This window comes from Vitis vinifera, chromosome 11 (assembly GCF_030704535.1).
Source record: "Vitis vinifera cultivar Pinot Noir 40024 chromosome 11, ASM3070453v1".
In the NCBI taxonomy this organism is placed as follows: Eukaryota; Viridiplantae; Streptophyta; class Magnoliopsida; order Vitales; family Vitaceae; genus Vitis; species Vitis vinifera.
The window spans coordinates 7,887,795-7,959,883 of record NC_081815.1 but is presented as its reverse complement, the minus strand read 5'-3'; the positions used below and the strand labels follow the sequence as shown (position 1 = coordinate 7,959,883).

Here is a 72,089-nt window from a genome sequence, read left to right as displayed (position 1 = left end):
GTAGGGAAAACTGTGAACTATTAAAATTAAAAATCTAACACAAATCCACATGATGGAGATAATTAACCTATTACAAATAACTCCAAATACAAATACATCGAAGTACAATGCAATTAAGCATTACATATATAATCTAAAGCATTATAGACATGAAGTAAGTGTATGATTAAACAATTTTCAAACATAGAACAAAAAATAAAAGTAATCCTACTAAAATTACTTTCTTCATGAACTCAATTCTTGTTAAAATATGTTTAAAATCTTCATCGACGACACACATTCTTCTTTAAACAACCTCTTCTGGTTCTTGGTAGGTGTTGTTATCACCAAATCCTTCGAGGAATGCCCATTTAAAGAAATGATAGTCATCTCTACTATTTGCATACTGACAACAACAATATAACCTATTTGGGTTATCCTTTGATTCGGAAATTCTAATAGTTACCCTCTGTCTTGGTGAACATTTACACATACAGTTATGATAAAGTAGATATTTACCGTTTCTATCGTTACCTCTTGTATTTCTAAATGAAGCACTTGAAGATGTCATGATGTAACCTATATTTCAATGGAAAACAAGTTAAACAAATGTAATGAATATGTACAAAGTTAATAATGATATTCTAAATAACATTAAAAACATTGTTACAAACCACCCTAAATAATGATAAGATCATAAGTCTAAAATAGTGGCATACGTAATACAAACATCTTTGTCATGACAATTAAGTGAATAAGTAAGTTCCAAAACAAATTCTTACAAATTCTAATTTCATAAATCACACATATCATCACAATCAAAATAAGATAAAAAGTAGCATGTCACCATACAAGCATAACACTAAAATCATGGAACGGATAATAGATTTTTGCATGAAGCTCAATTATGGCTTGCAACTTGACATCACGAACAGAAGGTAAGTCTTTTTAAACTAAATTGAGACTATTTGATGGTGTCGAGGCCTTCCAGATGGTCATTTTGAGCATGGAGGTTTAAGTGAAGAATATAAGCGACCTTGAGCATCACGAACACATCCATCAACATCAATTGTAGGCATATTGTGATTTGGAATTGAATTGAACTATCCAGAATATATCAACTCTTGCATTGGGAGCTTGAAATATGAGTCAACATATTCGTAAACATCCTATTTCATCTCGCGTATTGCTACACATGCATGCTCACAAGGTATTCTGACCATTTTCCAAGCCTTACAAGTACATGTACGCTATCTCAAGTTCACGTCCACGTATATCATCATATTGAATACCTTAAACACACCACCAATATAGGGATATACAGGAAATGACCCACTCTTTATAATGTTTTCCAACAACTTTTTCTCGGTCTTTAGGCCAATTAGAGCTTTCCAATTTTTTGTAGTAGCCATATGATCACATGTTAGATGAGCAAACTTATTAATATGTGTCATTACTAAGTTGAAAATTGTGTAATGACGTTCCTCCTTCAGCCAAACATTGAATGATTCAACTAGATTAGTTGTCACTTATCCCATCGTTTTTTTTGGCAAACTTTGACATTGCCCAATGTTGTAGACTATTCTCTTCAACCCACTTCGCTAGGTCATTGTTATATGTCTTTAATTTTTCCATGGCTACAACATAATCGTCATCCAACCTAGCATACACAACACTCTCAAGTAGCAACAATGCATCCACTTTACATTTTTTTCCCTTCATATTATGTTTTGTCATATAGCTACTAAAATTCTCTTTCACATGATGATAGCAATATGCATGATTTTCTACTCCAAAAAGTTGAGAAACACTACAAAGGATTGCTTGATGCCTATTTGATATTATGACTACCTCTTTATCTTGAAGTACACCCTTCAATTTCTACAAAAACCATAGTCAATCCTCATAGTTTTTTGAACTTACAACACCAAAAGCAATTGGGAACATGTCATCATCAACATCATAAGTTGTTACAAAAAATAAAGAGCACCTATACGATCCACTCAAATGGGTTGAGTCAATTGCAATGACAGGTCAACAACCCATTAAAAACCCTTGAATTGAAAAAGAATGTGCAACGAACAATTGCCAAAAATGCCCATTTTGTTTGGTACATTCAGCAATCGTCCCTGGATTAATGTCTACCAATCTCTGACATAACCATGACAACAACATATATGAGTTTTCTGGAAGACCATATATTCTCTCTTTTGCCATTTCTTTGTATGTCCAAGCCTGCTTATAACTCAATGAAACACCATACCGACTCTTGAAATCTTTGCAAATTTGACGGGGCAAATACTAAGGGGTTGCCCTTATTACTTGCTCTATGACACTAGCACCTCTCCTTCCTCGCATTGAAGGTTGACTTGAACACTCAACACCTGCACAATGATTGTGTACATCATTAAAAATATTAACCTTCAAAATTTTGATTGTGCCTACTGAATTAGCAGTTATTCTCTAAGGGCACCCATCCACTAAACAACATACAGATATTCGCTTTGGAGAGTTCTTTTTGAATTTGTATTGAAATCTACCAACTAATGACATCGTATATAATGCATTTCTAAATTCATCTGCATTAGGAAAACTATGCCCACTCCCAATAATAGGTTGAGGACAAAGACTTAAATCATGTGACCTAACTTCACTTTCTGCACATCTGGACATGAAGTCTTGAGAAAGTCCTAAATTAGACTCATTGTTTGCTTGACATGATGCAACCGAATTGTCTGTCTCCTCCGTACTATTATGACTACATTTTATAGCACACTCAGTTAATTAATATTTTAAGCACCTTGCATCATGGAATTAATGACAACTAATACAAGATATATCACTTACCAATAATCATTTTGCACATTAATTATACCTCCTTCAACTTCTACTATTTGAGTCCGTTTTAATACATAAATACGAGCATAATCATAACTATGGGATAACATCATATGCATGTCCTCATTATCATCCAACTGTTGAAGTGCAGATGGATCAAACTTAAGGGTGTAATGAAATGTATATCCATTTGAATTAATATCCAACCGTTCACATGCCTTTGAAACAAAATCAGCATATGACATCCCTTGTCCAATGTACATGTCTTTTTGTTGCCCACCATTGTATTGTATTTGTTTATCCTCCTTAGGTACAATCTTCACTCCTTCATGAAGGTAGCCATAAACGGAGTTTCCCAAGTCTATTTATCAATTGAGAAGTACGTCTTCTTTCACCGACAATCAAATCAATCTATTTCACAATATTACAACAAAGGAAATTTTTACAACAAATACAAAATAAACAAATGAAAATTATAATCAATTGAGACATATTTTATATAATAAAGAACAATATTTGTTGTATATTAGACATGTTAGGGATATGCCAAAGAACTCACAATTGCCTAGTTTCATAAGAAATTTGAAATTTTCAAAATTTTACCTTATCGTAATGTTATTGTATTTGTATTGTATTTGTAATGTATTTTTATTGTACCTCTATATTTTTATATAAAAAAATTAATTTTATAGATTTTTTTTTATACATCATTGGATTACCATCAACAACTTCATGTATTGAAATTATAATAGTATATTTTTGTTGTCTTTTTATAATTTTGGCTTGCAAGGATGCTTTATGATAGGAATACAACATGATAGCCTAGAAATGCCAATTCAGTAAAAAACAATTCAATATTTTGTCATTTTGGTATTTTGTAATGTATCGTAATGTTAATGTTTTTTCATTGTAACTATATTGCATTTGTATTGTATTTGTACTTTATAACTGAAGTAATGGTTCTTTTACACAATCTTCAAACTACTAGACATTCAAGTCATCATACCAAAATAATACTTATACAAAAAGGTAACAAATTCATAACAAAAATATAGTGATATTAACTCTTTAACAAATTCATAATAAAAGACAAAGTGGTCTCATACAAAGGAATTTCAGTTTTTAATGAAAATCCAAATATGTTCATAAATACACAGACAAAGTGGTATCAAACAAGCATGAAACAATTGAGAAAATTTTTTCTTTTGCCATGTCAAAAAAGTCTCAACAACAAAATTAAAGTGCAAACCTTTTGAATGGAAATCAATAATAATCATATCAAACAATCCACCTGGAAAATAAATTAAAAATAAAAACACATCTTTAATATGACCAAAATAATATAAAAAAATTCAAAATAATAAATTTAAATAACATTTTACACGAAAAAAATGTAATTTCTTTCTCAAAATATAATATCTTAGATCTATATTGTTAAAATTATTAATTTTTCGTTCCTTTAATCAAAAATTTTAATTAATTAATTAATTATTTATTTATCTTGCATAAAACTGACATATTTTTGTTTTTTTTGGCATTTTAAAAAAAATACTTAACTTTAATGGATTTCTTGCTACATTCATACAAAAAAACAAGCTTTGTGGAGACGATTTTAGATCACGACCTGAAGTGCTAGAACTTTTTCCTTTCTCTTTTTCTTTTATAACACCGACAAAATGCAGCTAGGTTAAAGAAAAATTCTTATTGCTTTTCATTTATAAAGGATAGTCTTGACATTTAAACAAAATAAGACATTTGAAATAATTATCATAATTTCACCCTATTCTTCAAAAGAATTATCATATCTACCCACGGTCGTATTTTTCCGCGGGTAAGGGTAATTCTCCCATTATAATTTGTGCTGCCTACGTAATTTACCTAAAAAAAAAAAATATCATGAAATTAATTTGTAATTATACTAAAATGCTTAATCATCCCCGGCTTTGAATTGCAAATAGATCCCAGTGGTGTAGACACCTCAAGAGCTGAATTCAACAGGTTGGGTTCCCCTGCGATTGGAAGAGAGCGAGAGAAGATGATCGGAGTAGGGAAGATCAAGCAGTATTCTAACGTACTCGATAAACCCCTCAGCAAGGGCAAACAAGAGGTACTTAAAAAGAAAAATTGCTTCATTTTCTTCTGTTTGTTTTCCAAGAAAGCCAAGGAAAATGCAACGAAAGAAAAGAAAAGCAAATTTTGATTTTGAATCTTGTGTGTGTATTGTCCTACGTGGTTTAGGTTCTGAGAATTGTCAAGAACTCAAGTCAATTAGGTTTAGTTGTCTGGAGCCTTTTGTTTTATGGGTTTCTAAACAGTGCAAAACCTGAGATGGGGAGTTTTGATTGGCTTGCTTTCTGCCGTTCCCTTACAACCTCACGTACCAATATTTAGCGTCGGATCTTTGTGAGAGTGTCACATGGGTTTTTTGATTTGTTCTATCCATTTCCTCTTAGATACCGAGATTTTTTTTCTTTTTTTTTTTGGCGATCCCATGGTAGTTGTTTCATAAAATATCGTATTTTTCTTGAGATCTCACTTTTTTCAGCTATTTGATGAAATAAGGCTCCGGTTGGCTGCTGGGAAAATTTAGGGAAATCGGACGAATTGACATAATTCAATAATTTGACTGTCCCTGGCGTTGGGGGTGGGGGGCGGCGGAATAGTGTGGCTCAAATCAATGGGGAAAACTTAAGTTTTAACTTTCATTTGCATTAATATTCTCGGCAATCAAACAATGGTTTACTATGGTTTCAACCTTTTTAATTTCGTTCTGGAGCGTATAGTTTTGTTAAGAATTGATTTTGGTTTCAGGTGAGTTTGAGTGCATTTGCTTTCTTGTTTTCGGAGCTTGTCCAGTACAATCAAGCACAGGTCGATAACATTGCTGAATTGGAAAGAAGGTAGTGGATCATCTTCATGTTGTTTATAATCTTCTGATTCTGTTTCATCACACACATATCCTAAATGCAAATGATTTTCTTTTCATTTTACATCTGCATATATGTACTCAGAATCAGAACAATAATTGCACTTCATTTCTTTATTTTTCTTCCAGTAGATAAATTGAAATTGGTGATTTAAAAATAGGGGAAAAATCCTTTGTTGACTTTTATAATGAGAAAGTTAAGTTGTTAGTTCAGCTTAGAGTTATCTTTTGTTTTTTTTTTTTTGGTTAGTTCAGCTTAGAGTTTCTGCCTACTATATAGTGTATTTTTTCCTACATACCCCATTTAGTGGGGAGAAAGAAGTTTCTTGAGAAAAATACTGCTTTGGTACATAATGATAAAATTTTCTCAAGTTCAGGATTAGATCTCGGTTGAGATAATAAACAAAAAGTCTTCCAGGTACTATTTTCTGCTAAAACAACTAGGTTATTTCCTTTTCTGGAGGGGCAGATTGGTTTGAAATGGCATGTCATGGTACCAATGATGTATACGGAATGCTAATACACTAATTTTGTTGTATGTTTCCAAAACTTTATTGGAATGGACCAGACTGGAGGATGCAGGCTACGCTGTTGGGGCCCGAGTTCTAGAACTCCTTTGCCATAGGGATAAGGTGTGATGCTTTCTCATTAGACATCTTTAACATGTGCATATTATCATTTGTTGACAATGAATGGTTTATTATTTATGTGAATTATATTAATTAATCCAAAACTTTCTACTACTTCTTTCCTGATTGTAAGGGGGAAATGAGAAGCCATAGTTATCCAGTTGTTTTTGTTCATAATAGATGTTCTCCATGAACTGGTTAATCTGTTGAATCAATTTTATTTTAGTCACATCACAATTCTTTTTAAATCATTATCCAGCCTTAATTCTCATAGGGAACAAATTTCATGCATAGTAGATGCATCACAATCAGATTGGATCCTTAAATGGAACATGGCTTATGTGGCATTGCAGACACTCTAGTATACATTTTTAATTAGGGAGTCAAATTGGATTGCACAAGTCATACTTATTGAATTTTTAGGTTGGCTTCAGAAAATGCTCAAGCTAAAATAAGGTTACATCTTATATATAGCAAACATATTTCATAATGTAGACAACTTTATGGTTACAATGAAACTGCCTATGGAAAAAAATTATATGGACATTATAAAACTATTATCTCATTCACTTACCTCCAGTGTGCAGTACAGGACTACTTATTTTTAGCTCCCAAACAGAAAAGTCCAGTGCTGCCCATTTCTGTCCTCCAACTACCGCAATTTGGAGGATCGCTTTGGATCTTCTTTCTTTTTTGCCTTTCTTATCTTATTTTTTCATAGAAGTTGCATGGTTAACCAATATAGGACAACCCTAGGATGGTTGCCTACAATTAAATAGGTGGGCTATGGTTTTTATCTTTTAGGGTTTAAGGAGGGGAACGGGTGATAAAGTTTATGGCAGCAAAATAAAATAAAATATAAGGAAAGAAGATAAAGAGAACATACAAAACCTTATTGCACTAAGGCCTTCTAGGAGTCTCACCTAGAAGAAAATCAATTGAGTTTCACTATTGAAAATTACAAAAGTATGCAAGAAAACATAAGATTGTTAATCATCAATCAATCAATACTTTGGTTTACATCAATTAGCCTTATTTATAGACTTTTCGAAGAAATCCAAATTCTTCTAAGAATCTAATAACCTATTGTCATTCTAATTCTAATCTCCTATAACCTAATTATGATTCTAACTATGATTCTAATTATTGGTTACTCCTAATTTAACTCCAACAAATGCTAATCCTAATTTAATTCCAAGTAATATTAATCCTGTTTTAATTATAACTAATTCTTATTCTCTTTCTTGATGTGTTTCTTGGAGATTCATCTTCATTATTAAGTTCCGTAATTAAGAAATCAAAAGTAATAGTACATTTTTGTTGTTGTTCCTGAGATGGTGTTGTTTAATCTTTTTGGGTTGTTTCGTGTAGAATAGGCCATACAAGGTAGTTTGTTGGGGGCGAAGAGGGAGGGTTATGAAAATTTATTGTAGCTTTGAGCTGTGACAGTGGGTTCATATGAAGGAACAGTAATATCTCTAGTTATTAAAGAGGGAAAAGAAACTTTACATACTGTTTAATTAAGTATTATGTGCAGAGTGGTTTTATGTAATATCTCTACATAGGAGTAGTATTTATTTATTTATTTTTTTAATGATGAAATTGAGCAAAAAGTGGGTAATGGAACTGTAATATCTCTACTCATTGTTAAAAGGGGAAAAGAAACTTTGCTCACTGTTTGACCATGTATTACATTTCCTGTCAACTCATCTGATGTGATCTCTCTCTCTCTCTCTCTATCTATCTTATTTGAAAGTGCGTCCATGGAAGCTACTTAGAGGGAATAAATAAGCAGTCCAAATTTATTAAGCCCAAAATTCAGGTGTTATTAGTCTCAGTTATTTTCAATTAATCAAGTCCATTGTATCTATCTTATTTGAAAGTACATTATTGATCCATTGAAGCTACTTTGAAGGAATAAATAGGCAGTCCAAATTTATTAAGCCCAAAATTCAGTTTTTATTAGTCTCAATTCAATTAATCAAGTCCAGTTTAATAATTTTTGGAATAATTAGACCTATGAGAAATCAACCATTCACAAGATATACATGGAAACCACCTATAGAAATCTCTGTAAGTTTAAGACCATGAGCTTCAATTCAATAAATTCATTAAATATGACAAAAAAATACACCAATTTACATGACCAAGATGCAATGTTCTCCTAAGGGACTTACTTTAGCTAGCACCTACACGTTTCTTTCACATCTTCCACACAACACCTTGTGCTTTGTAGTAAACACCTCAACTCCCTGGTAAGGGGATGTGATCAACCCACCAATTACCTTTCCGCCAAAAGCATTTTCAAGATTGTTCTTAAAAGGTCTTTTAAATGTTAGGAACCATGGTAAAGTAAAAGCAAAATAATATTTTTCACTTAGTGTGTGTCCTCAAGGTTATGAAAAATAGTTTTCTTTTTAAAGACACAAAAACTCTAAGTCGAATAAAATAAAAAGTATAATAAAGTTGGAAAGTGGTAACCAATAAGAAAACATGATTTTAAACTTATAATAAATTTCTTACTCCTTTTCACATTAAATTCAATTTTAACTTTATCATACTTAAAACTACATACCTTAATTTTCTTTACTTCCTTTAGTCTTTAATTTTGCTCTTGAAGTTGACTAGTCAGCTGGCTCACTAATACTATCAATCTTTATCTCTCTCTTAGACAGTCTTGTACATAGTTGTATTGTCAGCATCTTTTAGGTTTGGAATTGTGATTTGATAATATGAGGTTGACCATGTGATCTTATAAGCCTGACAGTTTATAGTTTCATGGGACTTTCTATCTGATGCATTTTTCCCAGTGGGTTTCATCTTCCATTAATTCAATGCAAGCCATGTAAAAGGGTGGGAAATATCTTTGCAACTGGTTGACTAAGTATTACACTTCTTATCAACTCATCTTGTGATCTCTCTCTTCCTCTCTCTCTCTCTTTCTCTCTCTCTCTCTCTCTCTCTCTCTTCTCTTCCTTTCACTCACTCTCTTTGTATCTCTTTCGAATAGTCCTTGTACATAATTATTCTGTTGGCATCTTTGAAGTTTGAAATTATCATGTGATAATATGAAGTTAACTATATGTGATGTTAACTTTTGATAAAAATAAAAAATAAAAATTATGTGATGTTAACTTTGCAGCAATTATAATCCTAGTGGTGCATAGTTTTAAGGGACTTTCTCTATATGCATCTACTCCAGTGGGTTTTGGCTTATATGAATTCAGTGTGAACTACATTGACAATCTCTTGCATGTATGAGCATGCAATAAGTGTTACTTTTCTGATGCCACAGGGAAACAGAAGGGAGACACGACTATTGGGTATTCTTTCTTTTGTACACAGTACAGTATGGAAGGTGTTATTTGGGAAGGTAAAGAAGAATTTTCTTTTTTTCTTTTCTTTTCTTTTTCTTTTCAAGGAGAACTTTTGGAGTGGGGTTGTGGTGGTATTGGTATGTAAAATAAGTGAATTTTTGTCAGTAACTCATAGTCAGTGAATTAAATTGCTTTTCCTTTTTTCTTTTGAATGGTTTCTGCTTGTTTATCACTATAAGTCACACTTAATTTATAAGTCTTGGGAGAAAAGTCTAAAAGGTGGACCGAAGTTATCATTAAATCTTAGGGAAGCTCTGACAGGTGGATCAATGCATGCTTTAAACGGTTCTCTGAATTTTCTGTGAAGGAAACCATACCATGACTACTTCTTTATATTATTATACTATGTAGCTTCACTTAATCATATGCAATGTATGGGACTTATTCATTCGTTCATTCATTCATTAATTATTGTTATTACTATTACTGTTACTACTACTACTACTACTAGTATTTTTTTTTTGATAAGTTACTACTACTACTAGTATTATTATTATTATTATTATTATGTCCTTAAGCAGCTGTAGAGGAATGTTGGTAAAGATGTAGATGTTTGCATTTTGTATTTCTTGATTAATTTTTTGGTGTTTCACTCACATTTTATGATGCTGGTATGTGGTTTGCATTTTTGTATTTCTTATTAATTTTTTGGTGTTTCACCCACATTTTATGATGCTGGTATGTGGTTTATCAAAAGGCAAGATAATTAGCAAATATTTTCTAAACAGAAGCTCATCTTATATTATAATTTATAATATACAGATATAGAAAACTTATTACTTGCTAATTATTAGATCTTATCATTTGCCAAGGATAACTCATCCTTCATTGCTGAGAAAAATTACAGGATGGAAGCTACTGATACATAGGATATTAATTGCGTACTATAACTTGGTTATTGTTGTTTTTATATCTAAAAATTTTCTGGGTTTTGCCTGAGGCTTTGTTTGTTTTCTTGCTTGAAATTCATAGGAAAATAAAAAAATTTCATAATTCAAGATCTACCCATTGCTTGTCTTCAAGATGCTAGATTTTTTCCCTGATGTGGGGAAAAAGGAGGGGAAACATCCTGGATTCAGGGGCTGCTATTTAATATATGTATTCTGCTGGGAAGACATGTGGGCTAATTTATTAGCTGGCAACAAGTAAACTCACTAATTAAGAACCAACCAATTTGAGGTGCAGTCCTACTTGGGACCAAAATACCAAATTTTTTTAAGTTGTTGACTTTGATCTAATGTAACTGAGATTTGTTTTTCGTTTTGTTTTTGTTTTTGTTTTTGTTTTTTTTTTTTTTGTTTTTTGAGAAATTTAATTATAATGCTAAATTTTAGCATGATTAAAAAGTTTTATTGTTAAAAAATGAATTTGTATTTTTAAAATTACTTTAATATTAAAATATATATTTCTTAATTACAATTTGACTGGCAAGTTGTTACCATGGAGAGATTCTTATAACATTCAAGTTTGGTTCGATGCATACTTGGTTGAACTAATTTGAAGTGCCACTCTACTAAGTAATAAAATAACCTACTGCATTCTTATGGGATAGAGTTAGGAATTTTGGAACAAAACTTTTAAGTTTCCCACTAGGTTGGCCTTTACCAACTCAGATTCATTTTATGGTCACCATGTCCAATGCTTCTCCTTGACATTCCAGTCAATTAATCATGATGGATGAGAGGATTACTTAAACAATCTTTCTTTCTTTACTCCCCCCCAAATAAAAGGTTTGTTAAAAGAGGTTTTTAAGGTTGTAGATGTATAGGGTTGAATTGGCTTATTTTTAAAATTAAGAATTTGATGCAAATTTAAGTAGGTTGCTAAAATTTCTAGAAATTTAAGGAAATCTTAGATTTGGGGTTTGAAGGTTACAGATTAGACGCAGGATTAGGGATAGGGTGAAAGGATTAGGATTAAGACTAAGGGACTGGGATTTAGATTGACAAAGATTGAGAAGTGTGAGTTTGGTTGCAAAGCAGGCAAAAGGTTCCATTTAGTAAGGTGGTTTGCTATTTGCAACTCTAAGAAGGTTGGAGGTTGGTGCCAGTGACTTCCTAATCCTTATTAGAGTGCTATCAGGCAATTGACTCTGGAGGTTTGCAGTCAGAAGACATAAATTATGGAGGTGTGTGATTGTTGAGAAGTTTGGAGAGTTGGATTGGGAGTAATAGATGCTTTGTTTGCTTATCAAAAAAAAGAGAGTTGGATTGGAGGTTGAGTCTGTATATAACAAAATCTTTATCAATAATGTATGTTAGGATGTTTTGGGAGCATGGAATTTTCAGTTGTTAGGAGTCAAAACCGTTATCTGGTGCCTCTCTTCTATTGAGCTAAAGAAGGGAGCTCATTTCTTTATTGATTCTGGAGATTGTTTCAAGCTAGCCTGAGTTGGTGTTCTCATATTAGGCTCCTATTTCGAAATCTATGTTTCTTTGTTTGCTTGTTTTATTATTATTATTATTATTATTATAAATTTTCTTTTTTATTTTTCTTGATAGGAAGCTTTGGAGTGAGATTTTTTTCCCCTTCCTATAGGGCTCTTCTTCTTCTTTTTTTCTTCCTTACTTGTTTTTTTTTCTTTGATTGGGGGCTTTAGAGTATTTATTTCTTCTTCTAAGATTTCTCCTAGGAAAGCAATGTATGTTGCTGTGAATTGTATGCAAGATTTTTTCAGATGTTTTCCTCAACCAGATACCGTATTTGTATCTACAAGTTTCTTTTTTATCAAAAACCAGCTGTATGAAGTCATTTGTGGACATAAGAAAGTACCCTAATTGAAATGTGAGATTAGAATATTTTCAACAACTCTGGATGGCCTAATTTCTCATTATCTTAACTGAAACAAATAGTAAATTTTGGTAGGGAATTTGTGAAGTATTACATACTGTTTGGGCCTGCTGTTTGTTGCATTGCTAGTGTGGGCTGTTTATTTGGCTGTAAACATGGGATCATGGGATAGGCCACTCATTGGCTAATTTATTCTTCTGAGGAACTGAGTGAATTTAGTTTGTCATCTTTTAAGGTTTTCTTTGTGAAACTCCTTTTAGAATATGATAAGTTATCTCTGGTGCAAAGAGGATTCTTTTTTGAGCAATCATGTAGCAGTAAGCTGTTTTTTGTTAAAATATTTGTGGTTCTGTCTCTTAAAAACATTTATAAAGTAGATCAAATAATGTTTTGGGAAAAGACTTTAATATAATTCAAGTGGAAGGCACTACTAGTCGGAGAGGAAAGAAGAAAAATGATATACACATAAAATGGAAGAATGAGAAGTAATTTTAACACAAGCTTTAAAAGTGGCTTTTAGCCTTTGGGATATTTGGCTGGAAACAAGTGCTTAAAGGCCCCCCTCTGTGCTTGGATGGAGGGCAAGGAAGGCCTACTTCTGGGGAGCTTGAGCCAATGATGAGATACCACTTTAGAAGAGCTAGGATCCTAACCTTGTGTTAGGACCTACAGACCATGGGATAATCTCAGATAAACAGTGTGTAGGTTCAGGGGTAGGAATAGGAAGTACTTTTTCTTGGGGGCCAGGGCAGAAGTGTCCAAAGAAAGTACATATGTAAGAAATATTACAATTGGAATACTATGTTCATCTTTTTTCTCATTTTCTTTTTAAACTTCAAAATGAAAAATACCTGATTATTCATGAATCAAAAGTACAATAAAGGTGAGATATCCTTAAAGCGAAAAACAACTACTGAATGAAGCCAAGACAACCAAAAGGCCCGACTACACGACACAAAAGGACAAATTCAAAGCTCTAGCAAGCATACACTCTTTCATAAGTGAATTTAGTCATGAGGCACCGATCTTAATTAAACCATTTGATGAGGCTATTTGAATTTCTTGATAGCTCAAACTTTTTCTCAATTGAGTTTGAGGTTCTATATCAATGGATTTATGGTTCTGTTACAATAGGATGGTTGTGTTAAAAGGTTTCGAGTAAGGAGCACAGGTACTCATAGTTCTAGAGTGAGAAGGTCATTTGATGCAGCTAAACTTTCAAGCTTTATGTAAGAAGTAGAACATTTGATCTGAGTTCTAAAATAGCTTTCAATGACAATATAGTGATCGTTTCCAAATAGTAGTTGTAAGAACTCTTGATGATTATAAGTGATGGTGATGCAGAAAATTTATTAGATTAAAAAATTTATATCTGGAGTTTGTTTGACAAAAAAGAATTGTAAGGATCGCAGTGTTTGAGCATTGATATATAAAGTAAGGTTGTAAGCAGTTATAAACTGAGGTTTGGAAGAAAGAAATTGAAATGAATGGGAGGAGAGTGTACAAGCATATAGAAATGTGGGCAGTTATACGCCAGACCTTGGAATCATAATGTAAGGTGTACCAGGAATCAAAAGCACAAAAATTTGAAGGCATCAAAATTCCTGTGCTTTGAAATCCCAAGCTCCAGCTAAGATTAGAGTCTTCTCCTGGCTTGTTCTTAGTATTGGAGAGTCAATACCAATGATTACAGCCCTTGAGCCCTGGCTCAAGTGGTAAAGGGTTGGGAGAGTTTGTGGAAAGTTCTAGGTTCAAGTCTCAATGGAGATAAAAATTTTATTGATTAAAAAAAAAAACAAAAATTTGCAGCAGCTAAAGAAGCTACATAGAATCCTTAGCCCTGGGCTATCTTTTATTTGTTTGCATAGTGAGCAGACAATTGATCACCTTTTCCCTCAATAACCAGCAGGGATGGATTCCCCCACCACATCATAAACAGACATTTCATTGCCAACCAGCAGGGATAGAATTATGGTGTAGACTTTTTAGAGTTTCTGGCTTAGCATGGTTCCCTTCTAGAGAGCCAGCAAATATAAGGTGATTGTTTTTAGTTGTTTGATAGCAATCCTAGGAGTAGGATGTTTTAACATGTGGTTGCACTTGCTTTACTATGGATGATCTGGTAAAAGAGGAATATTGGGATCTTCAAGGGAGATGACCCTTAAGAGTCAGTTTGGGATTTAATTTATTTGTTTCTCACTTATGGCTGTCAATTTCTTCATAATTTTGATGTACCCTGTTGAGCATGAACACACTCGATTGAAGAGCTGCCTGTTGAAAGCTTAGGATGACCTCAGAGGAGCATAATGAGAAGGTTTCTCCATTTCTGAGTTCTTTGAAGATTAATTTTGATGAATGCAGGCTATGGAGCATGATGGGGTGTTCTTAGATCATGAAGGAGGTGTGGTTTGGTTGGAGCTTTGGCTGGGGTGCAACTGGCTATAGAGGAAGAGGTGTTAACTCTGTTGGAAGTCTTCACGGGCTTAAGCAACTTTCTGGTAGAAGGTGATTGAACTGCAGTTATATTTTGGTTATCTTAGGAAAAAGGGATCATGGGAAGTTTGGATTTATTAGTGAGTAAAATATATGATGTATTTATGGAGTTGGATTTTATTTTTTTTGGTCTGGCCTTAATGCTAGCCAATCAGTCAGCAAATTCATTGGCCACTAGGAGCTAATTGGCTTCTTCTAATAATAGGGTACAGTTTTTTAGATCTTGATAAACTTCAAAAAAGAAGGGTATATATGTATCATAGAATCTTCATAACAAGTTTTAAGATTGAACAAAATAAGTTTGATTTGCAGAAGGAAGAAAAACCTGTGCCAGTGCTTCCAGAAAGCTTCTTTTTACAGAGAGTTGAGGGCAATTCCGTAACTCCAGACAGCCCAGACCCAACCTAATGATGGCCACACATGAGATCAAGACCACTTCAATTATGAGTTGGTGGATGCAAATATAGTGGCCCTAAAAGACCTACACCATCTTAAAGCAGAAAGGCAAAAAACAGATCAAATTTTAGGGTTGAACGAAATAAGTTTGATATGCCAAAGTGATTTTCCATTGCCATTTTCTCATGTTGTTTCTTAACACTATCCTTGCTGATGTCTTCTTGCATGTTCCTTGTGTATCCTGGTGACAAATGCACTCACTTTTCAAATTCTTTACTAGCTTATGCTCATCTCTAGCCTTAGTCTTACACTTTGAACCTTGATCTTTTTTCTGAATTTTTTCACGAACTGTTTCATGTTCATATAAGATCACTCTCCTCACTTTCCAAGTCAGATTCACAACTTTTATTTTTTATAAATTATTTTCAGAGTTTATGCCTCCTTAAAATGTGTGATTTTTGTATTGGCATTTTTAGGCCCTTCTGTGGGACTCTTTTTGTACATTGACTTGTTCACCTTTGCTCATCCTTTTTCTACTTTTTGATTCATGATACAACAAAATCTTTCTTTCTTTCTTTCTTTCTTTCTTTCTTTCTTTCCTTTTTATTTATTTATTATTATTATAATTTTATTTATTTATTTTATTTAAAAAAAAAAAAAAATTGTGGTTGCTAGTAGCTACATTATGTGATTGGCTTCAAGGACTGCCTTGGCCTATTGATGTAAGGAATGCTTCTGATGTACCATAATGGAAGTTGTGGCCAAAGGTTTGGCATATGAAAGAGTATGCTTAACTATTTTTGTCAGCACCCATCCTCTTGGTCTTAATGCTTACAATTACTTACTATTTGGCTTTTTCTTGAATTAAATAGTTAGCTGAAGTTAATTTACAAATTTAAAGAAACTATTGCTGCTTGTTGTGAGAGTTCTCTTCATATGAATACAAGAGAGCATGTTTATGAATCTCTATAATAGCCAGAACTATATGGTTGGAAGATTTGGGGCATTGGGTGTTGTCAGTCAGTGTCCCTCCAAACCTTGGAAATGACTAAATAATGGGGGGTGATTAGCTTTTAGGACTCAAGTGTGGCACGGGAACCATATTAAACACACAAATTTTATGTATGATGGCCATACTTCTTCATTTCTGTTAAAAGAGGCCTGATGAATTTTTATCATGCCATGAAATGCAGCCATCTTTATCATTTTCTATTTGATATCATATTAGGTAGCTGACTCACTTGAGAAAGGTACTGAGCACGAAGATGAATACATGATCAGTGAGAAAGAGCTCCTGGTTAATAGGTAAAGATTTCATTATTGTCTACTATTTACATTATGCCTGTTACAACTAGCTAGGATTGTATTTTATGGTAATTCCCAGTCAATACGCCTATTCTTGGTTTGCAGATTTATCTCAATACCGAAAGACATGGGAACATTCAACTGTGGTGCATTTGTTGCTGGCATTGTAAGGGTATGTACCATGTTTGTTTTTACTAATTATCTGTACTTCTGGTCATTGAAAGCTCTGACAAACAGTTTTTATTTTTTTCTCTTTGAAGGGCGTTTTGGATAGTGCAGGTTTTCCAGCTGTGGTAACAGCTCACTTTGTACCTATGGAGGGTCAACAACGACCTCGGACAACTATTTTGATTAAATTTGCTGAAGAGGTAAACATATGTTATCCCTTTTCTGTTACTTGCACATTTGATCACAGATCCACATGAACTAAACACCTCCAAACCACCTTTTCCTCTTTTCCTTTGGTTAATAATGTTCCATGTTTTTTTTTTCTTAATAAGCAAATAATATGACTTTATAAACAAGCATCAAAGAGATGACGCACCTGGTATACCTGACATATACAATTAGTGTCAAAAAGCTCAACCAAAAAGAGAGAACACAAAAAGCAACTCTCTCTTTTAGCAAGAATCCAACCAATCTACAAAATTATTTAAAGACAACATATATCTATGTACATCTTCACCCACAAAAACAAATTTCTAAGGAAATAACTTTTCAATGCTTGATCTGACTTTTGATGTACCATGTTAATTGCTGTATCATTCTGCACAATTATTTCTGAGCAAAGCTTCTATCACCCTATTAACAGAAATAGAAAAAGTGGTTGTAATATGTTATTCCTTTTCTATTACTTCTGAATTTGATCAAAGATCCACCTGAACTAAACACCTCCAAACCACTTTTTCCTCTTTTCCTTTGGTTAATAATGTTGCATGTTAATTGATACAAGCATTCTGCACAATTATTTCTGAGCAAAACTGATATCAATCTGTTAACAAAAAGGAAAAAAGTGGTTGTTTTACTATTAAGTAATCCTTATGCTGGTGGTGTGTCTCTGCATAACATTAACATTGTGTATGAGCTTAATATGATTGGTAATACTGTTTCAATTCTGACAAAAAAGATGATCATATGTTGCATGGACATAAGGACAGTGTTCAGCAAAAAGGTTTTTGCATGCAAATGCCCAGTGACCAGATATTGTATTTCATTGTTACCATTACTGTGGGCTCAACTATCATGTAAAACATGCAGGTTCTGCAACCTTTTCAGTTGGTACTTTTCATACACTTCTTGAGTCATATGAACTAGCTTTTGTCTTTGGTGCATTAGCATGCTTATTCAACTTATCTTTTATCCAAAATGTCCTCTGTCTAGTCCATCAAACTAGCATGACATTAGGGGTCATATAACCGGAAATAGGAACCATTAGCAGGTTTCCTTGGACCCATAAAGAAAACTTCATACAGCCAATTCTAAAAACAGTGAACTCGAAATAATCTCACAATCAAGTGGCTTATGCTAGTGCAAACCTTAAAATGTAACTTAATCAGTGGCTCATCTAATTTTCATGCATTCATATCCTCACTGTTCCTTGGGGTTTTGCAGTGTTTAGCATTTGCGAAATCATACTGGGACAAGGAATTATTAGTTCTGATTGATTGTCCTATTTGTTTGGCGTGAACTTGAATTTGTTCCACCACTTATCTCCACTTGGAATTATCCCTATATATATATATATATATATGTATGTATGTATATATATTTCTGATGTGAGATCTTTTAGCTAAGTCCATTCATCTAATTTTATGTCCTGATCCTCACTTTTTTTTGTTTTTTTTGGAAAAAAAAAGAACTTCTGAAACTTGAATGGGCTTTGAAGTTCACGACAATGCTCTTTCTGCTCTCTGCCTGCCCAGCATTTTTCACAGCATAGCATGATTTTACTTCCCAAGTTACAAATTTCTCTTTCTTAATTTTTATTGCCACGGCCTATTTACATAGTACACCAAAAGGACATATTTTGTTAGGTTCTGCAGTGAGTAAATAAATAAATGGTGAACTCATGCTTCCAACATAATCTAGGGTTGTGGTTTCCTTTTCATTCTTTGCAAATCCTCACCCTGGTTTCTGTAATGTTCGATTTTCCTCCTCATTCTCGGTTTTCCCCACTTTCAGGTACTGAGAAGAGAAGCAAGATTGGGTTGATGCTTGTGCCAAGATCATCTTTATGTAATATTCATCAGTGTTCCACAACAGTATAGGATGGGGAAGGATGAAACTTTTAGCAGGTTTTTCAAAACCAGTTGGGATTTGCAGCTGGGCTCTATCATTATATTGGGCTGTGTGAACCTTAGTTGCCAAGGAGATTTGATGTAAATTGAGTGTCATCATCATTTGTCATCATCTTTATATGAACTCTAAATGATTGTTTTAAGTAACAAACAAATTTCATACTTTCCAATATTTGTTGTAGATCTGCAAAACTGATTTAAATGGGGTTGCCTTTATGTTTTTGGATTTAATTAGCAGCTGAAGGTAAAGACAATAATTTCAAAGGAGCTATATTGCAATTTTGATGATGTTTGATTTTTTTGTCTTCAATCTAAATAAAACTTATTTTGACTTTCAAATCTAAATAGAACTTAATTTCATTGAGTATTTGTTTGTGTATATATATATATATATATACCACTCTTTTTGGAATAAAAGCTCCTAATTGCCCACGCACCCCTCTGTGCATGACAGCAATGTAATATTTTCTTGCCCTCCTAGCTCTTTGCTGATAATCCTTGGAGCAACTTGCTCCATTGATGATGGGGATTTCCACCATAACCGAATTGCAAAGCACGAAGAATAGACCACCACATTCAATAGACTAGACAAAATTCTATCTTTAGCTTTGACGAGGACTTTGGCCCACTGCAAATTCTGACTGTAAGTTGTGTCTTCATCAACTACCATGAAGCCATTGCAAGTGTTTCCCAAGTTTATAAAGAGTTCCCTATCCCATAAATGCACTGGAAGGCACATTATTCTCACTCATATCTCACTAAGACAAACCCCATTCCTCAAGCGTCCCACACTTGGAGACCATCTTTCCAGAAAAAGCAACTTGCCCATGAACATCTTCTTGACTATTTCTTCATTAGAAATCATCTCAAAATCAGACAAAATGAGTGCACCTCCTAAGTGGACCAACTTGACGTTCCCCTGGAAACTCCTATTGTGCATTACCCACCCCTTTAAAGTGGGTAAATCTTGAACGTAATCTGAGGATTTTCCCCTAATGACCCATGACACATCCTCCAAGGGCCTCTTAATTTCTTCTAGCGTTACCTTGCCCTACCTGAATCCACACTGACACTGCGTCACCAGCCTTTGCTGGAGAACCATGTACTACATCAGCAAAACACTTGTCTTTCATAGGGGCCACCGAGGCACCAACTGCCTTATGGAGGGTGTTTTTCAGCCTTGTGGTTAGAAGAACAAGGCTTCTTAACTTCCCAGCAGGAGTACTCCACCCCCCACCCCCACCCCCGGGTATCCCCTACCTTAAAAAGGGGCACCAGAGTAAACCTCCTCGCCTCCATAGAGCACAACAAAAATCTACCTGCTGTGCCTTATTTCATCCAACTTGAAAAACCCCGGTCTCTTTCCAAAACCTTGCTCAAAATCAAATTGACACTTTTGCTTTCATTGAGAGTCGAACTCAAGACCTCCCGCTTACTAAACGGGTGCTCTAACCAACTGAGCTATGAAAGCTTGCTGTCAAGACTTGACCCAGTAATTAAATGAAGATAAAAATTAAGATGATTTTGAGTGAAAAGTTGAGGCCACTTGAATCAGAATGGTGGAGTCGAGCACTTGATGATGTGGGTCTCAACAAGCAACATATTGGGTGATGGTTGACCAGCAGTCAACACAACCCCATTAACATCACTATACAGTATACAGGGTCCCATTAATGTAATATAGAAATATTTGAATAAAAGAATGAAATCATATTTTTATTTTTTTATTTTTAATATTTTTATCCTAGTAAAATAAACCTGCCAATATATATATATATATATATATATATTTTAATTAAAAAACTGCCAATAATATTTTAATCACAGAATCTGACCCATCCACGTCAGTCCAACAGGGCATGTCTTGTAAGAATGAAATAAAAATAAGAAAAAAATAATTAAAAAAAACAAAAAATTGCTATAAAAAAAGGACTCATGAATTATCAATTATCAGCTCTTCCTGTAACTTTTCACTCTAATTTCCCTCCTCTCCCTCTGTTACGATGTAAAGCAAAGGAAGGCACGACCCGCGGTTCAAAAGCCCTTCCTCTGCAAAACCCATCTCTCATTGTCTACGAAACCCTAGTTTCTTGACCAGGATTTTATCTACAAAATTCCAAGAAAACCCCGTTTCACCGCTACCCGCTGCCACATTTCTCTAATTACTGCCGCCCATTTCTATAGCATTCAGGTCAGATCTCATGCCTTTCATTTTCCCTTCGTGCGAGGTTGTTTCGTTTCTGCTTTTCGGGTTTCCTGAGTTCTGGGGATTTTTGGGCCTTTTTTCAAGTATTATTGTTTGTTTAGGGTTTGTTTCCTTTCGGGGGTTTTGCAGAAGTATGGTTTTCATTATTTTCCCTTTATTCAAAGATTTGGGTGTTGTTTGTGTTGATTTCTGGGTTCTTCTTTTTCCCTGTTCTGCAGATTTAGGGTTTTTGTTGCTTATGGTTTGTTTCCGGCTTCATTCTCGAGAGGTTATTGTTGTGTGATGCAATTGTGCGAGAATGTCGGATGTGCTCGTGAATGATACGTTTCATATCAGGGACGTTTGGGATGATAATCTTGAAGATGAGATTCGATTGATTCGTGGACTTTTAGATGATTACCCTTACATAGCTATGGATACCGAGTTTCCCGGTGTTGTACTTCGTTCAGTAGGGAATTTCAAGAACAACAATGAGTATAATTTTCAGACCCTGAAGACCAACGTTGATCTTTTGAAGTTGATTCAATTGGGTCTTACATTTTCTGATGAACATGGAAATTTTCCCACCTGTGGAACTGAAAGGTATTGCGTATGGCAATTTAATTTCCGGGAGTTTAACCTCAACGAGGATGTGTTTGCTCATGACTCCATCGAACTGTTAAAGCAGAGTGGTATCGATTTTAAGAAGAACAATGAAAAAGGTGTGGATGCACGTCGGTTTAGTGAATTGCTAATGTCTTCAGGAATCGTATTGAATGAGAGTGTGCATTGGGTTACATTTCATAGTGGGTATGATTTTGGCTACTTGCTGAAGCTACTTACTTCCCAGAATCTGCCCGAGACACAGGCCGGTTTCTTTGAGCTGATCAGAATATACTTCCCTATACTTTATGATATCAAGCATCTCATGAAGTTCTGTAATAGCCTTCATGGTGGGTTGAACAAGCTCGCAGAGCTGTTGGGTGTTGAGAGAATTGGTTCTTGTCATCAAGCTGGTTCGGATAGTTTGCTCACATGTTGTACATTCATGAAATTGAAAAAAGATTTCTTTAATGGGTCTCCTGAGAAATATGCTGGTGTGTTGTATGGTCTTGGTGTTGAGAGTGGATGAATACTCATTGAAAGAGAAAAAAAAGTATGAAATAAAAAAATAAAAATAAAACTGTCTGTTGACTACATTTGTGTGGGATTGTCTTTTTTTGTTTTTACTTATGGATTTCTCTTCTACCTATTTCTCCCTCACTGGAATTTCCGTGCGAATTTTGTTGTTCAGTTTTTGTAGTAAAATGCTGCCATTTTCAGTGTGGTCCATTGCATAAATCTTGCTATTTCTTTAATAGCTTGCATATGCAGTTGGTTATCACTTAGTGTTAGGGTTGCTTTTGTGGGATAATTTTAAAATAACTGGGTTAAAGAATTTGATGGAAGAATAAGCTGATTTTGATTTCTGCTATCCTGAACTGTCCTGTCCTGGATGGATGTCTGAAACTTTGATTCAAATATGTGGAAGCTGATGGAGTTGAACTTGCTGAGCACATAAAATTCTATTCCCTCCCTGGCTTTCTATGCTCCATCACATTTTCTTTAGTATGCATGTCAGCTACATGCCAAGAGAGCCATTGACAGACTTTTGGATTTTTTTGAGGCCCCTTGTGGAATACCGGTTATTATAAACATGGTCAATCTGCTTTTTGACTCCCTGTTGTGATGTATTTCTATTAAATAATTTGCCCTATGCTCATGTATTTGCCTTGGTCGTTGTAAGAGAGATCACAATTAACATTGTCATGAATCACAATGCTGAATATGGTTGGCTGTGTGGTTTGATTTTGGGCTGTGTATCAAGGTATGGAGTGTCTTCTTTCTATTTCTTAATCAAGAATTCCTGGCATTGTACATCTCTTTCTTGAATCATTTGTCATTTGTGTCCTGTTGGACTCTTGATGATGTTTTTTTTTAGTTGTTGGTGCTGTTTTTTAATTTTGCTTCTTTAGTTGATGGTCTCAGGGTAACATTGGGGACTAATAAGGCATGTGATGATGGATCACACTGGGTCTGTTTTGCTGATGGATGAAATATATACTTTTAAAACAAGTATAATAATACAGTGCTTTGTTGGTAGAAATGTCACAGATTAATCTTGTTTTGCTTCGGTTCTTTGTCTCAGTGTAAACTTAGCGACTCATACACATCTGATGACAGGATCATCATTCTCCAAGATCAAAAGGGGTTTGCTCTCTTGCGGTCTTGGTTAGAGGGTCCATCCTTGAGCAGGAGGTGATCTCTCATGGATTTCAATTAGTTCTTCGTTTGCAGTTAGATTACACCTGTGTATGTGGTTCATGTCACCTCAGGTGCTTTTCCATTATTTTTTGTATTTATAAAATAGGGTATAAACTTGTAGATTTTCATTCAGATGCAATTTTAAGGTTCTTTTGGCCCCTGTTTCGTTTTCAGCTTTGTATATTCTGTTATACTTTTCTTCTCTCCTCTGCTGAATTTTCTTCCTTGTTGTCATCTTGGATGGTTTCTTTTGGCGTGGCTTCTAGCCATTATGATGTAATAGATACTTGTTTCCATAAGTAGAGAACTCTTTAGAAGTTTGAACCGGTCTGTTTCATTCTTGCAGTTATAGAATTACCTTGCCTCCATATGCATTAAACTTAATACACACAGCCTGGTTTGTATATTTCCTCCTTTTTGAATTGGTTTTGTTCTGATTCCTTTTGTAGCCAGTGTATCTTTGAGTGCCATCAACATGTTTGATCATATATCCTTATCCTGTAAGCTTCATGAAGGAAATTTAGAATGAGGAATCCATTTGGAAAATATTGTGAACACAACTGAACTTATGACTCATTTGATTGATCTATTGCATTTGATTATTGATTTGCTAGCAGATCTTTCTAAACATTGTGCTCTTTTGATCTTTTTGGCTGGATATCTTGATTTTGGTGTTCAAAAGTTGTCCCAAATTAGTTGTATTTTTTAGGTTATGCTAGTCATTATAAAGTACCGTTTGGATTTTTGCATTTTTTTTGCATGATCAATCTCCTTGAGTTGTGGATGCTCATCAACAATTAATGTTGCAGTGTTAATAATGGGTGTGTTAGACTACATTTTGCTTCACTGTAGTGCAGCAAGGGCATTGTGGCAGCTTTTGTTTTCTCTCTTTGGTGTTTCTTGGGTGCTGTCTTCTTCTGTAAGGGAGACTTTGTTGGCTTGGCGTGTCTTGTGTTGGGAGGAAGCGGAAGAAAGTGTGGGGAGCAGCCCCTTTGTGTCTCTTTTGGACAATTTGGAAGGAGAGAAATAGAAGGTCGTTCAAGAATGAGGAGCTCCTCATCCTAAGACTGAAAAACTTTTTTCCTCTATAATTTGTTTTCCTAGTCCAAGATGTTCATATCTGAAGGCCCTATGTCCCCTTGTGACTTTATTGATTGGTTGGGTACTCACTAAGGGAGGGAGTAGTTTTTTGTCCCCCTTTCCTTTTTTGGCCATCTTTTGGCTTTTGTTGTTTACATCCCGTGTACTTTTGTGTGCTTTCTTTTTGGCGCTTTTAATATATCTTTTGTTTACCTATCAAAAACAATAATAATAATAATGGGTGTGTTAAGAGGATGGATTAAGGTGTCTACAGGCTTAACATAGGGTGATCCGCATTCCCCCTTTATTTTTCACCACAGTGGCTGATGTTTTGGGCAGATTGATATTGAGAGTAGAGGAGTGTGGCATCTTAAAGGGTTTTTTTTGGTGGGTATATAACTCATCTATAGTTCGTAGATGATGCCATCTTTTCTTACGAGCTAGGCCATATAATTGGCAAAACCTTAAGCTAATTTTAATGATGCTTGGGCATGTCTTTAGGCCAAGTTACCAACAAAACTTTAAACTAATTCTAATGATGTTTGGGCTTAAGCTAAAGTTAGATAAAAATGCACTTTGTTGGGTATCATTGGTGTGAATCAGGACCAAGTTTGAGCTTTAGCTTCCCCACTTAGATTCTAGAGTCCCTAGTTGGCCCATATCCTCTTTGAGTGTCCTTTTTGGAGGGAACCCAAGAGCTTTCATGATCTAGTTTTAGAAAGGATTTCCAAATACTTTGATATTTGGAAGAAGGTTTATACTTCTTTTTTTTTTTTTGTATAGGTAAGAAAGCTTACTCATTCTTTTTTCTTTTTTTTTTTTTATGAATAAAGAGCAATATATTAAAAGAAAAGAGTCACATCAAGGAAACACCTCAAAGTATACAGGTAGTATACAAAAGAGAGCGAAAAAAAACCCTTAACCAGGGTCTAACCAATCTACAAAATCTACAATGGAAGGGGGACCAGAGCCAAAAAACCCCTTAGTCCACGCCCCCGGATTACAAAGAAAAAACGATTTACACCCATGAATCAAATGCTCCTCGTTTTCAAACGCTCTACTGTTTCTTTCCTTTCAGACAATCCAAAAAAGGTACAAGGGAGTTGAAAAACAGACTTTCTTCCTTTCCTTTCCCACACAAGGCCCAAGCCACCCCAATAACGCCTCTCTAATTGAAGAGGGGAGCACCCACGAAACCCCAAAGAGGGAAAAAAGTAAGCTCCATAAACTTCTAGTCAGCACACAATGCAAGAGGATGTGATCAATAGACTCTTCCTCTGATAGACACAAATAACATATGTTAGCCAAGGAGAACCCTCTCCTCTGAATACGATCCAAGGTTAAGGCCTTTTTCCACATAGCCTCCCAAGCAAAAAAAACACCCTTGGAGGCACCAAAGAATTCCAAAAACTCTTGCAGGAAAATCCCCTAGTTTTTCCGGTTCCAACGCCTTGTAAAGAGACTTAATAGAAAATCTTCCATCCTTTGCCTTTGTCCAAACTACTTGATCTTCCACATCACTATAAACCCTCCTCTCTTGCAACCTTAAGAGAAAACGCTCCACATTGAACACTTCCCAATCATTAAGCCGCCTAGAGAACCTAGGAGCCCACACTCCCCCTCCAGCATGGCTCCACATATCCTCCACCCAAGCCTCCTTAGCCAAGGAAATGACAAATAAAGAAGGAAAAGAAGTACACAAAGTATCATCTCCATACCACTTGTCCTTCCAAAATTTAACCCTCCTACTATTTCCCACAGAATAAACCAAGTTGTCGCCTATCACATCCCAACCTCTCCTAATCGCTTTCCATAAACCAACTCCAAAACTACCTCTCACAACGTGGGACCTCCAACCGCCCTCCTCTTCCCCATACTTTGCACAAATAACTTGCCTCCACAAAGCTTCACTTTCCACCGCAAAACGCCAACTCCACTTACATAGGAGGGCCTTATTGAACAACGCCATATTCCTCTCACCCGATCCACCCTTTTGTTTATCTGAGCAAACAATAGACTAATCTACTAGATGGGGCTTCCTCTCCAGGGCCCCACCACCCCAAAGAAAGTCTCTTTGGATCCGCTCCAATCTCAAACTCACACACCTTGGCATATGAAACAGGGACATACAGTAGATAGACATACTGGACAGAGTGCTCCGGATCAAAGTCAGTCTATCCCCCTTGGAGATATACTGCCTTTTCCAAAAGGAAAGCCTCTTCCTTAGCCTTTCCTCAACCCCGTCCCAAATTGCCACTTCCTTGAAACAAGCACCCAAAGGAAGACCCAAATAAGAAGATGGGAGCTTGCTAACCTTGCAACCAAACTCAAGGGCCAACTCCTCTACATTCTCCACTCTTCCCACCGCGATGATCTCACTTTTGTCCAAATTCACCTTCAACCTTGACATGGCTACGAACCACATAAGGAGCCAACTCAAGTAGGACACCTGATCAATGGAAGTTTCACAGAATACTAAAGTGTCATCCGCGAACAACAAATGAGTGATCTTCACTCCCGCACCTCCTCTACCTTTGAGCTACCACCCCGGTAAAAACCCTCCCTCCTTTTCTCTCTTCAACAAACAACTAAGAGCCTCCATGACAATCACGAACAAGTAGAGGGATAAATGACCCCCCTATCTCAATCCCCGAGAACTTTGGAAGAAACCTGAGGGAGTTCCATTAATAAGGACGGAGAAATTGATAGTACCAATACACCACTGAATCCAACTAATCCATTTAGCTCCAAAACCCATCATTTCTAGCAACCAAAGAAGAAAACTCCAATTTACATGGTCGTATGCCTTCTCAATATCCAACTTACAAAGAATGCCACCATCCCCACTTTTCTGCATCGAATCAATCACCTCATTTGCAATCAGCGAGGCGTCCAGGATTTGCCTTCCCTCCACAAATGCATTTTGGGACTTGGACATTATCTTACCCATCACCTTTTTAAGCCTATTAGCTAGCACCTTTGCTAACAACTTGTAAAGACTGCCCACCAAGCTTATAGGCCTAAAGTCCTTGAGATCTTCAACTCCTCCTTTCTTAGGAATTAAAACCAAAAAAGAAGCATTAATGCTCTTGACGAACTTGCCCTGATCATGAAAGTCCTTAAAGAACCCCATAACTTTCTCCTTCAGAAAACTCCAATTGAATTGCCAAAACACCATTGTGAAACCATCATGACCAGGAGCTTTATCTCCATTGAGGTCTGAGAGAGCACCAAACACCTCTTCCTCAGAAAAATGAGCCTCTAACATTGCCGCAACTTCCCCTTCCAGGACCCTAACGTGCAGCCCATTGCATCTGGGCCTCCACTCATCTGTTTCTAACAAAAGAGATTTTCTTTGGTTAAGAGTAAGGAAAGACTAAAGAAATATCATCTTGTTGGTTGGGACTTGGTGTGTAATCCCAAGAGGGAAGAGGGTCTAAGTGTGGGTTAGATATCCTTGAAGAATAGAGTCTTCTTAAGAAAGTGGTTGTCGAGTTTTCTTAAGGGCGAGAACAATGCTATGTAGCAGAAGGTCATTATGAGTATCTATGACCAACGTTCTAATGGATGGGATGTTGACATTGTTGCCAAGTCATCGCTCGATAGCCCTTGAAAGGCTATTGCTGCTCTAATTTTTCTTCTTTTACTCATTTTTTTGTGGGTGATGGTACAAAGATCTACTTTTTGTAGAGCACTTGGTATGGTGATTTATCCTCTCATCTTCAATACCTTAATCTTTCAAGGTGGCAAGGATGAAAGACTCCCTTATCGCCATTGTTTTTATCCTCTCCTCCCTTTTTCTGTCTTGGAATTTTAATTTCCACCAAAATCTTTTGGATCATGAACCTGAGGAATTACCTAGCTCTTTTTATAGTCTATGTGTATGTATCATTTTCTTACCTTGATGCGTAGTTTTAAAAGGTATAAGGTGCACCTAAGGCGCTAAAGTATCCTATAGCTTAGGCGCAAGGCACAACACAAGGTGTCGCTTGAGTGAAGTGAAACCTAACCTAGTATGCATATTAATTTTATAAAATATGATCCAAAATCCAATCCAATCAACAAAATTTAAAATTTCAAACATTTAATAAAAAAAGTAAAGAAATTATATAAATTTTAATATACAATTAAAAATTTCAAGAATAAAAGTGTTTAAAAATGAAAAGTAAAGCATACAAGGCGAGCCTCTTCAACAAGGCGCATGCCTTGGCAAGCAAGGCACTATAGCTAGGGAGTGGTTGCGCCTTAGCCTAGGCACACTTTAAGCATGCCTTTTAAAACTATGCCTTGATGTGAGGGTTTGGTCCCCACCTTAGGTTTGCTCTCAATCAGTTAATTCTGCATAACCTTTCTCATTCTATCCCTTGTATTCTTTTTTGCTTCAACTAATTTTATTTGAAAATCTAAAGCCTCTCCTATAGTAAAGGCTTTTGCATGACTTGTGGCTAGTAAGAAAGTTAATACTAATGGTATACTCCAAAACAATGACCTTTTAAAGCTTTTAACTCAAGAGTGGTATGTCATGTTAAAGAGATTGGAGAACCAGTTGATCATCTTTTCTTTTCATTACCTAGTTACTCTAAGTCTGTGGCATAGATTGTTCACCCTTGCTAGGTTTGATGCAAGTGTCATCTTATAAGGTGGTGGGCATGTTGACCATTTCTCTTGGAGGTTTTGAGGATCATTCTAGAGGTAGGTTATATAAAGGATCATTCTAGTGGTAGGTTGTATAGAGTATTAATGGTCTCAATTTGATTTGGATGATATGACAATAAAGAAATACGAGGATTTTTTAGCATGCTCCGAGGACAGTAGATGCAGTTTAGGATTTGTTTCACCCTTGGCCTACGCCAGTGAAGCCTTTCATCCGTGCCCTTTTGAGCCTTATATTATGGTTGGTTGGAACTTCGTTTGTTTATTGAAATAAGACCTTTCATGTGTGGTATACTAACTGCCTCCTAAGGTTCATGTCAAGCTAAACTTGGAGTGATTTTTTTTGGGTATCCCTGGAGCTTAGATTCTGGGGATAGAGTCTCTTAAACTTGCAGGTAAGAGTTTCGCTACTGAGGCAAGATTGTAGCGCTATTGGAGGGCCTTTGTCCAAAGTTTGTAGTGGAGGGAGATTTTGCCGTTGTCATTTTATGGGTGGTTGAGATTTGAGAGGGAAAGAGGCTTATGGAGGTTTGATCGAGGCTCTGCCAAATTTCTTTTATCAATACAGGGTTGGGGTATTAGTAGGAAATAATGTTTCTTTTGGTTCACTTTTTGATATTTGTATGTAAATAAATAAAATGAGAACCAAAAGGTACAGGTTGAACAAGGGAGAATGGAACTTCAACCTGGACGTAAATTTTCAGTCAAAAAATTCACTCTAATGACCCCATACAAGCATCATCATGATTCGTTGGAAAGGACTTTAGGGTGGTAACTGTGAGCAGTGGCAAGTTGGCAACCGACCAGTTTAGAACATTTAGATGCATATTTGTTTGGGTTCAGGTAATTTCAGGGGTTTGAGGAGGTAACGCTCCATCAAAAGGAAAAAAGAAAAAAGAAATGCAGAAAAGCTCTTAAATCTTAGGGGTGGCTGTCTATATTCTCTCTACTTTTCCATCTTTTCATCTCTTCAGGCCTTTTTGATAGTGTTTGATAAATCAATTTAATGATTTAATAGAATGTTTTTAAAAGGCATCTAGTATATAAATTTATCAAACCCAAGACACAATGAATTTTTTTAAAGCATCTAACATATCAATTTACCAAAACAAACATTCTATGAATTTCTTGAAGGCATCTAGCATACAAAGTTAATCAACTAAAGGAAACTAAACCTAGATAACTTGATACTAATGTCTAATTTAAATCACAATAAGCCACCAATAATAAAATTATAAACATATGGAGTAACATAATCGAAGGAATCTAACCTAAAAACTAAGACTAAAAGTTATTGGCACTGTATAAGTATGAACTCCTTTTAACCTTATAGACGTGTTTTAAATTCATCAAGACTTCTTTAGGCCCAATGGACAATATTTAAATGATTGGGTGTAGGTCATTATACTTTAAGAGCACACCAAGAAATGAATTATTTTTAAAGAAGAACGAATAATATGGTGTTGAAGTCTATACTGACACTAATTGGGTTGGTTCAGTTACTGATAGGAGGTCTACCTTGAGTTACTACATGTTTGTTTGGAGTCATTTGGTTACATGGAGGGGTAGAAGCAAAGTGTAGTGGCTAGAAATAATGTTACAGTAGAATTCAAAGCTATGTCACATGAAATTTGCGAGATGTTGTGGCTAAAGTGTGTCATAGAAGAGTTAAGGTAGACAATTGAAGGACCAATGAAGCTATATTGCGATAATAAAACTGCAATCACACATAACGCAATTCAACATTATAAGACTAAGCACGTGGAGATTAATAGACACTTTATCAAGGAGAAATTGGAAGCTAGTGTTGTGTGCATGTCATTTGTTCCAACAACTAAACAAATATATGATATCCTTACATACAGACTCCTTAGGCCAAACTTATAATTTCTAACACGTAAGTTGGGCATGATAGATATCTATGCAACAACTTGAGGAGGAGTGTCAAAAAGTTAGGAGTAAGCTAGAGCTAAAAGTTAGGAGTTTTTTTTTAGTTTTTTTCTATTTAATAAAATTCAAACCTTAAATTTGAATTGTTTAAGATAGGGCAATTGGTTTGTTTCCGTATTTTAAGGAGTTAGTTATTGTGTTTTGTTAGCTATGTAGTTGAGAGATTTGTGGTAGATCTCAACTCTGGTTGAATCTATTTATTTGATGTAATTAGTTTCAATTTTAAATTTTCAATAATAAGTAAAGACCACTAAAAAAAAATCATTTCAAAAACTTTATGAAACTAATCTAATTGAAAAATTTATAGATATAAAGATAATTAACCAATATAGTATTAAACCAAAATTTGAGAAAGAAGCATGATCGATTATAGAATAGGTAAACAAAATAGAAATAGAAAACAATGAAAATAAAAACCTTAAGAATGTGTAAATATAAAAAATGAACTTAATAAGATACAACAAATGCCCTCGGTGGAAAACAAAAATAGAACATTTTAATTCTATAGAACTTATATGACAATGTGGAAGAATTTTAGATATAGATAATACACTAACCTTAGAACCTTCTAATTCAACAGAACCTATACATGAATGTGGAAGAATTCTAGATATAGATAATACACATTATAGATGTCTATAAAATGCCAAATAAAGATTTCTTAATCATATTAAAGGTCGTGAATTTTTTTTAATTGAATTAGGGATGTGGATTTTAGTACATTAACCTAAATAAAGAAAGAATCTATGAATGACATTTTCATGTCATCGAAGACTTTATGAATATAATGTTATGTCATTTATACTAAAAAAATGTACCACAAATATTTCAATGTATGGTGGATAGTATTTTTAGTAAATATTCTCATATTTTTATCTATATTGATGATATTATAAGTTTTTTCTCTTTAATTCCATTCATGCAATTTAAATTGCACAATCTCTATGTTTTTCTCATTTATAATTCACCATATATATTTGTTTGCCTTCACATATATGGTATTATATTTTGTTTTGCCATTATATTCATCAATAAATTAACGGATTATCCAACATGCTTCAATTCACTTAATAGAGACTAAGTGGTGTTTGTTTTTTTGGCTTTTTGCTGAAAACCGTTTAGTTTTAGAATTTAGGTTGTTTGTTTTTTTACTTTTTCATGACTTATTATAAACTTTTTACTAAATAGAAAAAGCTAAAATATATGGCTTTTTCTAAATAGAAAAAAAACACAATGGTTTTTTTTACTTTTTAATCCTTAATAGAAATAAAATACTACAAAAACAAACAATCTAATATTTAATACTATTAAGTATTAAGATTCTATTTAGAATTAAGTAAAAAAACAAACACCACCTAAATTACTTTGAGCTTAATGGGTCCCCATCACTTCTCCACTTGATAATTTGGCCTATGAGCTCATTATTGGTAGGAATACTTTATATTTCTTTTTTGGGAGTTGTTTAGAGTTTTCTTTCTTATTTTATTTTTTTTATGAAATAAAATAAAATAAGTATTTCCTTTCTTGACTCGATAAATTCCCCTCACTAATAAAATAGTCTAAGGTGAGGTTCATAATGTTAGCACCATCAAAACAATAATAGTGTTTGGATTGAAGCGATAAAGTGACAAATTTACAAAGGAAAAAAAATGTTGCAGCATCGGAGGCAATCTTTGCTTGCCATCAAATGCTCCACCAACACATGACACTCTGTAGGACACGAGCAACAATTCTTCCTTGCAAAAGAAGTCCAAAGCCCTCTCATTTGCAAGAATATAGTAATCAAAAGCCAAACACACAAGGTCTAACTTTGTGTCTTCGTATATACAGACATAGTTGAAAGAAAAAGAAGATGAAGTGACAGAAAGACGATAGGAAAAGAAGATTATGTGTGTACAAAAGGTGATTGTTCAAGTACCCAAAAGTAGGTGTGATCACTATATAGTCACCGCCAAATATCTATGAATCAAGTTATCATCCAATCGACGCTTCTTCCTTGATTTTCTCAATAATGAAAGGAAATGGGAGGGAAACTATAGGGAGATATTGATCGAGTGACATGTGTCATTCCAAGAGAGACGAGTCAATGTGGGAGCCGTCAATTTGATGGTGACGTTCATGACATCACCATCCCCGGTAAGGGTGGTGCCCATGCTATCAATTGTAACATTTATAACATAAACAAACAACTACCCTTATTAGATGATGAACAATGCATTTAATATGATGTGACAAGCATTAATTATGGTTGACAACCCTCTCATAATTACAACGCCTAAAGAGGCGGGGGCCGGGAGGAGGAGGGGGGTGGGGGTGCGGTGAGGGGGGTGCGGGGGTGGTGATTGTGTATAGGTGTGCTGGCTCATCAGCCCATGCAGCCCATGCATTGATGATCTTGTATCGGGCTGCCCATTTGGCTTGGGTAGGTCAACAAGGTTTTGAGTCGGGCCAACACACTTGGACGCAATGACCCATGCAACTTACCTTCTATTAGTCCCTCATATTCATCTGCTTCTGATGCAGGATGGTTGGAAAGAGTGGCTTAAGGTTTCAACTTATTCATCAGTTTACATATTTTGATGTGTATTACTCTTGTCCCTAACCTTGCTCTCTACATCTCTACATCTACATCCTTGGAGTGAAGATAACGACTTCAAGCATGGCCAACTTTGCTAGTGTGAAACCCATAAGTGGAAGGTCTTGGAAAAAAGTTTAAACCTTTTGACAAGTTTTATTTCTTTGAAAATAAGTAAAAAGTTTTAGCCTGATATTTCAAAAAACTGGTTTTGATTATAACAAAACAAAATATTAGTCTTTAATGTGAAAAGGCAAAAGGCTATGAAGCCAAAGATGAAAAAATATTTGCCATGATAAACAACCGAAGAGAGTTTGAGAAGTCCATAATGAAAACCATTCCACAAAAATTTGTACCAAATCAGGCATAAAGTTTAAAGTAGAAATGGTATTAGTGATATTAACAAAATCAGAAAATATCGCAACAACCTTCCCAGAAATCCCTGTTAGACTGTTATTCTGCAAGGGGCAAAGTATATTTCTTAGCTACATCACATCCTTGTGAACCCAAACTCATTAAATGTTATTTTCTCCTCTCATTTTTGAGTCCTAGAAGTCTCTCAACTAATGTAGATAGTTTTTCTGACTGGACACACAGACAAACTGCAAATTGAAAGCCACAACACAGATCAGTAGACTAGTTTCTGCCTCTTCCTTCCTTCAAGTAATAAGCTTTCAACTTAAATATTAGAAGAAATGGAATCTTGGCATCCAACTAGTAATTAAGAACCAAAACAGAACTTTCTGCAATCTAAATGCTCACTCTGAAATTTCTTGTGTGTGTGTGTTTTTAATCTTTATAGGCTTCATTCTGATGTTCCTGTCGAGCAGGTAAAATTTGCTACCATCAATATCAGTACAATAACTTCATCAGTTGGAAACCAGGGATGCACGGTAAATCATGATATACATCACACATCACTCGTCAAATCATCAATCACAATGTCAGGTAAGATGATTTTGGATGGTGGAATTGACCCAGAATTTGCTGTTTAGACTTAATCACAAAGCTGTAAGCTTCACAGATGCCCCTCTATATTGGAGCTTTATAGCTTATGGAAACACAGAATTCAAGGCTGCTACATAGCCGCTAGATGCCAATATAAACTTTGCAGAAGAGAAACATCAAGCACAATCATGTTATTTGCTAATGCAAACAAGAAAGCTAGCTTGGCCATATGTGTTTCTTCCCAAAGCTTGGACGATGAGAATTTCCACGAAACGGTGAAAAAGGTCAGAGATGAAATAAAAGTATAGGGCAATGGCAATGGAAGCAAGAACACTCGATGGTTCTGGAGCCATTCAGTTGATATGAAATTTTTGCAATGTTTCTATAATTCTCTCCAATGTAACATTTAAAGAAGAAAAAGGAAACAGAAAGAGAACCAGGAAAAACTTTTAGAAATCTTCTCAAAGGAGTTCCAAAACACAAGAATGGTATAAAATAGCAATCAGGAAACTATTTTTTCAATCCCTGAAATGAACAATAGCAACTACTGTTTAGCAAATGAACATGTAGACCAATAAATGCAAATAAGTTTTTTTTTTTATAGACCCAATAAATACAAATAAGTCTAAACACTAAGTATTTAATAAAAGGGTAAAAATTCAAAAGGGTCTTTATGATGAAATAAAAAATAAATCCAAGGCAAAATATTAAAAGTTCAAAAGGGTGGGGGCACAAGAAACATTACTAGTTCTAAATGCAAAGTAAAGAAGTTAATGATCGGGGCTGTCCAACACTCCAAACAGTACAAGCTGGGGGAACTAGGCCCATGCACATGAGCATAAGTAGAAGAAATAAAAACTAAAACCAGTTCAGAACTGAAATGTAAATGAAGCTCTCTGCAACCTGGAAACTCAATTTAATATAAATCAATAAGTTTACAAGAACTCCCAAAAAAATGAATTGGAAGGGAAAAAAACAGTTGGGATTTATACAAGACATGATAAATCACATCTTCAACAATTTTACATGCATCACGGAAGCAAAATTGCCATTTCTTTTCTTGTGTGTCAGATTTGAAGTGAACAAACATCTTCAATTTCATGTTTTCTATCATCACTCTCTCTGCTAGATTTTCATCAACTTCATTATCAACCCAATCAGCAATGTACACTTATCATTTTTGGTGCTATACATTATATTTTAAATTTCTATCAATTTTAAGGATTCAAGTTTGATGATTTTCAAACTGAATCCAGCATACTGATTGCTCTAGTCCTACTCCCTTATGAAAACTAAGTTCAACAGTGTGCAAGACAGAATAGAGAATCTCAAATTTTATGTAAAGAAAATAATATCAACAAATGCAACATAACTAACACAGATATAGATCTGTCATAGTAGTTCGTGCTACTGACTTTAACCGCAAAAAGGAAAATACTCTACCCAAAATTTCAAAAGCTAAGGTTCTCTAAGAAAAAATGATCAATGGGCTTTCTCATTTGGTTGGGATGACCAAAAAAATGTACAGTCACAAACCAATTTTATTAAATCTTTATCAAACACAAAATTTACTACAAAATGATTCTCCTAAGTTTAAAACACTTTGTCTCCATTCCCATCATGTGTAGAACTACAAACAAGCCAACACCAAAACAAACTCATCTATAATATGCAAACTGGCATTAAAAGAAAAAGGCAAAAACAAAGGTTCCCTATGTTTTAAACACATCTAATACCCAATCCCAAAAACTTCAAGTTACAATCAAAGTTTAAGAAGGGAAACAAAATGAAAAGGGAACATAAAGAAGGCAATGAATGTAGATTTTTTTCTCTCCAAAAGCCTCAATTTCTACAAACTGAGCAGCAAGTGGAGATTAGTGAATAATGGGTCAAGAAAGATGTACTTGAATGTCACCAGATATGGCATAAGTCACAGTAGTACTTTTCTTTCTCTGGCATATCTCCATTGTGAGGAAGATGAAACCAAAGGAGTAGACATAGCTGACTAGGATTCAAACATGGGATTTTATTTTTTTGTGAAGTCTAAAACACAGGCAGCTAACAATGATTATAATTCTCATTCCTGAGAATTGGACTAGAAATACCAACTAGAGTTTTAATAACTTACATTTTATTAGTCATGAAAAGATATGAAATATCAACCAAAAACCACATTTAGCAAGAACCAAACATGACAATGCTGTGAATACAGAGGAGATTTCAATGCCTGCATTCCATGAACTAAACACAGCATACATGTCAATCCCAAGGGATCACGCCAGTAATTAGAAATTGAACAACCTGAAATAAAATATAGACAATATATTTGGATAACCTAATTAAAGGAAGAAAATCACGCACACACATATATATATATATATATGCATACAAATTATTAAAAAAAAAAAATTGTAGAACAAGCACTAAAGGGGATTCAACCCATTTCACAGTTTAGCATACAAGGATTACCAAACAAACATTATCAGCCTTTTCGAAACTTGAAATATGCACATGAAACATTTTTATCTGTTACGCTATATTTATATTTGACATGACACGCTATATTCCTTTTTACTTTTGCAAGAGAATATATATATATAAATATGTGATGTTTCCATAAATTACATCCCTTTATCAAGCTTTCAAGCTCACCCTCCTTCCATTGATCCTCCCATTTTAGGTATTTTCAGGTAATTTCTATTACCAACTACAAGTGTCTTGAGATAAGCTTAGGGTTGTGTATTTAGTTGTGACACTTGACACATTTTTGTAATAGTGGATTTGGAATCTTTTTGTAAAAGGTTTAACTTACATACATGGAGATTTGCTTTGATTCTTATTCTGATATATTCTAAGTGGTTATTTAAATTACAAGCTATTGTTTGTACGGTTTAGCAACATTCCACATATTGTTTGTCTGGTTTAGCATCATTTCACATATTTAGGCTTAGAGTTCGATATGTGAATTGGCCATGGTGCCTTCTTAAATTACTTACTACACCCATAGGACAAGAGTCATTAAAAAGCTTAAAATATGATTTTGAGAAAACTCGTTATGATACCCGCTAGGTTTGGTGCAGAACACTACTATGGCTAGAGAACAATTAGCTATAACCCCAAAAACAAATAGAAATTTATTCAGATTGAAAAGAAGCTGATAGCAATAAGGGAAGTAAAATACCTGCACTCCTAGTAGTGTTGTTCCTGGCCCTAGGGAAGCCTTATGTTCCACATATATTGGATTTAACAAACTGATTTTTTTTTAAAAAAAGATATAAATGGATAAATGGGAAAGTAGAGAGGAAATTTACCAAAATGATTTATATTCCAAATATATTTCATTTTCAGCTACAAATACACAAATAATATGAAATAATGTCATTTCTTCCCTTACTTACCCTTCCCTAATTTTACCACAGCAAATTCAAAAGTCAAAAGATCCATGAAGTTTAAACTGGTGCAATCCAAAGTGTCCTGCATGTTTTGGATATTGCACCCGTCTCCATTCTCCAATCAGTATCCAGTCACATGATCATAGATGATACTAAAAGAATGTTATGCAAAAGATAGGAGATCCTAGGAATAAAATTTACAATCTTCATGTAAGAATATGGTTAATAAAAGCAGAAGTGGATATACTGATGCACAAACTATAAACAATATTATGCAACACTCAACAATTGGAATGAAATTGCATATCCAGAACTGTGATGACAATAAGACAGTAGGCACAAACAATTTTGACATTTTAATTTATACTCTTAATAATGATTAGTCTGATATTACAATAGAAACAAAGGAAATGTTACATGGTCACCTCTCAAAGAAGGCACAATCTCATGATAATCCAAATCAGCTTTGAAAGAAGAAGCCCTGGTATCACTCTCCTTGTCAAGCCAGCAATTCAAATTCTAGTTCCTACCAAGAGGGAGAGATCTGCACATATATGTTTCTTTAAATTCTGACTTCCTCGAAGAGGTGAAGATGGATGCATAAACTTCCTTGGTAGCATTGGGTGGGACCTGAGCAGCTTTGAGCCGTTTCACACCACTAATCTCGCCCTTAACAACAACCCCACCATTCACAGCTTTCCCATTCTTTTCCATTTTAGCATCAACTCTTCCCACTGCCTTAGCATCAATACCATGCTTTTTCCCACTCAACCTTGAATCCAAATAAACATCCTCGTCCCCATTTACCCCTACTTCTCCATTCTTCACCTTCTTTGCCTTCTTCTCCCTCAATTTTGCCCTTTCCTCTTCCATCCTCTCTCTCAACGCGGCCACCTCTTCTTCGCTTCCATTAATGGGGATCTTATCTTCCTCCTTGAATCCCTCGTGACAAACAAGGCAGGCCGAGGACTTAACCTCCTTCAAAGCCTTGGCACTCAACACATGCCCACAAGTCTTCAGCGCAAAGAACCTATACTTCCCATTAAACTCCAAACCAGTAATCGGGCACTGATACCGCGCCCCAGCACTTACACCACCATTATCAGATTCCAAACCCGGAATTACCGATAACTCAATCGGCACCATATCCTTCAAACCTCTGATATGGCCAAACGCCTTAGGTAATTTCTTCCCCAACAAACCCTCCACAAGGGCTTCCTTGTTGAACACATTCCCCAACCTATCCACCACACAGGGATGCCTCAAGGGTTCAAACGACAACGAGCAGGTCGTCCACTTGGACAGCCTCTGCTCATTCGGGTCAACCTTATCCGGCTTCTTAACAGCATACATGTTGAGATAACAATCACGCGACTCGGCACCGGTGGCACCTCCATCTCCGCCACCGCCTGGGAGACGAAACCGTAAGACAAGGGTAGAGAGAGGGTTTATACCGGACTTTTGGAGGGTGGACGAATCATGGAGCGCTTTTCCATGGAGGGTGAAGAAGAATGAGTCTAGGGTTTGGGGCGGAAGGAGAGAAAGCTTGAGGTTACGAAGGGTGGAGTTAGGGTTTAGGGTTAGGGCACGGGTCGCAATTGGAAGATCAGGGGACTGGATCAAGATTTGGATTTGCGATTGCTTTGGAGTATGCATATTTGATGGATTTCGATGGTGATTTTCTTTCAGAATTCAAGGATTTGGATCTCTTCTATGCTTTGAATCCTTTTTGTAGAGGCGTAGATCGCTGACGAAACAAGAGGATTACAGCCTGGGTCTCGATCTGGACTCTGGAAGGGTAATTGGTTTTATATATATTTGCAATTAGGGGTTTTATAGGACCGGACCGGAAAGCTTCCCGGTTCGCGCAACATAATTCACGAATTTGTATGTTATAAGTTATAAGATAAAATAAAATTATTTTTAAAATCAAATAAAGTAATAATTTTGAGTAATTAGAAAATAATAATAACTTGGGAATAAAATGTCAAAACTTTTTGAGACTTATTTTAAAATGATAATGAATTTTTAAATTATTTAAAAAAATTAAGTTATTTAAAAAAAAAATTATTACCTCGAATTTTGAAATTAATTTTTAAAAATGTAAGGCAAGTATTTTTTATTGAAATTGACAAATTGTTCCCATTTTTTATTTTTTAAAAAGAAAATATATCCAAAGGGTGCTTAATTGTTTGAATGAATATCGTTTTACTATTACTAGAAAACAAAATGATTGTGTATATATATTTAAATATTAGCATATTTATTTTTTTATTTTAAAATTTTAAAATAAAAAGAAGTTTAGTCATCATATAAATATCAAAATAATTAAAAAATAAAATAAACCTTTGATGATTCTTTTAATGATTCTTCAATAGCTAAAAACTCTTTATCAACTATTTACTCGTTTTTAAAAATAAAACAAGTTTGGTAATATTTTTTAAAAATAGGTTTTAAAATAATTTTTAATTGCTTTCGTTAACAAAAATATATTTCAACACTCGTATATGTAAAATAATTTTTTTGCTTTATTTTTTATATAAATTATTTTGTTATTTGTTAATTCAAATGTTGAAGATAATGATTGGTATAATATAATTATTATTGAATTTATCTAATATATTTGTAAATTACGAGACTTTATTCATCTTTTATTCTTGAAAATTTGAAAGGTGAAATATAAATTTAATTATTGTCAAAATTAAATTGATAATTATTTATAGAGTCGTAAAGTTTATTACAAAGCATAAACGATAAGAGTAAAATAGAGACATTTAAGTGAGAGTTAGAAAAGTGTTTCCAAAAACTTTATTTGCTTTTTCTGCAATCCATCTCATTTCAAAAATCTTTCATTTGTAATCAAAACCCTTTTTTGTTAACAAGCTTGTATTAAGATTCAAACTCTTTATATCAAAGGTATTATTTTCGGTATAAAGTTTATTTTAGATTTAATTATATATTAATTTTTATGCTTTAAATCATATTTATAGAATTTATCTTTTAATTAATGATCTGTTTTACATCCAAAGTCGTCAAAATGGTATATAATTTTTTTATATTTTAATTATTTTTCAAAATCTTTACCAAAAACACCTAAAAACACTTCAATTTAATTTTAAAAAAATAATATTATTTTCTTAAAAAAATGTCAAATATGTTTTTTAAGTTAGAAAATATTTTCCTAACAAACTTAAGTGTTAACATCTTGAGGGATAACGCGCTCAAAATAAATTACTAAATTGTAGATGTTAAATGTATAAATATCTAAAAATAATTTATCAAAAAATGGAAGGAATAAAGAAATTGAGTATATTCGGATAAATTTTTTTAAAAAAAAAATATTTTTTGAGAAAATTTTTAAAAATATTTTTTATGGTTTTGGAAAAAAAGTATATTTAAAAACATGAAATATTTTCAATTTATTTCCTATATTTCAAAATATTCATTAAAAATAAAATTTATATATAGTATTTTATTTTGAATTATTTTACATATTTATCTTATTATTATTTTTAAAATAATTCTTAAAAAACAATTAAAGTATATTTTTTAAAAAACATTATATTTTTCATTTTTAAGTTAATAAATATTTTTTTGTATTTTTTATTATTAGAAAAAGATAAACTCTGGTTAATGAAGTTAAAAGAAGATTTAAATTTCTCTTATACAAATATAAGGGTAATTTGATGCTTTTAGTGAGGGCTAGTTTGGTAATTTTTCACGAAAAATAGGGTTTTTGGAGCTATAAAATCCCTAGCCCATGTTTGATCAGAGTTCCTAGGGTAAGCTTGCATACCAGGATCATCTAGGTAAGAGGTTTTCGAAGTTCACTCTTTTAATCTCTGTTTTTATTCACATTTTCTTTTTCGCTTTGTGGGTTTAATGTAATCGGAAACCCTAGAACCGATTTTATTTGATTTGTTCAAAAAAAAATTTTCAAGTCTAACAATGGGGTGTGTTTAATTTGATTATGCTCACATGTTTTTGTGTTTGTTTTATGGTCTGTAGGGAGGACGCTTCTCATCTGTGAACTTACACTGAGAAAAATGTCTGGGTATGTGAATGTTTGGTTGTTCTCATTGTTTGGAAAAATTGAAATTTGTTCTTAGTCATATAGATTTTACAGATGAGATATGCATTCTACTTGGTGCGTCGTTTTATTAATTTTTTTCAAGTCACCAATTTTGGTTCTTTTGGATTGTTTGTTCGTTCTTTTCATATCTTAATTGGAAATGGAGGGAATTTCTCATATATAATTTTAGCAGCTTGAACCAGGATCTGGTTTCAATGTTTTTGGTAGTCCTTATTGAAACGTCACTGACCCATTAATTCATTTTAATACTTTCCTAGATAGAATCACTTGGGCAGACTGTCCACTCCCGCTTATAGATGATGGTTATCAGCATCAAATTATGCAATGCAGGCTGTAGGTTCATAGAGTTGGAGAGTTTTTGGATTTTGCCTTTGGTTTTGTGGTTGGGTTTAGGTTCAGTTCTCTTCAGGATTTCATTGTTTGGTTGGGATGCCTGTGTAGTGCAGAAGTTATTTTAAGAACAGTAGAACACAAAGACTTGAGCATCCTGGTGGATTGGTACATAAATTTTCATCTTTCTTGTACAACTGTCTGAACAAGTGAGCCATGCCCCTCTTTTATCCCCTCCCTTTTTCAAGGAAAGGGGACAGATCACCATTGAGGGTTTGCGGGGAAAGTGGGAATCATTACTACAATCCTCAACTTTGATGTTATATATAAGACGCCTCAGCTTCTTTGGTTGATTGGAACAGAAGATTGAAAATGAACTCTTCAATCCAATTCATGGACCCGGAGAATGAGAATGATATTTTGAAATTCAATTACTATATTTGGATGGATCAGGAATCAAATTGTAGGAATATTTTGTCATTTTCATGTTAGTGTTTGGCCATATTAGTAATTGAATTTAGTCTATTAGAAAAAGAAATATGTTCTCAATGGTTAATTTTATTTTTTATTTTTACAATCAAGCAGAGAGCTTATACTTCTAATCAACCAAAATAACACCAAGAAGATCAATTTTCTCTTCCTCTCCTTCACTTATTTAGAATCCAAATAAAAAATTTTCACTTTTCCATCATAAATTTTAAAAAATAAAAATTCATTTTGTATTCCTTTCCTCCACTTTCTTGGTATCCAATTTGGAAAATATCAATTCTTTCATTGTCTAGATCTACATAAAAAATTGAACCAAAAAAAACAAAATCAATTTTCTCGTCTTTTTCCTTTGCTTTCTCAGTGATTAACTGGTAATTACTGTTAATCTCATCATCCACAAAAGTAAATATAGTAGATGGAATTTAAAAATAAAAAAATAATATATCTTCCTTTCCTCTATTTTCTTAGCAACCAAAAAGAAATTCTCACTATTTCTTCAAAATAAGAATGACAATTTTTGTTTATTCCCACTTCTTTCTTGGATAGCTTCTTATGTTTTGCTAGAGGGGTGAATGAGAATAACTAGGGTGTGTGGATAAAGGAAAATCAGCATTTGGCATGGAATGGGAAGGCTACTATGAGCGGCCAAACACAGAAACAAACCGGTGATCAACTTTCCACCATTCCATTCCTGCCAAACCAATGTGCCTTAATGGTATAGTGTGGGGATTGTACATTGAGTTTAAAAATTTTCATATGTAAGCTTATCTTATGTGATTTGAACCTTTTATTTTATGAAATATTAATATGGTAGATCTTGTGTGAGTTACAAGGTTGTTTGTAGTTTGATTATTTTGTTGTCATTTCTGTATGATAAGATGGATTCTGATATGATAACATAAGATTAAGGCTCTTCAACTTAAAAATCTTGCAAAAATTTAGCATTTTTTTTCTCTAAAAATTTTTCACGGATTTGTAGTTACACATATACGCACGATGGCTCTTAACCCATCTCACAGAAGTTGGTGTGATGCAACTCTTAAGCAGTAAATGCTCAGGGGTTTTCAAGTTTCAACATTATGTCGAATGAACCCCCCACTCCCCCACCCCCAACAACTACAACACACTTTTAAGGTGTTATTATTTAATGTCTAAAAAGTGATAAGAGCTTTAGTTAGAAGGACTTTGTGTTAAAAATGAAATATATTTGTTTTGAGAACTGTGATGAGGTGGGAGCTTAAAAGTACTAGCATCATAAGCTCTATCTAAAGTTTATCATGGGAAATGCTTTTCTTGAGGACTGGTCAACTGATTTTGTGGGTCCTTTTTTGAAGATCGGATAATGGTGGCTATCTGTTCTGGAATTGAAGAAAGAAATGGCAGTTTATAAATCTTTTTGTTTTTCAATAGTATTTCTAGTTTATCCTTGAGTTTTTTTGCTTGGAGTTTTTTTTCTCCTTTTTTATTTTTAATATTAATATAAATAAGAGTCATGAAACCATTCTTGTAGTACACCACCTTTTTCTATTGTGAACTTTGTTATCTAAATTGAAAGGACCCCTTGATTTGTGTTTCAATATCCGTCTCATTGTACTTATAGTCTTAAACATTCATGAGTTTATGGTGGCATAATGAATTGAGTGTGCACATGGGAACTACAATTGTAGTAGTTGGTTCATTACTCTATTAGGATGTGTTCACATGTCTTATTGTTATTTACTTCCACAGAGATGAAGCTGTTGTGGTTGAGGCTGCTGCTGCCCCTCCTCTAGGTGAGACCTTGGACCTCATGACAGCCTTGCAGCTTGTCCTGAGGAAATCATTGGCTCATGGTGGACTTGTACGAGGCCTCCATGAAGGTGCTAAGGTGATTGAGAAACATGCTGCCCAGCTCTGTGTATTGGCAGAGGACTGCAACCAGCCTGACTATATTAAACTTGTCAAAGCGCTTTGTGCTGACCATAATGTCAGCCTTATATCAGTGCCTAGTGCTAAAACTCTTGGTGAATGGGCTGGTGTGAGTACATATTCATTGCTGACCTTTATTCGTAGCTTGTTCCTTTCAGTTTCTTAATTGGAATTATCTAATTCTCCTTTTCTGATTTTGAGGATTGGTGGTGATGCTTTAACCTTTTGTTTGCTGAAACTTTTTGTCTGTGTCTTTAAATTGTTGACATGTTATGTTTGGCCTGATTCTCTTTGTAACCCTTCAGTTTAAGTTAGATGTTATCTCTAATTTTGGTAATGCTTATGGGAAATTGATGATTATGTCATTGATAATTAACTATTGATTCTATCCTTTCATACAGCTGTGCAAAATTGATTCTGAAGGGAAAGCAAGGAAGGTGGTCGGTTGTTCTTGTGTTGTTGTGAAGGTACAGATACATGCATGGATTCTGGATAACGTTCTAAAAGCAGTATACTTGATGGCTATTTTTACAGAAAACAGTGTGTCAAGGAACAAAATTCTAATTGTCTTAGCAATTGAAAATTCCTATTGATTGAAAGAATAATTATAAAAAAAAAAAAAAAAAGAGAATTCATAAGATAGTGAATGATAATGTCATTGATTCTGCTATAACATACGACAAGGTTTTGCCTTCTGCTTGTTGTGGGTGCATGCAGTGGGAGTTTTTTTGTTAGGGGGTGCCTGTTTTACCCTTGCATAACTTGTCAAAATCACCCATTTTCTGTATTTTTGTACCTATCAAAAAAAAATAAATTCTGGCAGTGGTTGATTAGTGTTCAATGTTAAGATTGAAAAATAGTGTCCTCGATCTGTTCCTAGTGCAACTAATTACTTATTTAGTAAGATTGAAAAACATGTTCTCCCAATTGATTGTTTGATTGATTGGCAGGATTATGGGGAAGAAACTCCAGGTCTTCATATAGTCCAGGAGCATGTGAAGTCCAATTGAGTCAGCTTGGGAGAATGAAGCTCATTTGCTTTTAACAGAGGCTTTCCTAGTAGTGCTGTACCTTTAATATTGTTTTTGATTATGATACTGGATAGTGAGAAAACAAGTTGAAAATGATGTGATCATGAGGAGTGTTTGAAGTAACTTCTTTGGATTTTGGGAACTTTGGAATCATGCGAGCATCCAGCTCTTTTTGGTCTTTAAAGGAATGTTCTTTACTTATATTTTACTTTTCACAGCTGTGTTAAATGTTAAAAGTGTAGTAGGTCCCCATTTGGCTTGTTTTGGATAGGATTTGGTTCACAGCACATGGAGATTTCCTTTCTTGCATGATCAAAGTGAGGTGGTATGATGTTGATAGAACAGATGGTTTGAGCCACATATATTGTAGCTGAGTGGAACTGCTCCTGGCAAACAGGATCATTAAACCTCCCTAGTGAAAATTTGAGACACCCCTAAATTTAAAACATCCAAATCTCTTCTCCAAGCATGGATTGAATCTGACTGTCGTGTGTGTTTGCAGGAACCGGGTCAATGAAACAAATTTTCTTTTCTTCTTTGTTCTTTCATCATCTTCTTCTTCCTTATTTATTTATTTATTTATTTATTTCTTATTGGTGATTTATTGCATTTGAAAAATGTAGGTTTCATTAGTTTTCAGCAATCAAATGGGGTTTCAGTGGCTCATGTGTAGGAGTGGATGTACTTTGATCTTAATTACCAAGGGAGTTTGAATTATTTTGTTCCTTCTAATCAAATATCCTAATATTTTTATCATCAAGTTCTCTTTGTAAAATGGGTAGTTTGAAGCAAAATTAGATGAAAAGAAATTGAGGAGAAAAAGAAGGTTTGCTTCTTAATTACCACCCAAACCTTTGTGTTTGCTTCTTCCATCACCAACCTTGCAGCTACTCAATTACCATTAAAACTTACATCCTCAAACTACATTTCCTAGAGAGCCTAATTCCACGGTCTCTTATTTGGCCCTGATTTATTGGGATATATCAATGAGATCTCACCTTATCCTGAACCTCTTATCACAGAGAATAGCACCAGCACGTCAAATCCCTCTTATACTCTTTGGAAAAGACAAGATCAACTTATTTTGCATGTCATTCTGGTTTTTTTTTTTTTTATTTATTTATCTGAGTCCATTGTTTCCTTCATGTCTTATGCAACAACTGCTCATGATGCTTGGAACTTTCTTGTAAGAAGGTTTGCCAATCGCTCTCTCTCCAAAATCATAGATTTGGAAGGCATATTTACCTCTATAACCTCGAGCACAAAACCTGTTTCTGAATATCTACGTACGTTCAAAGGTATTTGTGATGAACCTGCTCTTATTTGGAGTGCCACAAGTTGAAGATGATATTGTTAATTCAATGTCTTCAAAGATTGGGCAATGAGTTGAAGGAAGTTGTGGTTGCAGTACGTCAAAGAGAGTACCACATCACCTTCAAAGAGCTATTTGACACATTGATAGAGCATGAGAACTTTCTAAACAGTGATGAAATCCAGCCTAATCCCTCGCTTGTTACAACAAATGTTGCTCATCATAACACCAAACTTGCAAATCATGGGACTAACAACCGCAACAATCAGCATTGGTAGAATCGGAAGGACTCTAAGAGGGTGTGTTTTTTTGGCTTTTTGTTGAAAACAATTTGTTTTCAGAATTTAGGTCGTTTGTTTTCTACTTTTTTACGACTTATTATAAAATTTTTACTAAATAGAAAAAGTCAAAATATGTAACTTTTTTTAAATAGAAAAAAATAACATATTGATTTTTCTTTACTTTTTAATACTTAATAGAAATAAAATACTACAAAAACAAACAACTTAATATTTAACACTATTAAGTATTAAGGTTCTATTTAGAATTAAGTAAAAAAACAAACACCACCTAACTATTATAGTTCTAATTACAATCATGGCTCTCCAAACACAAACTTTGGAAACAATTCAAATTAACCTCGACAGAATCCCAACAATCAAAATTGGAAGAATGTTGTTTGCCAAATTTGTGCAAGACAAGGGCATACTGCTTAATAGTGCTACTTTTGATATGCCACTCCCCAAACACCACCTAGGGCTTATCACACAGCCACAACCATTGCTAGCTCAGCTAATTGGATCATGGACTTAGGTGCTTCTCATAATGTGACTGCTGATTTTAATAATCTTAATTTGCACCAAGATTATAACGAGCTTGATGATATCGTCATTGGAGATGGTACGGGTCTGAAAATTACTCACATAGGTTCAACCAACCTTTCTACCCCTTCTAATAAGTTTCTCTTATCTAATGTTTTATTTGTGCCTTCCATGAAAAAAAAAAAATCTTATTTTTGTATTTCAATTTTGCAAATCAAATCATGTTTCCATTGAATTTTTTCCATCTCATTTTGTTGTGAAGGACATGCACATGAGGACACAACTAATTTGAAGACATAACAACCATGGTGTGTATGAGTGGTCGAGTGTTGGTAATTTTGCCACAATGACTATATGCTTTGGTCAATGTTCTTGCTCCGGCACATGATTGGCATAACCATCTTAGACACCCTTCCATCAGAGTTCTCAATTACTTTCTCCATAGTGGTCTCATTCCAATCTCCTCCAAACTTCCACAAATTTCTTTTATGATTCCTATCACTGTAATAAAAGTCATCATTTGTTATTTGGTGTTTCCTCTTTTCAAAGTTGAGGTCCCCTAGATCTTATATAGTGATGTTTAGGGCCTTGCTCCTATTATGTCAATGGATAATTTTTAGTATTATGTGATTTTTGTGGATCATTCTACCAAATATATTTGGCTTTATCTTTTGCATCATAAATCTGATGTGTTCATTGTGTTTACCAAATTCAAAGCTATGGTGGGAAAATTTTTTTTAAAACACCAATTGTTTCTATTTATTCTAATGGTGGTAGGGAACATACAAAACTTAAATCTCTTTATGAATCATAAGTGATTCAATACCTTAAAACTCCTCCTTACACTTCAGAGCATAATGGCTTTGTTGAGCATTGTCATCATCATGTTGTTGAAGCTGGTCTTACCTTACAACACAAAGCCTATCTTCCCTACTCCTACCGGAGCTTTGCTTTTAAAATAGTTGTATATCTTATTAATCATTTGCCCATACCTCTTCTAAATCTTCAATCATCATATTAGTGTTTCTTCCAAAAGCTACAAAATTATCTCAAATTTCATGTCTTTGGTTGTCTTTGCTACCCCTAGTTTTGCCCCTACTTTTCTCACAAACTAGCACCAAAGTCCCAATCATGTATTTTCATTGGATACTCTAGCTCTCAAGCACCTATAGATGCTATGACTCTTTCATAAGCGAACTTTTCCACTCCAAGCATGTTGAATTTATTGAGCATGAATTCCTTTATCAATCCTTTATATGTAATTCCTTTCTTGCATCGAATAGCTCTTCATCGTGGTACCTCACCTATTTTTCTTGAACTTATGGAGCCCACTTGTGTGTCTCAAGCATCAAGAATCCACAATGGCACAAAGTTATGTTTAATGAGATTAATGCTTTTGTTTGCAACGGTACTGGGGATTTGGTTCCCTCTAATCTAGTCAAAATGTTGTTGGGTGCAAGTTGGTCTTTCGCATAAAATAAAACCTAGCTGGTGTCATTGCTCGTTATAAGGCTCATCTTGTAGCTAAGGGTTTTCACCAATGCCCTAGTGTGGACTATCATGAAACCTTTAATCCAATTGTTAAGCTTACAATCATTTGCATCATTCTCTGCTTAGCACTTTCTCATGGGTGGCCTATCCGACAACTCGATGTTAATAAAACCTTCTTATAATTAAGGCATACTCTCTAAAGAGGTATTCATGTCTCAACCACCTAGTTTTGTTGATTCTACTAATCTCTTTCGTGTTTTTCATCTTATGAAGACATTATATAGCTTAAAACATGCTCTTAGAGCATGGTATAAGGAACTTAAACAATTTCTTTTGGACTACTGATTTAGCAATTTTCAGTCTGACACTTTTCTATTTGTTTACCGTGGGCTTTCTGCCACCTTCTACTTCCTTGTATATGTGGATGATCTATTGGTAACTGGTAGTGATCCTACTCTTGTTTCCAACTTTCGGATTACTCTATCAAGCCAATTCTCATTGAAATACTTGGATGCTCTTCATTATTTCTTGGGTGTTGAAGTCACCATTACATCTCATGGCCTTTTGCTTACTCAAAATAAATACATACAAGATCTTCTCACTCAATTCCATATGGATGGTGCTAAAGATATTCACACTTTGCTATCCACACTCTAATGACACTTCTTTTACAAATGCTATTATTGTCTTTCGTCAGGTGGTTGGTGTTTTTCAATATCTTTCTCTAACTCGCCCAAATATCACCTATTTTGTGAACAAATTATCTCAATTTATGTATCGTCCCACTATAAGTCACTAAACCACTACTAAACAACTTTTGCGCTTCCTAAAACACACTATTAGTCATGTTCTTCTTTTATGATTCAATCAACCTCTCAAGCTAAATGCATACTTTGATGCGAATTGGGGTAGAAATTGTGATGATAAGATGTTTACTACTGCTTATGTTGTTTACCTCGATGGAAATGTTATCTTGTGGTCCTCTTACAAACAGAAATCTATTACCCATTCATCGACCGAGGCTGAGTACCATGTAGTGGCGACTACTACTGTTGAATTATCTTGGGTGCAATCCTTGCTAGGCGAACTTAGAGTTTCTCTCCCCAAACTTCTAGTTATTCATTGTGACAATGTGGATGCTACTTACCTTTGTGCAAATCTGGTTTTCCACTCTTGTATGAAACATATTTCTATTGATTTTCACTTTCTGCGAGACAAAGTTGACCAAGGTTCACTAATTGTCTTCTATATTAGTAGTGGTGATCAATTTGCTGATACTGTCACTAAGCTACTTTCTTATACTCGTTTTGAGCAACTTCATTCCAAGATTGGAGTCTCCGATGGAGGCTCCATCTTATAGGGGCATGATAGACAACTTGGATCTTTCTCATGGTAGACAACCTGAACTCTTTCCTTGATAGATGGTTTGTATACTTACCAAATATAATTGTTGAAAATGTGATTCTCTCCATGTATTCATGGCCAAGATATTGCGGTTACTGTAAATGTTGTAAAAGATTTTTGACTTCCTTTCTTGCACCTTCTTTCATTCATACTTGTATATACATGTGTTAATCAAAATCAATAATACACAAGAACAATATTTTATATTGTTCTGATTTTCTACCATCCTTGCTTTAATAATATATCTATTTTTTTTTTTACTTAAAAGTAACAGTGCTTTAACTAAAATGGATTTGATAATTTGCAACTTCAAGTTAGTTTTTGAGTGAAATTATTGCCTTAATACGCTTCACTTATTTTTCTTCATTGATTGTGTTGTACCCAAGCAAATGCTAGACAATGAATGTAATGCCCCAAGCCCAATTTAGGGGTAAAATCATAATTTAGAAATTATTAATTAATTAAAGTAATTTAATAAGGGTAAAAAAGTCTTTTCATATTTAAAACCCCTAAATATAAATTAGATTTTTCCTACCTTCTCTATTCAGAAAACCCTTTTACACAAAGATCAAAAATATCATAGAGTATAGGGTTGAAGATTTGGAGGTTTAGGGTTTGAAGATCATGTAAGATTTTTAATCTTTAAATTAATATTTTATATTCGTTAATTAGTTTTGAACACTTTAGATATTCTTTGGAATATCTCAATTTTGATTAGAGTTCGTTTAATTAATTTATAAGTAAAAAAAATTAAAAATTTATGAACATAATTTGATTTATTAATGGAAATCAACATATTTTGATTACTCAAATAAATAGATCTAGAAATAAATAAATAAATAAAATAAGAATAACGTGATTTTATGGAACGGTGAAGAGAAAATAATAATAATAATAATAATAATAATATAGATGTGTGTCGTGTAGCAGAGGGTTTAAAAGAAAGAAAAAAAACCAAGGATGTGTGTGGGCGTCAAAGAAACAAAAGAAGAAAAAAAAAAGTGTTATTATTATAATAATAATAGTGTGTGTAGTTGGTGGCTTGGAGTAATGGTGTTGTTGGGTCTTTGAAAGTAATAATATATATGTACTTTCAAAGACCCAACAACACCATTATATATATATATATAATGGGGTGTGGGGATGGAATTGTGGTTAAGTGGCAATTAGATTATGAGAACAATAATAATAATAATAATAATAATAGTTTCTTGTATAGATTTTAATTTAATTTAAGTATATAAAGAAATAAATAGGGAGGGTAAAATTAGGAAAGAAAATGAATTTTATAATAATTTGGAAACTCAATAAATTAATTTATTATTGTTTAGTAAGTTAAAAATAATATTGGGTAGTAATAATACTAGTATGAGAAATTAATTAGGATCTATAATACTAAATAAAATATTTTTAGGATTGTCAAATTTTTACTTTTAGATAATTGTGTATGATATTATGTTAGGTGATGAGTAAATTCGTCAAGTTAAATACTTCAAGATTTTGAGTGCTTCTTCAAGGTAAGAGAAATTAATGCAGATTTTTATAAAAGAAAATATTTTTTTATATATATTGTATTTTGTAATATGTAAAAATATTATTTTTATCTTTACTCATGGATCAAATATATGTTTTGTATAGAAAATATATTTGAGAATTTTCTTTGTTTATGAAAAATGAAAAATTTTGGAGATATGATATTTTGTTTTGCAAGTTTGAATTAATGAAAACAAGTGTTTGACTCTGGTTCCTATAGCCTTAGTCAACGGGATATAATTGTTGACATTTCTATGGCCCTAGTCAACAGGTTATAATTGTTGACATATTCAACCATAATCAATGAGTTATAATAGTTGATATTATATGATCCTAGTTAATGGATTATAATAGTTGACCTTATGGCCCTAGTCAACGGGTTATAATTGTTGATATTTGGTCTTGTTCACCTTAATTAGAACAAATTTGAAACTAGACACTTATTTGTGAAGTCCCACTTAATTAGGCACCATTTGTCATACAATAATCAGAGTAAAGATATTTTAAATGTATTTGATTTGGTTTGGATGAGAAATTGTTTTGAATTGGATATAAGAAAGTTTTGTTGAAAAGTTTTGAATATATTAGCATGTTTAACTCAAGTTTTTATGAAAATAAGTATATGTTATATCTCCCATTGGTAAGCATGATTGAAAATGTTTGATCCATGAAACTGTATTGATGTTCCTTATTGAGCTTTAAGCTCATGCCCATTCGTTAATAATTTTTCAGGCACTCTTAGTTCGGGCGAGGAGTAATGGCTAGGCTGGGAAATTTTTCTTTGTTAGGATTTTAGTTCAAACTTTATTTTGGACATTGTTTAGATGTTAAAATTTAATTCATGTTTAAATTATCTGAATTTTGAGTTATTTGGACAATAACACTTTGGCTGATATATTAGTTTTTTTAAAGTTGATACTTGGAGATTTTAGAATTTTGTTTTACTACTCTAAATAGAAATTTGGTAATTGGTAAATTTCCAATTACAATACAAATGTTTTTGTTGTTTCCACTTTGAGTCTTTGGGCTTGAGGAGTGAAATGATCGTTATGTCCTTGGAATGGGTTTTGGGGCGTGACAGGGTGGTATTAGAGCACTAGGTTATGATCTTATTGGAAACTTGTTTTAGTTTACTTTGGGGATAGATGAGTGACGCATTAGTTTAAGTTTCAATATCATCTTCTACAAATTCTTATTCTTCCTTATGAATCTAATTTGTTTAATTGGTTTTCTAGTGACTAATTAAGTTATACCTAATGCTTCATAAGACAACATGCCACCAAGAAGACCAACATCTTCCCAAAATAGTGAGGCTAATAATGATGTACCTCCTTCACTTAAGGGTTTGCCTCCTATGAATGTAGAAGGACTTTATAGGTATCTTGAGACTTTAGTTGGTTTGGTTGAGCATCAGGCTAGAGCTATTGAGACTCAAGCTCTTGGACAACCCTCATCTTCTAAGGATAGCTCATTTGATGACTTGAAGAAGTTAGGTCATCCTTACTTTTCTAGTACTTCAGACCCAATGGAAGCAGAAACTTGGATTCTTAAGATAGAGAAATTCTTTGATGTTATATATTGCTCTGAGGAGCAAAAGGCCTCTTATGCAACATTTATGTTAAATAAAGAAGTCGATCATTGGTTGCGTATGACCAAAAGGCTTTTAGAGGATCAAAAACCTATAGTTTGGAGACAGTTTAAGGAGACATTTTACAAAAATACTTTCCCGACAGTGTTAAACCACAAAAAGTAGGAGAGTTTGTTCGTTTGGAACAGAAGGATATGACAGTGGCTCAGTATGAAGCTAAATTTACAAAGTTGTCACGTTTTGCTCTACAATTGATTGCTATAGAGGAGGAAAATGCATTAAAGTTTCAGGATGGATTGAAGCCCTATCTAAAGAACAAATATATATATTTTGAAGCTTAGCGTCTATTCAGAGGTTGTAGATAGATCCCTTATAGCAGAAAAGGATAATAAAGAACTTCAACAATACAGAGAACAATTGAGGAAGAGGAGTAGGAGTGATGGTGCCTATGATAACCAAGAACTAAAAAGGTTCGTTTCAATTGAGAGTCAGATTAAAGGGGAAGCAGTGCAAAATTTAGATGTGACTTGTTCTATTTGTGGTAAGAAACATAGGGATAAACCTTGCTATAAAGAGTTTGGAGCTTGCTTTGGTTGTGGATTCGGGATTGTCCAGAGAATAAGAAGTTTATAATTTGAAAGCCTAAGAAGGAGAATAAGGAGGATAAACAGAAACCTAGAGTCCAAGGGTGGATGTTTGCTATGACTCATCAAGATGCTCAAGCCACTTTTGATGTGGCAACAGGTACTATTCGAATTTACACTTTATTGCTAGAGTCTTGATTGACCTAAACTCAACACACTCTTTGTTTCAATATCTTTTGTTGGTTTGTTGGGTATGCTTGTTGGTAGCTTAAACTTTGATTTGATTGTTGCTATTCCTATGGGACATTCTATTATGGATAATATAATGTTTGGAGGTTGTCTTATGATGACTAGTTATATGGAGATGTTAGTTGACTTAGTACTTCTTGACCTTTAGGATTTTGATGTGATTTTGGAGATGGATTGGTTAGTTTCCTTCTATGTCCCTATTAATTATTTTGGTAAAAGGGTTATTCTCATATTCTAGACCAATATAAGTTTAGTTTTAAGGGAAAACATGTGATTAAACTGTTGTGTATGATCTTGGCTTTATGGGCTAGTTCCTTGCTTAGGAAAGGTTATTAAGGGTTTTATGACTATGTGGTGTGAGATGAAAAAAATATCATGTTCTATTATTGTCCGGTTGATAAAGGTCTAGTGAAGCAATCTTAGTATTCGAGACGTCACTTAGGAAGTAGATGAAGAGATAAGAGAAAAACATTTTCATTTATTTCAAGACTCATGTATGTCAAGTTTTAGAGGACTAAACTTTTGTTAAGGAGGGGAGAATGTAATGCCCAAACCCAATTTAGGGATGAAATCATAATTTAGAAATTATTAATTAATTAAAGTAATTTAATAAGGGTAAAAAGGTTTTTTCATATTTAAAACCCCTAGATATAAATTAGATTTTTTCCTACCTTCTCTATTCAGAAAACCCTTTTACACAGAGATCAGAAAGATCAGAGAGTATATGGCTGAAGATTTGGAAGTTTAGGGTTTGAAGATCAATCTTTCAGGTAAGATTTTTAATCCTTAAATTAATATTTTATTTTCGTTAATTAGTTTTGAACACTTTAGATATTCTTTGGAATATATCAATATTGATTAGAGTTTGTTTAATGAATTTATAGGTCAAAAAGATTAAAATTTTATGAACATAGTTTGATTTATTAATGGAGATCAACAGATTTTGATTACTCAAATGAATAGATTTAGAAAAAAAAATAATAAATAAATAAAATAAGAGTAGCGTGATTTTCTGGAACGGTGAAGAGAAAATAATAATAATAATAATAATGTAGATGTGTGTCGTGTAGCAGAGGGTTTAAAAAAACATAAAAAAAAAAAACAAGGATGCATGTGGACGTTGAAGAAACAAAAGAAAAAAAAAAGTGTTATTATTATAATAATAATAATAATAATGGGTGTAGTTGATGGCTTGGAGTAATGGTGTTGTTTGGTCTTTGAAAGTAATAATAATAATAATAGTTTCTTGCATAGGTTTTAATTTAATTTAAGTATATAAAGAAATAAATAGGGAGGGTAAGATTAGGAAAGAAAATGAATTTTACAATAATTTGGAAACTTAGTAAATTAATTTATTATTGTTTAGTAAGTTAAAAATAATATTGGGTAGTAATAATATTAGTATGAGAAATTAATTAGGATCCATAATACTAAATAAAATATTTTTAGGATTGTTAAATTTTTACCTTTAGATAACTGTGTATGATATTATGTTAGGTGATAAGTAAATTCGTCAAGTTAAATACTTCAAGATTTTAAGTGCTTCTTCAAGGTAAGGGAAATTAATGTAATTTTTTATAAAAGAAAATAATTTTATTTTTATATTGTATTTTGAAATGTATAAAAATATTATTTTTATCTTTACTCATGGATCAAATATATGTTTTTTATGGAAATTATATTTGAGATTTTTTTTTTGTTTATGAAAAATGAAAAATTTTGGAGATATGATATTTTGTTTTGCAAGTTTGAATTAATGAAATAAAGTGTTTGACTCTGATTCCTATGACCCTAGTCAACGGGATATAATTGTTAACATTTCTATGGCTCTAGTCAACAGGTTATAATTGTTGACATATTTGATCCTAATCAATGGATTATAATAGATGATATTATATGATCCTAGTTAATGGGTTATAATTATTGACATTTGGTTTTGTTCACCTTAAATGGAACAAATTTGAAACTAGTTACTCAATTGTGAAGTCCCACCTAATTGGGCACTATTTGTCGTACGATAACCAAAGTAAAGATATTTTGAATGTATTTGATTTGATTTTGATGAGAAATTATTTTGAATTAGATATAAGAAAGTTTTGTTGAAAAGTTTTGAATATATTAGCATGTTTAACTCAAAAGTTTTTATGAAAATAAGTATATATTATATTTTCTATTTGCAAGCATGATTGAAAATGTTTGATCCATGAAATTGTATTGATGTTCCTTATTGAGCTTTAAACTCATACACCTTCATTAATAATTTTTTAGGTACTCTTAGTTCAAGTGAGAAGTGATGGTTAGGGTGGGCAATTTTTCTTTGTTAAGATTTTGGTCCAACTTTATTTTGGACATTGTTTAAATGTTAAAATTTAATTTCTATTTAAATTATTTGAATTTGAAGTTATTTAGACAATAACATTTTGACTAATATATTAGTTTTTTTAAAGTTGATATTTGGAGATTTTAGAATTTTGTCATACTATTCTGAACAAGAATTTTATAATTAAAGTATGAAATGACCATCGTATCCTTGGAGTGGGTTTTGGGGCATGACAAGGAAAGATAGGGTCGTTTATATATCAAAATTTTTTGTCCAACATCATATCCAATTTGTGTGGGTGTTAATGATACTTCTTGTTTGAAGGCAAAAGGAGAGGAAAAGCATTCAATGTCCGAAACCAATTCAGACCGTTAATTTCATAATCTGAGGCCACCAACAGTAAAGAAAATGACAACCCAGAGAAAAGGCCAAGCCCAAGATGATGTCAGAATTTGTGGGACACAAACTTTACTTTGGGGCATGATGGGAGGGATCGTGGTCCACTAGAATTTGGTGTAATCAACCATCCGTCCATCCACCCACCCACCACCCTACCACACCTGTGGTTCTCATTCACAATGGGGAAACTTCAAACCTACACCATTCAAGCCTATTTCTACCTTCTCTTTATATTTTCATATTCTCATCTGTCAGTCATGTCTTTCTTTTTCCACATTTTTAAACATCAATTTTATTCATACTACATCACATCACACTAAATATATTGAATTTTTTTTTTCAAGAAGGGGGAAAAGGGAGAAAATTTGATTTGCTTTAAATTTATTTGTTATATTTTTATATATATTTTAAATATAAATTTAATATATAATACTTTATTTTTAAAATTAATTTTTATTATTATTATTATTTAAAAAAAATTGTTTCTAGGTGCAACTCTTAATACCCAAATTCCAATTATGGAATGGGTCCGGTCGATGTGTGGCTTAGGTTTCACCCACCAAAGACACAAAGTCCAAGCCTAAACTGGATTACTATCCGAAATTCTCATGTTTTCTTATTCTCTGGCTAAGTCATAAAAATACCAAACCCTACATGAAGATTTGGTGTCCATGACAATGGACCAAACAGGGGGCACATGGAATTTGTTTCTAAATGGAGAAGATTGTGAATTGAAATAGGTGTCATTGCTATTAATTTGGTTCCTAACCATTTTCATTTTTAAATTGGAAGAAATTGGAAAAAATGAGGGGGACAAGGAATTGAAGAGTTGGATGCCATTGTTGATATGTATCGTTTTCATGAAGATGGGCATTGAATGGATCATCCCCATCAAAGGAAGTTGTAAAACATCTAGAAGGGTGGGGGTAGGAGAGATGGTATATGAGATATGGTCACTGTCCAAGGACCATGCCTCCCATCACCAAATTGCCCATACCGTAGATTCAAAATTCTTCGAGTTTAAACTTTTAAAAAATTAATAATTTAACATGATATCAGAATTTGATTTGGTGTAATGTGTTAATTTTATCCCCTTCGAGAATTTGTATTTTTCATTTTTTTTTTAGTGTAAAATTACGTGATTTGATAAATTTTTGAAAGTAAAAAATCAAATTAATATGAGTAATTTTCATTTAAGATACAAAAGTAAAATAAAATTTAGTTAATGTTAATTTGGAGTATTTTTATTTTTAAAAATATATTGACATTTTTAATTCAAAATGTAATGAATAAATTCAGAAATTCGATTGACCATTATTCTAGAAGAAACGTATTGAATACTTTGTATCAATTTTTTCATATAGCAACAAATTGTTGAATTAGACACGTTTGCAAACAATGAACAATTTGAAGCTGTCCTTTTGTTATTATTAATTTATTATTATTATTATTATTATTATTATTATATTTCAAAGAGCACAAATTTTTAGGCATCAATTCATTGCTGGATGCAAGCAACGTGTCACTTCCTATGTTTTGGGAAGAAGGTGATCTGTGGGCCCCCACACTCCACACACAGCGGTCTTCTTCCTTCTTTATCGTTTTTATTTATATCTTTTTTTTAAAAAAATTACTGATAATTTTTTAAATATTTTATTCCATTCCTTTTTTTTTGTTGAATATTTTCTTACTTTTTTTTTTATGATACTTAAACATAAGAAATCATTTGTTTTTCAAGGAAAAATTGGTAAAGTAAAAAAATATTAAAGCTATACTTGATTTAAAAAAAAAAAAATTGAAGAAAAATGTTAGAAAAAGAAAATAAATAAATAAATATTTTTACATGTTACTTTAGATTTATTTTATATATAAAATAAAATAAAATAATTTATAAATATATAAAATTTTAATTAGTTTAATTAAATTTATAATAAAATCAAACCCAAGACTCAATACTTTCCCACGACTAAAGATAATGCAAAGATTAAAAAATATTTGAGAAAATGCTAATTTTTTTTCTTTTTTTTTAAATAAAAGAAAGAGGCACGTGCCACTATAACTTTATTTTAATTGAATATTTTTTTTAATAGATGGTAGCAAGAAGTTATTCTTAGAATATACCATTGAAATATTATATTGAAGAATCTTGTATTCAATGAATTGGTTCAAAAGTTGGATCACCAATTCACCCCACGTGTTATATCAACCTCACTTTACCTTCCCCATTGAACTAAAAAATTAGAAAATTTTAATTATAACTTAAATTAATATTTCGTATAAATTAAATATATGATCCTAAATTCAAATTTTATTAATAATATTTTGAATTTATCCGATTATTGCGGACTCGATCGAATGGACCGACCAAAAGTTTTGATCGGTAGCCGTCGGATAAGAAAATGTAAGCCGCTGCTCAGCGGACAGTGGACACTCCAAGTTTCATGCCTTCGTGGTGGCAGACGGCGTAAATAATTGAGACGTTGAGCGTCAAATACAGAACCAGAGAAAACGCGCCAACTTGGCACGCTATCAACCACCTAACCGCCTCATGTCCCAGGCATCTACGCAAATGTGGTTCACCTTCCTCCTATAAAAAAACCAATCCAAACCCACGCCAGTTCTTCACCTCCGCCATTGCTCTCTCTGGTTTTTGAGGCTTCTGTTTCCTTTGAAGTTTGTTGGCAATGGCTGGGACTGGGGTGTTTGCAGAGATCATTGATGGAGATGTGTACAAGTACTACTCGGAGGGGGAATGGAGGAAGGCTGTTTCTGGGAAGTCTGTGGCCATTATTAACCCCACCACCAGGAAGACTCAGTACAGGGTTCAAGGTAAACACATTGTTTTTTTGCTTGAATTTGAGTGTCTGGTGATAGAAATGCTGTTCTTGGATGAATTTTGCTTTTGGGTTTTGAGAAATCAATAATGCTATGTTTGGTTGCTGAGAATGTGTGTGAAAGAGGCTTAGACTCTTAATTGTGGTGAGTTTTGGACAAATGATGTAAAATTTTGTCTTTTTTATTCATATTGTGCTGAGAATGTGAAGCTTTAGTGTATCAGAGTGATTTCATCTTCTGTTTAAGTAGATGCATCGAGAGTATCAGGTTTCCTAGAGATGAAATTGTGGGGCATAAAAAAAGCAAGAACAATCGTTGGTTTTCCTGTGTTAATTTTTCGATAAATTCTGTTTTCTTATCAAATGTGTTATCCTTTTCAAACAGCTTGTTCACAAGAAGAGGTCAACAAGGCAATGGAAATAGCAAAAAGTGCACAAAAGATATGGGCAAAGACACCACTTTGGAAGCGAGCTGAGCTGCTTCACAAGGCAGCTGCTATCCTCAAAGAACACAAAGCCCCAATAGCAGAGTGCCTGGTGAAAGAAATTGCAAAGCCAGCCAAGGATGCAGTTACTGAGGTCCACAAACCTGTTCTGATTTTCATATTTAAACCAAATCATTTCCAAACTTCAAGTGTTGAAGCTATGAAGTGATTCAATCTTTGGTGCCATCGACCTAATTGACATGAATTTTTCCATTTGGTAAAGGTTGTGAGGTCTGGGGATTTGGTCTCTTATACTGCTGAAGAAGGGGTTAGGATTCTGGGAGAGGGAAAGTTCCTGGTGTCTGATAGCTTTCCTGGGAATGAGAGGAGCAAGTACTGCCTCACCTCAAAGGTAGATTTCCAATCTTCTCCTCATTAATTCTCTTTAATTGTCTTGTTTCCTGTGAGCAAGTTGATTTGGTTAGATGTAGGTATATTCCCATTTGCCACCCATCTGGTAAAGTCTTGATGCCTTTCTTGTAGCAATTTATATTCTGTCAACATGAAAATAGCTTTGACTTCGCCACCAAAAACCATTTTTATAAAAAAACATCTTGACTGAAAAATTTCCAGGAGGTGGAAAAAGGTGAGAGTTTGGCTACAAAAAGAGGTATGAAAAACTCAAGGTTGAAATTGATTAATGCTGGCCTGGTTTTAAGTTGACTGGATTGAAAGTTTTTGTTACTGTTAGCTAAACAGATGAGACCTGCTTACATTGCAGCAATAATACTGGAACACCCATCCATATGCAATGCACAAAATCCCTAGGACTGTTCTTCAGAGTATAAACCCGGGTAGAGAGTTTGTAACAGGTCATACTGATGCTACCTTCTGTTTGTGACATACTTTTGTCTTGTACCATACCGTGACATGTTAGAGATAAGGGATGATGGGCTACTGAGTGCTCTTAAAACTATCTTCTAACGGCCTCTTTCTTCTTTTGTAGTTTTTAATTCTTTTTCTTGACTGAGGGCACTTTATTTATGAGCTGCTTTGCTATTTCTATCGTTTGTCACTTTCTCCTGTCATGTTGTCATCAATTTTATCATCTAGAACTGTCTTTTTGTTTCTCAACTCTTACCCTGCTTATCATCACTTTCCCATGTATTGGCTAAATCATTAAAACTTTCCCAGATATTTATAGCAGTTGCATTACGCCACTACTGAGTAGATGTAGAAAATAATGAAAACTTGAACTTAGGTGAGCCTGACATTGAAAGTGGCCACTTCATGCTTGATAGTTTCCTTGTATTTTCTTATCATTCCTGAGCAATCAAACGGAGCTATACAGGAATAAAGTGCTCTAGATAAATATTCAAAGAAGAAAAACACAATGGATTAGACGGTTGAGGTTTCTTTTTAAGTCCAAGTTGAGTGGTTGCATGGGAAGAGTTCAATGGAATCAACATGAATGGACCTAGAATTATATCCAGATAAAAGGTGCATGTGCATCTGTCCAAAGACAACTACTAGTGTGATGGGATCATTTCTAATCATGGATAGTTATCATCAAGATCATGTCAATGATTACTCCTTATTTCGCCATTGGACCAAGTTGACTTACCATCGAACTTCCTGATTGTTCAGCAAGAACAACTAGTATAAAGTCGACCCCAGATTAAGGACATGCATCTTCCTATAAGAGGGCCACAGTTGATATAGCTGTGGGAGTTCTATTGTGTGGTGAATCCAGGGGGCTTAAACATGAATATAACCAGAGCAGCACACATAATAAACCTGGTGAAAATGAATCCATCAAGTTTAGGTAAAGCTTGTACCTAGTTTTCTTCTTCTGCTTTCCTGTACTGATGTTTTTGTTTCTCAATTGTGATAAAACTTGGCTTCCAATAAAGTTAGTTGCTCTCCTGTTAGTACAGATTCTTGTTTCTCTATGAGCAGGAAACATTTATGAGATTCTTCTAACTGGTCATTTTGGGAAAACCGCATGCATGAGTATTTTTTTAGTAATGGATCCAATTGCATTTGACCTCAGATTCCACTTGGGGTAATCTTGGCCATTCCACCATTTAACTATCCGGTCAACCTTGCTGTCTCAAAAATTGCTCCTGCACTGATCGCTGGAAACTCAATCGTGCTCAAGCCTCCGACTCAGGTATTTGGTTGAATGAATTCATGTTTCTGCTTAATCTTTTAACATTAGACTAGGTAATGGGCATCAGCAGCTTTACATATGCCAATCTAAGAACTCTGTTTATAAATTTACTGAGGAGATGTTCGTAATTTAAATTGATTCCAGGGCATTTGAAGCAACAGATTCATCATTTAGAATCCATTTAATACAAACATCCAAATCATGACTAAATGCACTCTTATACATATTAATGTGTAGAATAATTTTAAGTTATATGAACACAACAAACCAATGATTTTTATCTTCCTTCTCAATCAGATCTCTCCAGTAATTGCACTTTGACAAGGTGTCATGCTTCTTCCTCTATGCCACCAATTAGTGTTAGCAGAGTGGTATAAAACAATGTTTTTAGAATCAAACCGTTCATTGAATCAAAAAAGTTATCGATTTACGATTCATTGGTCAGACCGGTGACCAAACTAGTGGTATTATAGATATATAATTTTTATTTTATTAAAATTAAAAATAATTTTATGAAATTAAAAAATATATATATAATTAAAATTGTTAACAACATTAAACTTTTTTTTATGTTTGATATGTCAATTAAATGATAAATATAAATATAAATATGAAAATAAAATTATAACATTTAATTTTATCTTAGTATCAATGTATTTAATTATTTTAAAAATTATTATATTAATTAATTCATATTATTTTCATACTTATTGTTGATACTTATTATAAAAATAAACCAGAAATTATATATATATGCAACAATATATTTAATAAAGGAACCGTGTAGCATAGTGGTTCTCTCTTTGTTTTGGCAACCTCAACTCCACATCCTCACCATGTAGAATTTCTTTTCTGTTAATAACTTATAACCTATCCCACATCCCACATTGGAAACCACAAAGTAAATGAGCTATATAAATAGCTTGCACATACCAGCACAAAGCAAAGAGCTTAGTGGGCTGGGAAGCAACCCATTATGATTTTGGTCGGTCAACATGTTGCCCGGTTCACATGAAACCGGTTCATCCGGTTTAACAGTTAGACTGCCAGGTTGGACGGTTCAACCCCAAAATGGTCCGTTGCACCGAACTGGCGGGTCCGGATTTTAAAACAGTTGCATTAACCTGTAAAATGGAACCTAAAGACTTAACCTTCTTGCAGGGCGCTGTATCTGCTCTTCATATGGTGCATTGCTTTCACCTGGCCGGTTTTCCAAAAGGCGTTATCAGCTGTGTTACTGGGAAAGGCTCTGAAATTGGTGACTTCCTTACAATGCATCCTGGGGTGAACTGTATAAGGTGATACTAACTCATCTTCCTGTAAATTTGTAGTAATACATTTACATTTATTTCTTCCTTCCTGATGGTTGCATATTCATCCCAAATTTGCATACTTGGTTCTCAGCTTCACTGGCGGAGATACTGGTGTTGCAATTTCAAAGAAGGCAGGCATGATTCCGCTTCAGATGGAGCTGGGAGGAAAAGATGCCTGCATCGTGCTTGAAGATGCTGACCTAGATTTGGTTGCAGCAAACATCGTTAAAGGAGGCTTTTCTTACAGGTGAGTGAAGTTTTCCATTAAGCCAGCTATATGTCTCTCATTTATCTCATGTTATGCATTAATTCAATAGCAAACAGCCTTGTATTCTAGACTAGCTTACATTCTGAAAAGAAAAATAAACTTCCTGCCAGAAGTAAAAGGAATTATTTCTATGTTTTTGAAGACCTTTGATGGCTTGTTTTCCAAAAGGAGTCAAAACTTCTTGTCGTCCAAATATAGGACTACCTATTCTCTGGACCCATTCATTGCATATGATCTGCTTCTTTGTGGCACCAAAATCATTCCAAGTATTTTTTGGCACAAGTCCTAAAATAAGATGTTTTGTTTCCTTTGTACCCACATCTATAGTGGTCAAAGATGCACTGCTGTTAAGGTTGTCTTGGCGATGGAATCCATAGCCGACACTCTTGTTGAGAAAGTGAACGCTAAAGTAGCAAAACTGACAGTTGGGCCACCGGAGGATGACTGCGATATCACTCCAGTTGTTTCAGAGTCCTCTGCAAATTTCATTGAAGGTTTGGTTATGGATGCTAAACAGAAAGGAGCAACATTTTGCCAGGAGTACAGGAGGGAGGGCAACCTTATTTGGCCTTTGTTGTTAGATAATGTTCGGCCTGATATGAGGATTGCATGGGAGGAGCCCTTTGGTCCAGTTTTGCCTGTACTTAGGATCAACTCTGTTGAAGAAGGAATCCACCATTGCAATGCTAGCAACTTTGGCCTCCAGGTAAACTCATTTATGCTTGCTTTCTCAGTTTAGTGCTTCATCTTTTCTTCAATCCACCATTACATATGAGCATATAATGGCAGTCTTCCCATTGGATTCTTCATGATCAAAATTTCACTTATCAATTCACCAACATAACAAGTATGTTCATTGGATTGCAACACAGGGTTGCGTCTTCACAAGGGACATCAACAAAGCAATCTTGATCAGTGATGCCATGGAGACAGGAACAGTTCAAATCAACTCGGCACCAGCTCGTGGGCCAGATCATTTTCCATTCCAGGTGAACCAACTCTGAAGAAAACCAACCCCCCACAAATTTCTATTACTTTGAAATTGAAATTATCATCCTTACTTGTTTTTCTTAGACCATTATTTTGAAAGGGACCTTGTCAAATGCTATATCTGCAGGGTTTGAAGGACAGTGGAATCGGTTCACAAGGAATTACCAACAGCATTAACATGATGACCAAGATCAAGAGCACTGTCATCAATTTACCATCCCCCTCATACACCATGGGCTAATGTTATCCCATATGGGGGAATTATCAAACCTACTAGTACTACCATAGCTAGTTGGTATAAGCTGCAAATGATTTGTATTTTTTTTTTTTTCTCCTTTGGTCTGTCCTTTTTATTATGTCTCTGTTAGCGATCATTATTAAGGGGGAAGATAAGAAATGAAGAGATTTTTATCAACGGTAATATTCGCTGTCAACTAATGAGTTTGCTTTGACTAAATCATGAATCTTGGTTTTATTTTCTAGTACTTGTTGATCTTGTTCGTATACATATTTGGAGCTTGGTAAAGAAGAAGAATAACAGCGACAAGGGCCTATCGATTGGAGGAAGTGATGGCCTTCCAATCGTCCAGTTTGTGGTTTCCATGAAGCACTCTACAGTGGACACATTTTAAGCTAAAAACAGAGGGTAACAAATTGAGCTTGCAAACAATGGCTGTGCATGCTGTAGGGCCCTACGGGGATGGGCCCAACAAAAAAAATAAAAATAAACGGACCGGGCGGGGCGAGGGGGGAGGGCATAGGAAATTCCCATATCCTCCTATTTATTTTATTTTTACTTTTAAAATTTTAAATTGCATTATAAATAAATAAATAAATATTATAAATATTTAAATTTTTTTTCGGAGAATTGTGTTTTGGGCCCAGTTAGATCTAGTCCATATATCTTACTTAATTAAGCCTAACACCCAAAGAAAGTCTGAAAATTGAGAAAAAGGATATTATCCTTCATTAATCCCTAAAATACCCTTAACCCTTATATAGACACATAGTGAGTGTGAATTTCAATTTTTTTGTGTTTTTTTTCATTTTTCTATTCCCTATTAAGTATTACTCATTTCTAACTTTTTTTTTTTCTTCCAATCTATATTTCTATTTTATGTCAAATAAAAAACAAAAATGTTTTTTTTTTCATTTTTAAAGATATTGAATCTTCTTCTTACTCTTATTATAAGCAAAGATAAAAAAATTTGGGATTTTTCATCTAAATATTTTTTATTTTTTTGTATTTATCTTTTAGTTTATTTTTTATTTTTTATTTTAAATTTATATTACCCTTTCATTTATACTTTTCTTTTATTTTTAATTATTTTTTATATTTTTTACATTAACCATATTTTAAAAAATTTAACCGAGAGGTGGGGGGGGCCCTCTCCATGCGTTCTGCAAGAGACAGGGAAGCCATGCTACTGATGTGAGGAACAGCAAAGAGAAGCCATGCTGCTGATGTGATGAACAGAAAAAGGGAGGTAATGGCTTGCCCGGGAAGATAGCACCGGTTGCCACAAAAAAAAAAAAAGGAAGAAAGGTTGAGGAGTCAGGAGGAGAGGGCGAGCTTAGAGAGGAAGGAGCAAACTGAGAAGGATCGGAAAATCTATTTTACCCTCATTTTCGCACTTCAGGTAGGATCCGAACCTATTGTTTTTTTATATACACTTCCTGTTTTGAACTTTTCACCCCTGTTTTTCTTGCTGTTTGTGGATTCCTCTTATTGCTTGAAGGTTGCTAGCGCGTTGCCTCATTCGGGAATGTTTTAAACATGGACCCATTATTGTTTTTGTTCCTTTCCGAGAGGTCATGTTCTAGTTTCCTTTTTTATTTCACCCATACCCATCCCATTAACGTATATGGAATGGAATGAGACTCAACAGTTGTCTTTTCTTTGTTTCATTTCTCTTGTTTATGCTTTTTGCTACGTGTACTCTGTTTTCTCCACCATCTCCTCTGTTTAGTTTGCTTTTTTTTTTGGGACGTTGGATATCGCTTTTGGATTGTCCATCTCAAAAACCATGCTCTCATCACCCATGCCGCCCGTGAGCAAGAATACTAGCTTGTTTCTCTCATTCTCTCTCACCACTCGGCACCTATTCACTCACATGCATGGCCATTCCCCATAGACGTTTTCACTCACCCCCACTCCTTCATTCCTCACCTCAGTCATCCATTAACGTTTCCACCACCTTTTCCCTCTCTAGACTCCACACCCATTCTCCTCTCACATGCATGAAAAACTTGCATGACTACCCCCCCCCCCCCCCCCCCCTGCAACATCCACGTGAATACCCATTTTTCCATATCCATCTCCGTGAAAATCCCGCTCCTCACCACCTCTCGATGCCAAGGTTCTGGTCGCTCCACGTGCACCCAGGGTCAGCGTCGTCGTCATAGTCTCACGCTGGGAAGGAGACGCGAACAAGGTGGAGCTCCTCTCCGATCCATCTGCTAAGATCCCAGGAATGCCGGACCGACGGCGAAGGAGCGACTCCGCGATGTCTTCAGGGTGGATGTCTGGGTACCTTCTCAAAAGAAGAAGAGGATGCGAATTTGTTGAAAGAAAGGCGAATACCGCCACCGCGGCTCCTCTCTCCATTGCTGCCGCCGCGGAGGGGTGGTGAGGGTGATGCAGCTAGGCGGGGCGGGTTGGTGAGGAAGATGTTTTCTTGAGGCCGCCCATGCTAGCATTAGATTTGGGCTTATTTTTGGAGCCCAGCCCAAGCTTGAGATCCAACTAGCCCATTGGGCTTGCCCATAGTATCAGATAAGGGCTTGTTTTTGGAGCCCAGCCTAGGTCCATGATAAGTGAGCCCATATAGCTACCTCATGTCCTAACAATTGTTAGTTTTAAATCTTTAGCTTTAGTAAGTTATTAATTTATTCATGCATTTTCATTTTCCTTTTTTATTTTTTATTTTATCTTCACCAATTTAGTTAGCTCAAACTTAAAGACAAATTATTAATTATATATTTATCTCGAGATTTATAATATTCAACTTCACCAGCTTAAACATTATTATTATTAATTATTATTATTATTTCGTATGTATCTATTTATCACATTTTAAAATCTCATTCGTTAAAACCTAATTCTAATTCTTCAAAATATTTGTTTAAATCATATTTTCATAAATCAAATCATTATCCCGTATTATTATTTATTCAAAGTCCAATCTATCAAAAAAATCACATGTTTTAATTTAATTCCTCAAATACTCTTTTAAATCTCATATTTATCAACTAGAATTATTATCCTATATTCTCCTATTTATCTATGCCAATCCTTCAAAAATTCTTAGTTTTAATTTAATTCTTCAAATACTTGTTTAAATCTTATTTTCATAAATTGAATCATCATCCCGTATTATTAGTTGTTCGAATTCTAATCCATTAAGAAAATCCCATGCCGTAATTTAATTCTTCAAATACTCGTTTAAATCTTATGTTCATCAACGAGAATTATTATCCTATACATTCATCTATTTATCTATACCAATCTTTCAAAAATCTCATGCTTTAAATTAATTCTTCAAATACTTGTTTAAATCTTATTTTCATAAATCGAATCATCATCCCGTATTATTAGTTGTTCGAATTCTAATCCATTAAGAAAATCCCATGTCGTAATTTAATTCTTCAAATACTCGTTTAAATCTTATGTTCATCAATTGGAATTATCATCTTGTACATTCATTTATTTATCTAGCCTAATCCTCCAAAAATCCCCTGTCTTAATTTAGTTTCTCAGCAATTCGTTTAAATCTTATTTTCATCAATTAGGATTATTATCTCGTATTCGTCTATTTATTTAAAACCTAGTTCTTCAAAAATTTCTTGTCTTAACTCAATTTTTCAATCCTAAAAATCCTACAGTTCGTCTAAATTTTACCCTCATCAATTAGAATCATTATTCCATGTCTATTCAAAGTCCAATCTTCCGAAAATCCCATGCCTTAATTAAAACTTCAATCCCAAAAATTCTACTATCCATCTTTATTCGCCTAAATATTATTCTCGTTAATTAGTATTATAATCTCATACCTACCTATTTATTCAAAGTCATATCCTTTAAAAATCCAACGCCCTGATTCAAATTCTCAATTAGAAAAATTACACTATTCTCTTTTTTATTCGTTTAAACATTATTTTTGTTAATTAGTATCATTATTTCGTGTTTATTTATTTATTTATTTCAATCATTAAAATTCAATTCTTCAAAACCGGATTTCCAAATTTAACCTTGAGACTAAAAAATTCCACCATTCACTTTTATCCATTCAAATATCATTGTTATAAATTTCACGTTTGTTTATTTCTTTCTTCTAAAAATTCCAATAATTAGAGTCCAATTATTCAAAGATCCGACTTCCAAACTTAATTTTCAAAATCTCACTATTCACTTTCATCTGTTCAAATATCCCTTTCGTCAAAATCCGATTTTCCAATTTAATTTTTAATCTCACATACCCCACTATTCACTATTCATCCGTCCAAATATCGTTTTGATTAATTAATAATATTATTCCATATTTACCCATTTATTTCTCTTAAAAATCTCAGTCATTAAAGTCTAATTCTTTAAAATTTCGATTTCTAAATTTAGCTATCTAAAATTCCAAGTGTCCTATCTCCGAACCTAATTTTCAATTCCTAATGCTCCGATTACCAAATTTACCCAGTTACTCATTTGTTACCATCATTATTTTTATTACCATTTTATTTGTTCATTTAAAAAAAGTCCGCATTCAAATGATTTTCGAGACTTCCAATTTTTATAAATCAACTTTCATAATTCCTACTTCTCAAATAACTTACGATTCTGATATCTTTCAAAATTCAACTCTCATAATCCCAATTTTCGTAACTTAATTTTTTTTTAAGATCCCGAACCCTCAAATCATTTTCAAAATTCCAACCTCTTTCAAATTCGATTTCTAAAATTCACATTCTCACATTCAACCTCTAAGAGTCCGATCTTCGAATAAACTCTAAAACTCCAATTTTCTAGTGATCTTCGAGATTCCATTTTTTTTCAATTAAATTTCAAAAGTCTAATTTTCTCTCAAATAGTTTTAATTCCGCTCTGGTTTTCAAACGATCTTCCGCTCCTCTTGATTTTAATAAGCGTGAACGAATTTTTCATAATTCCAGAATAATGGAATCTGTGACATTAAGTCATGCTAAATAAACGGCTTTGGGTGGTGGCCCAACATGGGTGACTTCATGATTAATTGATTGATCGCTTGCTTTGATTATCATACGTGATTGATTTACCCTACTCTCTGACATACATGCAAGTATTCCTAAATTGTGCGCTAAGCCTCTCTATTGATAGCGCGTGGCGGCTCGTTGCCCAGGTATGTACCTATTTTTCCTCTAATCGTTGTCTATGCATGTCTCGACTCTTATGTGTGCATGATCATTCAGGATATTCATTGATTTACTCGTAAATTGCCACATCAACTTCATTTTATTAGTAGAGACCCGACTTTAGGGACTTAGAGGGGTGTTATGGTCTTTTACTGTACCTTCCCAATAAGTAACCTGACCCTCGAGCCCGATCCGGTTTTTCGTAGATCACCTTTTCCAAAATAAGGAGTCACACTTAGGGTTTTCTTTCTTATTTTGTTTACCCTTTTAAAAATAAAACAAAAATAAGTGGCGACTCCAAGTCATTTTCTTAATCAATAAAATCATTTTTTCAAAATAAAAATCGAGCTACCATCGAGTGGGAAACGCATGAGCCAAAATGCGGGGTCCACACTATCACTTCACTTTTATTATATATATATTGGCTTTTTAATTTTTAATTTTAAAATTTTAAAATTTTTTAAAAGATAAATTTATTGAAAAAAATAACTAAGATATGAAGTTCTAATATTATATTAATAATTTTTATTATCTAGATAAACTAATACAAAGTATTTTGACTCACACAAGAAATTTGTCAATACAATTTTTTAGTAAAACTTTAAAAATTAAATTTCAAATAAAATAAATTATACAAAATTTTATCTAAAAATTATTGAAAGTGGTATTTAATTTTTTTTATTAACTTTCAAACTTATCTAATTTTTTACTTGAAAGGTAATAGAACATGTTTACAAAAAAAAAAAAAAAAAAATTAGTTTTTCATTTTTTAAATAAATGAGTATAAATATATTAAAAGAATTAAAGATAATTTTAGTAAAAAATTTGATAAATATGATTATAATTTTAAATATAGATTCATTTGGATAAAATTTCACAAAAAAAAAAAAAAAATAGTGGAAAGAAAGAACATTGCTAAACTACAAAAACAAAATATGCAATTACAAAATTTTGATGATGAAATTTAAAAATAAAATTCGAAACAATTTTTGAGTGAGAGAATTTGAGTGCGGAAAAATCCTTGAGTGGAAAAAA

General features: G+C 33.8%; 5 protein-coding genes, 1 long non-coding RNA gene and 1 other non-coding gene across 9 annotated transcripts; 5 read left to right on the top strand and 2 right to left on the bottom strand.

The window, feature by feature from the left end:
* Window positions 1–4,720: 4,720 nt before the first annotated feature.
* LOC100253512 (uncharacterized) lies at window positions 4,721–19,318 on the top strand. Of its 2 annotated transcripts, none has more exons than XM_002279164.5 (8): window positions 4,721–4,924; window positions 5,629–5,717; window positions 6,312–6,375; window positions 9,668–9,745; window positions 16,657–16,733; window positions 16,839–16,905; window positions 16,994–17,101; window positions 18,915–19,318. In XM_002279164.5, the coding sequence occupies exons 1-8, from the start codon at window positions 4,853–4,855 to the stop codon at window positions 18,942–18,944; spliced, it is 585 nt and encodes a 194-aa protein (XP_002279200.1). In that variant the 5' UTR covers window positions 4,721–4,852; the 3' UTR covers window positions 18,945–19,318. The 2 variants fall into 2 exon arrangements, with proteins under 2 accessions (XP_002279200.1, XP_059596532.1); XM_059740549.1 differs by lacking the exon at window positions 4,721–4,924 and adding an exon at window positions 4,927–5,554.
* Window positions 9,752–16,063, top strand: LOC132254619 (uncharacterized). Its single transcript, XR_009466867.1, has 2 exons — window positions 9,752–15,044; window positions 15,345–16,063. It is a non-coding gene; the product is annotated as an uncharacterized LOC132254619 (long non-coding RNA).
* Window positions 19,319–20,427: 1,109 nt separating the features above from the next.
* Window positions 20,428–20,501, bottom strand: TRNAT-AGU (transfer RNA threonine (anticodon AGU)). The gene has a single exon. It is a non-coding gene; the product is annotated as a tRNA-Thr (tRNA).
* Window positions 20,502–20,952: 451 nt separating this feature from the next.
* Window positions 20,953–22,412, top strand: LOC100248407 (probable CCR4-associated factor 1 homolog 7). The gene is made up of 2 exons (XM_002279205.5): window positions 20,953–21,221; window positions 21,455–22,412. The coding sequence occupies exon 2, from the start codon at window positions 21,535–21,537 to the stop codon at window positions 22,345–22,347; it is 813 nt and encodes a 270-aa protein (XP_002279241.1). The 5' UTR covers window positions 20,953–21,221; window positions 21,455–21,534; the 3' UTR covers window positions 22,348–22,412.
* A 16,038-nt stretch (window positions 22,413–38,450) lies between these two features.
* Window positions 38,451–39,980, bottom strand: LOC100243282 (uncharacterized). The gene has a single exon (XM_002279279.4). It carries the CDS (start codon window positions 39,771–39,773, stop codon window positions 38,637–38,639), a length of 1,137 nt encoding a protein of 378 aa, XP_002279315.2. The 5' UTR covers window positions 39,774–39,980; the 3' UTR covers window positions 38,451–38,636.
* Window positions 39,981–41,845: 1,865 nt separating this feature from the next.
* Window positions 41,846–46,169, top strand: LOC100265590 (small ribosomal subunit protein eS12). 2 transcript variants are annotated; one of them, XM_002279291.5, is made up of 5 exons: window positions 41,847–41,926; window positions 42,126–42,171; window positions 44,758–45,046; window positions 45,339–45,404; window positions 45,888–46,169. In XM_002279291.5, exons 2-5 carry the CDS (start codon window positions 42,164–42,166, stop codon window positions 45,945–45,947), a joined length of 423 nt encoding a protein of 140 aa, XP_002279327.1. In that variant the 5' UTR covers window positions 41,847–41,926; window positions 42,126–42,163; the 3' UTR covers window positions 45,948–46,169. The 2 variants fall into 2 exon arrangements, with proteins under 2 accessions (XP_059596805.1, XP_002279327.1); XM_059740822.1 differs by lacking the exon at window positions 45,888–46,169 and having other exon boundaries at window positions 41,846–41,926; window positions 45,339–45,778.
* A 14,006-nt stretch (window positions 46,170–60,175) lies between these two features.
* On the top strand, window positions 60,176–66,157 carry LOC100260378 (NADP-dependent glyceraldehyde-3-phosphate dehydrogenase). Its single transcript, XM_002279338.5, has 9 exons — window positions 60,176–60,498; window positions 60,889–61,082; window positions 61,212–61,340; window positions 62,982–63,101; window positions 64,263–64,399; window positions 64,506–64,661; window positions 65,010–65,388; window positions 65,555–65,671; window positions 65,800–66,157. Exons 1-9 carry the CDS (start codon window positions 60,354–60,356, stop codon window positions 65,911–65,913), a joined length of 1,491 nt encoding a protein of 496 aa, XP_002279374.1. The 5' UTR covers window positions 60,176–60,353; the 3' UTR covers window positions 65,914–66,157.
* The last annotated feature ends 5,932 nt before the right edge of the window (window positions 66,158–72,089 follow it).

Bases quoted from the DNA above. Each gene is read 5' to 3' on its own strand.
- LOC100253512 (XM_002279164.5), top strand. From the start codon at position 4,853: ATGATCGGAGTAGGGAAGATCAAGCAGTATTCTAACGTACTCGATAAA. The intron at 16,906-16,993 runs GTATGTACCATG...TTCTCTTTGAAG, and splicing joins TTGTTGCTGGCATTGTAAGG to GGCGTTTTGGATAGTGCAGG. The intron at 17,102-18,914 runs GTAAACATATGT...CCCCACTTTCAG, and splicing joins TGATTAAATTTGCTGAAGAG to GTACTGAGAAGAGAAGCAAG.
- LOC100265590 (XM_059740822.1), top strand. The intron at 45,047-45,338 runs GTGAGTACATAT...CCTTTCATACAG, and splicing joins CTCTTGGTGAATGGGCTGGT to CTGTGCAAAATTGATTCTGA.
- LOC100260378 (XM_002279338.5), top strand. From the start codon at position 60,354: ATGGCTGGGACTGGGGTGTTTGCAGAGATCATTGATGGAGATGTGTAC. The intron at 60,499-60,888 runs GTAAACACATTG...CTTTTCAAACAG, and splicing joins GACTCAGTACAGGGTTCAAG to CTTGTTCACAAGAAGAGGTC. The intron at 64,662-65,009 runs GTGAGTGAAGTT...CCACATCTATAG, and splicing joins AAAGGAGGCTTTTCTTACAG to TGGTCAAAGATGCACTGCTG.
- LOC100248407 (XM_002279205.5), top strand. From the start codon at position 21,535: ATGTCGGATGTGCTCGTGAATGATACGTTTCATATCAGGGACGTTTGG.
- LOC100243282 (XM_002279279.4), bottom strand. From the start codon at position 39,773: ATGCATACTCCAAAGCAATCGCAAATCCAAATCTTGATCCAGTCCCCT.